We start from the raw sequence: 70,694 nt of genomic DNA, 5'->3' as shown, positions 1-70,694 counted from the left end.
ATTCTTGCATACTTATCAACTGCTAGGTGGTGAAGAATGCAGCCTTAAAAATACAGATAAAAGATCCCAGTTTCATTCAGTTTCAAGTTTTAGATAAATGTCATTAAAAAGGATTTATGTTCACAATGCATGTCATAAACACCAGAATCTTGAATTACATTTGTCATTGGTAAGTATTGATGAGTTTAATACTCCAAATGTTTGAAATTCCAACACTAAGCCTTTAGAGACCCACCTGGAATTGTTGTGTAGATGAGGATTTCTGTGCTATCCTGCTCAGTCAGGGGTTTACACAATTGGCTAATGCATTCTTTAGACTTTGTCAGGTATAAAAGAAACAGAACTTCAGAGATGAGGCTCTGGAATCCTGAGAGAAATATTACCACAGTTGTGAACATGGGTACAGCAGGTGGAATGTAGAGGTAGAGACTGTGAGTAAGAAAGATTTGTTAGGCTGTATTAGTACATTTATATTAGGGCTTTAGATTAATTAAAGCCCTAATTTAATACAACATGCACTAGTATTGTAATACTAGAGTAGGCCCAGGAGAGATGGATTAGCTGCTTCGACAGAAGGTCATCTCTCTAGAAGCAGAAGATTGTTGGTGTCTTCCCCAGAGTCTAGGTAGGTAAATGGAAAGATCATCACATCCATCATATTTTCATACAGGTAGTACCTAAAGGATAATACAAATACAAAAGCACTCAAGAGAAAAAGACATTCTGTCCAAATTACTGCTAATAATAAGATGTGGTCGGGGGGGAGTGTGAAAGTCCCTATTGGCAGGCTGCAGAGACTAACCGTGTTGAACACAGAGACGATTATTTGGCCCACGTAACACAATGAAGAACTGCGAAGCACACAGGCTTATGTAGGGTCAAACACCGACTAAACAGGACCTTATATACATGCACAGTAACGACATAAAACAAGGAACAGGTGTGATACAGGTGTGTCAGGGCTGCTGGACCAGAGGGCTGCATGACAGCAATGAGCATTTTGACTAATAAAAATACCTACTCTTAAAGAACTTTCCAAAACTACCAGAAAGACAGATAGCAAGGGTGGCTCTACCTCCATTCTTATTGGGAAAATAGGTTTGGACATTGGGCATTAGACATAGTATTGGCGTTTGAGTGTACAGCTAGAAGAAAAACTGCTGAATACAAAAAAGGAAAAGGCATGTCATCTTAAGACTTTTGGACAATTTCATCTTTGCAAGACAATGATTAGTAACTGTTATTATTTGTATTAACAATGATTATTAACTTTTCCTATTACTGCCACCTCATAAACGTCTTATTAAATTTTGTATTGTGTCACATGTGAAAATGTGTGTTCTGTTAAACAAACATGTACCATTAATTTAGTCATTTGTGAAAATTGCCAGACTGATAAGGAGAACAAATAGCTTTTGTTCTTTTGCATCAGGCCATTAAGCTGAAAAAAATGTTGACATCAAAATTGAATTCATGTCACTGACTATTTTTCTAAAGATATAAAAGGGTTCCAATTATACTCTGCCAATGTAGTAGTGAAGAGACATTGATGCTTCACAATGGGGACAATAAGACTGATGTCCCTTTAGAATTGCATTCATGTGTAAAATACATTACAATCACACTTGGTGGAGAAGACCTAATAATCTTTACAATGCTTTTAGAACTGAATGAATGAAGAGCAAAGAAGGACAGGGACCTTGAGGGCCACTCCTGTGACTGCACAGCTGACCTCCATTCTCACTCCAGTCCCTGCAGCTCCATTCAGGTGGAGGGCAGATACTGGACTGGGTATGAACAGCCAAACCTTATGGGATACCAGTATTTCCTCTACAGTGGGCCGTACCCTGACTACCAGTGGTGGATGGGTTTTAATGCCTGTGTCAGATCCTGCCATATGATTCCCTCAGTGAATCTCATTGAATGAGCTCTTATTATAATGTGTTTATTAAGCTAGACCAGCTTTTATAATGTCAAGCTGGATATGTTTACAACCCCTAATATCAAGGATATCTCACAGAATGAGGATCTACCGGTGTGCTGGTGGGTACATGAAGGAGTTTGCTGATGATCGTCCATACCTGTATGATCACTTCCACTACAGTGACGTCCACTCCTGCAGCGTACTTGATGGATGCTATGAATCTATGAGCACCCAATTACAGAGGCAGGAAGTACTGCTTAAGACATGGTGAGTATAGGAGCTACAGAGACCGGGGGTGGGGTGTGGGGGTGTAAGGCCTATGGATTGGCTCCATGAGACACATTGTCCACACAAACTAAGTGTGTACAATTGATCAGACAAAATTTGGCAAATATCTGTTTGTTCCTGCTTAATGACTGGTATTTTGCAATATAAAAATTGGTGCATGAGTATCTACTTATAGGGCAATGGATGTGTTGCACTATAAGCAGTGGAGGTATTTCACCTGTTTAGATTTTAGAAGACACTGAACAATCTTGAAGCAGTCAGGAGGGCAACAGCTGAAACATGAGTCATAAAATGATGAAAACCTGCAAAGTCCTTAATATATTGGTTAACATTAGCCATCAATAGACCAGCACTATTTAGCTATCTGAGCTATCTGAGATGGGCAAGAATGATACAAAATACAACACACCGCCAGCAGATCACCATACTGCCCACTGTCCGTAAACTGGAAATTGGTGTTAGTATCTATGCTTGGGACTGTGTTGTTGGTACTATGCTTGTTCTGAATCAAACTGGCTGTGTAGTGGTCATATATCACTCAGTTAAGAGGTACTGAAAGCATACTGATAATTGCCATAATAATTGCAACCCTGCAAATTTTCATCCTTGTATAAGATGAGAATTTCTTTTCTTCTTTGCCTTTTTATGTTGCTATTTCACCAACAATATTGACGTGTTTCAACCAGATTTTATTAAACAATAGAATTCTTCCCTAGACACTGCTGTGCAGGACAGTCTACTACTGAAGCAAATGTGAAGCAGTTTTAGTGGAGATTAAATGGAAGTGCTTCTACCTCATCTGTGTTTGCAGTGTTAGTTGTGCTATTGCTTTAGCACTCTGTACTTCCTTCTTTTAAATACAGAATCAAAGAGCAAAATTTGGTTGTTATTTGAATACCAAAGTTTGTTAAACTAGTTTCTGCTACTAAAATCCAACAGTAATTTTGCTCTGTATATCGGTATATGCAGTGTATTTTACTATAATAGAGCATATTTTATTTTGTATAATTTAAATGTGGATGTAGAGTTAAATCATTAGACATGAATAATAATTATAAATTTGTCAAAATGTGCAGAATGCCAACAATTTCTTTGTACTAAATTCAGTTCTTCTGCACTGCTGGCAACAATGAGAGTAAAGTGTCACATTGTTCAAATAATGGTACAAAACAGGGGTTCTCAACCTTTTCGACTGCACAGTCCACCTGTTTATAACTACAAAAGCATAAAAGTAAATAAAAAAACTAAACTCAATTTTTTATATAAAATTTGCATCAGGTGCCCATGACTACATTGTCTCAAACTGATGATGTTTAATTTGCCTGGAGGTAATTCTGTGATATATTTTTTAATTTTTTAATATTTATATAATGTTTACAGTTTGAATATAATTTATTTAATGATTTTTACTTATACCAATACATTTTTTTTCACTTATACTTTTATGACTTAAAGTGCCATTACCGCCTGCCTAGTGCAGACTACTGCTTTCCCCTGAGGATGAGCCTGCGGACCACTAGAGAGCGCGTCACAGCCCACAGGTTGAGAAACCCTGGTATGAAAGATCAAGATTGGAACTGTGAAGGAAAGTGAATGAAACTCCCAACAAATTTTCCAAGATTGTCTCATCAAGAAACACAACAAGCATTTTCTTGGAATAGTGTCTATTGGACCAGGTAATTTTCCATTAAAAGGGGACTGTCATGAAATATATAATTTGATTAATTCTGCTTTTGTGTAGGAAATAGCTAATCATGCTGCAGGAAGTGTTGCAAAAGAACTAATTTAAATGTAGACATACATGGTGTTTTCACCTTCTAAAGGTCTACCAAGAAAGGACTTACACAAAAGCAAAATTATTAAAATTATTACTTTGACACGTCAGAAGCACGTTTGCTGGCTTCAGTCAAAATTCCTGGTATGGTGACCTCTGGCGGTTAGAGCTAGAATTGCACCAGGGTGCATGAGTAGCCGTGCAGAAGAACTGAATTTAGTGCGAAATAAATGCTGACATTCTGCACTTCGAATTGGCATTCCTCTTTGGTGATTTAACTATATCCATCCCCATACACATTGTGCAGAACAATGTTGTGGAAACAGCAAACAGAATGCATCTGACCACCATTTGGAGTGCCACAGGAAAAGGTCTCAATACTGAAGAGATTTCTTTTCTTTTTTTTAAATAGCTTTTTGAAACTGTAGATTGGTAGATTAATAGATAATAATGACAAATATGCTGTCAGCAGTCAGACACACGGGTGCAATCAGCGGTGAACCGGTGTGACTAGTGAAGTCAGCCTTCTCATAAATCCTAAATCTGTGGGAGCCAGTGTACTATAGAAGTCAGAGACTGAGGGTTGGAGGTATAGGTATGTCACATTGAAACATAAATGTGTCTTTTAAAAGTATCCACTGTGGCACAGGAGCAAACAGCACTGCTGTAACCCGTCCATTCCTGGTAGCCAAGATACTCGCCCTTCCTCAGGAAAGCCGGATGGCCCATATCATTTTGCCTTTCCTCGATCACGTAGACACTCTCCATCCTGATGGGGCTGCAATGGTTGAAGCAGGAGTGCAGGTTCGTGCAGTGTTTGCTGCATTCATAACTACGACCTTGAAAATTCCTCTCCTTATAAAAATAATCTGAAAATATAATGACATACTCCAGTACTTAAGTAAATCAAAATATAGAAAGTTATTGTCCTTTCTCAAAACAAAGCTTTGTTATTCAAATGAGCACATTGTAATAAATACAATGACCAGAACACTTTGACGCTTGTACTAGAGAACAAAATTGTTTGTATGTGAAAAAGGAAAAATAATATCTAGATTGTGTTTTTCACATGCATAGACAAGAGAAAGGACTGGAATGGTCTTTTACCCATCCACAGTACCATAGCTGAAGGACAATATAGAACATCACTTTTGTATTAAAAGTGTTCTTTAGTAGTGAGGTCAATTACTGAGCTTGGTCAACACCAAGCACGCTATATGTCCTGCGAAGGTCAAGATGGAAGAATCCACACTCTGATTCCTCTCTCCTCCAGCAGTGTGGGCTCTGAAAACAACATGGTTATTTCATCATGTTTACTTTCTAAATCTGGCTAACATCATTGTTAATTCAGCACAGTTGAAGTTTTCTACTAAAAATTGTAACATGGGGTAAAAATGGAAGGGGCAAAAATATGGGAGCTACAGCTGTTCGTGCTTGCCTAAAGTGTACCAGACAACTTATAGGATATGCTGGAGCTTTGGAGAAACATACCAAGATGAATAAGAGCTGGATAAGAATAAGAACTGGAACATTTTTGGTGATATGAGCCTTGTTATGTCTGTTGAGAATAAAACTGCAATGGAAACAATCAATATTTTAGTCATTGTTAGTCTGCTCATCTTCAATTGTTTTATACAGAAAACAAGCCCACATGCTCATGAGTTATACATTTTGGTCAAGAAACAGGACAATGACCAAAACACACAAGAATAAGTTTAATTTAATTCTTAATATTTTATTTATTCCTTTTACAATTTTTCAGTTTCAGTCGTAGTGAACGCTTTTTAACTTTTAACTTCTGTAGTGGCATTCATTTCTAGGCAAAGTACATTTTTGTGAAGGCTGATGCGTTGTAACATGTTCATGCACAACTGAGCACCCAAGAAAACATAGCAACAAACAACAGTAAAAAACAATGAAGGCTAAATGTAATGTCACATAACTTCTGAAGGTGGTCATAATTCTGGGTTATTTGCACTGACATGATTTCTGATGTATAGGCTCATTTCATATGGCAGAGCTTTCAGTTATTTTTGTCTATAGAGAGCAGGTAGAAAAAAAGATTTAGGTTATATACTCTGCCTGCCAAAAAAAAGGTCAAACACTCTAATATTTCGTTGGACCGTCTTTAGCTTTGGTTACAGCACACATTCGCTGTGGCATCATTTCCACAAGCTTCTGCAATGTCACAACATTTATTTCTGTCCAGAGTTGCATTAATTTTTCCCCAAGATCTTGTATTGATGATAAGAGATTTGGACCACTGCGCAAAGTCTTCTCCAGCACATCCCATAGATTCTCAATGGGGTTCAAGTCTGGACTCTGTGTGAAATCCATGTGTGAAAATGATGTCTCATGCTCCCTGAACCCGTCTTTCACAATTTGAGCCTGCTGAATCCTGGCATTATCATCTTGGAATATGCCTGTGCCATCACCTGGTCGTTCAGTATATTCAGGTAGTCAGCTGACCTCATTCTTTGGGCACATAATGTTGCTGAACCTAGACCTGACCAACTGCAGCAACCCCAGATCATAGCACTGCCCCCACAGGCTTGTACGGTATGCACTAGGCATAATGGGTGCATAACTTCAGCCACCTCCCTTCTTACCGTGATGCACCCATCACTCTGGAACAGGGTAAATCTGGACTCATCAGACCACACGACCTTCTTCCATTGCTTCAGAGTCCAATCTCTATGCTCCCTAGCAATTTGAAGCTGTTTTTGCCGGTTAGCCTCACTGACAAGTGGTTTTCTTAAGGCTACACAGCTATTTAGTCCCAATCCTTTGAGTTCTCCTCGCATTGTGCGTGTGGAAATGCTCTTACTTTCATTATTAAACATATCCCTGAATTCTACTCTTGTTTCTCTACGATTTGATTTCACAACATGTTTAAGTTATTGCCGATCACGGTTATTCAAGATTTTTTTCCGACTAAATTCCTTCCTCGAAGATGATGTTTCCCCACTGTCCTTCCACTTTTTAATAATGCATTGGACAGTTCTTAACCCGATTTTTAGTAGTTTCAGCAATCTCCTTAGATGTTTTTCTGCTTGATGCATGCCAATAATTTGACCCTTCTGAAACAGATTAACATTGTTTCCATGACCACAGGATGTCTTTTGACAATGAGAAGCTACTCACTGCATAAGTTAGGGTTAAATAACTTGTTGCCAGCTGAATCAATCACCCATGCAGTAATTATCCAATGGAAGGGTCTTACCTATTTGCTTAGTTAAATCCAGGCAGTGTATATTTAACAAAATACAGTTCACAGGTTTTTGTTCAGATCTAGGTAGTAAATTCCTCAATCCTGTTTGGCAGGAAATCTAGCATAAAGTAATGCAATATAATGTAAGTGGATGCTACAGGTCTAATTGTTTGCTATAATTACTACAGAAAAGGAAATTATGTGCTTAAAATAATATATTCTGCCAAAGGATTCAAAATTGAATTTCCTAGAGTCAGGTGTACGCTACTGCATGACACAACAAAAGTTTATTTGATCAAGAACTTTTAAAAGTAGATCTCGTCTTAGAGATCAGAGTATGATCTCACAGAATCACTCTGGACCATCATTCAGTGACTGCATCAACCCTTTGTGTTGATGATACTTTTATATCTTCATATGTTTTGTTTTTTTTGTGTTTTTTTTCTAATAAAAGCCCAGGCCAGTATTCTTGGCCACCACCACCCCACCACCTCTTTATGGGGACATTGACTTCATATTTTATTTTCATGAATTCATATGTGATTGTGCAAATGTATAATCTTTGAGTTCATAATTAATCAGTGTTAAGTATTATCAAGTGTTCATGCTCAGACTATGTGTCACATCCACAGACCAGAGTGTTCCCCGCTTCCCTGGCAACCTACTCACTTCTGGGTTTACGTCCGTCTCTGTGGTTACCTGTCTCCTCCCCTTAGATTCCAGCTGTTTTGAGTTTGCCCCTAATTGTAGTGTTATATAAACCCCGTCCCTATGTATCTTGTTTCTTGGTCATTGTCTTTGTCTTAGAATGTTTCTATCATTGTGTTTCTGGTTCGATCTCATTTTTTCGTCTGTGTTTAGCCTGTTCTCGTTTGTTCTCCATGTTTGGTTACCCTTGCTGCATGTTGCTTTCCTTGTTTGGTTCTGTATCTTTGTCCTCAATATTGTTTGTTCATCTTATGTAGCCTGGTTCTGTGTTGTTCCCGTTTGTCTGTCTTTATGCTCACCGTTATGTTTTATTATTGTTGTTCTCTGTTAGTCTTTCTTTAATGTTTTATTCCCTCATTGTCCATTTCTCGGCCTCACCCTGTTATCATATTATTTTTCTATTAGTCTGTTTGTTCTTCATTTTATTCTGTATTGTTAGTCTGTGTCGATTATTAAACTTATTATTTGTTTATTCTTGTCAATCTGTTTGGTTCGTTATGGCATCATCACTTCGCACGTGTGTTCGCTCTCCACCCCCTCCCACATTACACTATGTGTGTAAGGCCTTTGTTCCAGCCCCAACAAAGGAGTTTCCCAGGTATGGTATGCCTGACCTTGTTCGCACTGTGTAACCCCTCCCTAAAGGCGCCCTAATAAAATAATAATTTAGGCAGAGCACATCTCAGAACCTTCATGTTAGTTCAATGGTAGCATCAACATGCAAGACATAGGGCTTCTGGGTATAAGCAAAAACCAACAGGCCTGGGTCAGCCTGCCTTTTAGCTCTTGAAAAGCAACATTGCACTCCTCAGTCCATCAGGAGCCAAAAAATTCAGAAGCCTTGAAGGTCTTACTCTGGATGGACCTGCCAACCTTTGATTTCCTGTTGTAATGCAGTGGATAGCACTGAAGTAACTCATTTAGAGGATGACATATGCTGGAAAAATCCTTTATGAAATGCTGGTAGTATCCACAAAACCCCAGGAAGGATCTGAGCTCTGACAGCATTTGAGGCTTGGGCCAGGCCAACACACCTCCATTTTTGACAGATCTGTGGTCACTCCATCTTGTGAGACAATGTGACCCACATTGGAAACTGAGGTCTTACCAAAGTGACCTTTGTCCAGCGACAGACCCTCTTCTTTCAACCAATCAAGAACTTTGAGAAGTCTCTTCATGTTCCTCCAGAGTTTTGCAAAAAACAATTAAGTTATCCAAATATACCAACACATCAAGAAAGTTCATATCCCCAAATGTTTGTTTCATGACCCTCTGGAAGGTTGCATGGGCTCCACAAACTCCCTGAGGCATGCGCTCAAATTGGTAAAAGCCTAGAGGACAAATAAAAGCTGTCTTTTCTTTATCAGCTTCACTCAGGAGTTTGATAATACCCACTTCTCAGATCTAAGACTGTGAACCATTTACTTCCTGACAGGCTGTGGAGGGAATCCCTAAGTCTTGGAATGGTGTACTGCTTGGGGATGGTTCGTTGGTTGAGAGTCCAGTAATCCACACACATCCTGAGTTTCCCAGACTTCTTACGCACCACCACTATCAGGGATGCATAGAGACTTCTTGATCCAGAGATGATCCCATTCTCGAAATTCATGAAGATGTTTGCATACATTCGCTATATCTGCTGGAGCTAGGAGATGAGATCTTTCTCTGAAGGGTCCATCAACCTGATCTCATGCATAGTACTTTTAGAACATCCCACATCCCACTCATGGTGAGAAACTTCCCCTCTCTCCATCATCTTCTTGCAGAGATGTTGCTTGGCACATCAGGAGACAATGTATTTTTCATATTAGAATTTGGACATGCCTCCAGCTGTGGAACCATGGTGACAGGAAAGATATTAGCAAGCGGCATTCCCCTTTGCAGAACAACAGGCTTGCCGGAGACATTGCTCACAGTGACAACTACACTCTTCCTGGACAGGACAGATGCTGAATGAACTTCAGGTCTCACTTGTACGTCCTCTGAGGAATATACCTCTTGATGCTGATCTACAAGCAACAATGAGTTAGTAAGTTTAACAGGGAATTTGGGCACGCCAGCAACACAAAGAACTTGACTTGGCTGCAAAGCGATGGGCTTACGCTGAACAAACCAGGCAATTCCTTTTTGTTCTGGTTCTTCTAAGGGATCTTCTGTCACTTTCAAAGACTCATAAGCTTTCCGGATCATGGGGTGTATAGTCAAAGTATTTAAAAATTGTTCCCCACCTTGAGTTCGACAGGAATTAAACAGCTTCCACACTATGAGTGTTTGTTCCCACTAACAGGGATATACATGACTCAGAAACAGGATCCGGACACACTAATGCCAATGTGTCTATTGTTTCCTGGACCCCTGCAATTCCCCCAGTAAACCCAAGCTTAATCTACAGAAATTAACAAACGTAACAATCAACAATAAATGGTTAATACAATTAATACGAACATGAACCAGAGTTTAGCTATGTCCAGTTTCGCACATGGATGTTCACAAGTGTCTGTGTTACAACTAGCTGGGGCCCAAACATTGGTGCACATTTGTAGAATACCTGATGAAGTGTTTGAGACACACGGAGTTGGTTGGTCCGATACTCACGAGTCCCTGACACGTATAAAGCTGTAGTGTCCGCAACGAGCAGCCACTCGCGTCTCCTCTCAGCTTCTCACATGACACAAATGCAATGATTTTTGTTAAGACTCTGGTCCTCCTTGTCTATCCACATGAGCAGCAGTGTGGAGAATTAAGTCCTCTTCGCTGAGAAGCAGCCATAACATAACAGAAGGACAGACAGGCCTTGAAGGAAGCAGCTGTTTTTAACTGGGCAGAAATAACTGGTTAAGTCTTCTTTGTCTCTGATGAACAATGAAGGGTGACAACATCCATGTTAAGACCTTTAAAAGTTTCTATCTGAGGTGCTTTCTTTTCTGCTGCAGTGAATGAGATAACAGCATTTGTGGCGCAGTCACTACAGGCAATAGAGAGGCGGAAGAAAACGCTGAGAGGAGCGAGATTTATAAAGGACAAATCCATCATCACAGTCCATAGAACAGTCTAGAGGCAAACATCCAATGTGAACAGATCCGGAAAACAACTTAACAGAAAGCAAAAATATGAAAACCGAAAACAAGCAAACTGACAGAAACACAATGAAATCAGGCTACGAGAGCGACAGGCAGAGAACAATAACCAGCGACATAAGTAGAAGACAGAGTAGCTATATGCACAGGGTAAGGAAAAACTAACAAGACACAGGTGAGACAAATGAAGGGTGGAATAAACAGAACGAAAATGAAGTACAGTAAAACCAAGACACGAGAAATGGTAATCATAGAAAAAGGGAACCAACCGTGACACGCTCATAATGCTGACAATCACAATTTTGGTGTGCATTGGTAACAATCAAAGTTCTAGACAGCAATAACATAAAAATCATGACTGATTTAGCATATAAAATTGTTTGTTATTATTTGACATAAAACACAGTTACTGTGATCCATGTTGTAATGTTGTAGTACCAATCATGATGAATTTTTGTTTTTATTTACCTTTCCCATTTCCCATTGTGTAGTATGACTGTGCTGCATTGCCCCTGTAACATTTGTCTGATTAAAGTAAATTCCTTGGTTGTTTTATTCACCTTTTCATGCAAGGTAAGGACCTTGTGTTGGCATCGCTATCACTAGCTATCCATCCTTTCTCTACTATTTACTCACTCAGAATGATCAAACAGTCTCATGCTGTGGCAAGGATGGACTAATAATACATGGTGAATGCAGTGTATCTGCTAAAGAAAGTAAATGATTTTGAATTCTGATTACCACAGCCATGTATGGTCAGAGCAGACACCCCACCTACAAATCACCCCACCATCAAGTTTCCCATCCAGAAGCCCTGGGTGGACAAAACCATCTGTGACGCTCTGAACTCTCGCACTGCTGCCTACACCATGGGGATAATCAGCGGGAACATGGTCAAGATGGCGCCGGTGAGGTCGGCTGCCGTCACGACTGCTCCGTCCACACCTGGCACTTTTTTCGCTCTTTTCGCCATCTACCCCTGATTTCTCTGCAGCCCTTCTTACACCACGACACATATCTCATACAGCAAAGATGCTCTTTTTTCTCTTAATCTACATAGCACTCACCTCAAGCCGTCTCTAACCCCAGACCCAAGATGGCTGACGGAGATCCTGAGGGAGAACAAAGGACGTGATGCGAGGAAAAGGCCTCGAGGGAAACGAGCCAACGTCAGGAACAGGCTGAGGGCTCGGGCACACCGAGCTCCCTTACCTAGCATCCTGCTAGCCAATGTCCAGTCTCTGGACAACAAGCTCGATGACCTCTGGGCCAGGATAAAGTTCCAGAGGGCCATCAGGACTGCAACCTCCTCTGCTTCACCGAGTCATGGCTGAATCCAACAGTACCAAACCACGCCATCCAGCCGAGTTCTTCTCAGTTCACTGTATGGACAGGATGGCAGATTCGGGGAAGTTGAGAGGCGGTGGAGTGTGTGTGATGGTAAACAACAGCTGGTGCAACCATGCCAATGTTGTTACTCTCACCTGCTTCTGCTTACCCAACCTGGAGCTGCTCGCCCTCAAGTTTCCTCCTTTCTACCTTCCTCGGGAGTTCACTTCGGTCATCATCAACATCGTGTACATCCCACTTCAGGCCAACATGGACACTGCACTGTGGGAACTTCATGAGCCTCTCACACAGTTTCAGGCACAACACCGGGACGCTGCACTTATCGTGGTTGGGGATTTCAACAGGGCTAACCTCAAGCGTGCAGTGCCCAACCTTTACCAGCACGTAACCTTCCCCACCAGGGGAAATAGGACACTCGACCACTGCTACACCCCATACAAGGACAGCTACAAGGCACTAGCTCATCCACCATTTGGTAAGTCAGACCACGCCACCATCTTCCTCCTACCAAAATATAAACAAAGGCTGAAATGGGAAGCTCCGGTTCAGAGGGAGGTCACACGCTGGACAGACCAATCGGTGGCCACTCTGCAGGACGCTCTGGATGACGCAGACTGGGACATGTTCTGGTGCAGCACTGATGATGTCAGCAAGTTTACGGAGACAGTAGTGGGGTTTGTTGGGAAACTGGTGGACGACACGATTCCAAGAACCACCATCAAGAAGTTTCCTAACCAGAAGCGCTGGGTGGACAAATCCATCCGTGAGGCTCTGAACTCTCGCACTGCTGCCTACAACGTGGGGATCATCAGCGGGAACATGGACGAGTACAAGTCTGCAGCATATGGAGTGCGCAGGGCGGTGAGGGAGGCGAAGTGGCGCTACAGGAGGAAACTGGAGACACAGTTCCAGCAGAGTGGCTCTAGATCCCTATGGCAGGTACAGTGGACGATCACAGACTACAGGAGCCACCCCCTGGACTGATGAGTGCAGATAAGTCTCTGGTGAATGAGCTGAACACATTCTTCGCTCGCTTCGAGGCTACATCTAGCAGCGCTAATGCTAACAGTTAATGCTAGCAGGGCTAATGCTAGCAGCGCTAATGGTGCTATCGGTGCAGCCAACGGCGCATGCGCAGAGCCCACCATAGAACAGCGTCTTCTCATCATCACGGAGAGTGACATGAGGAGAGTGTTCAAAACAGTGAATACCAGGAAGGTGGTGGGATCAGATGGTATCTGCGGGAGAGTCAGCTAGCCCCAGTATTCAGCAACATCTTCAATCTCTCCCTGACGCTCGGTATCGTCCCATCAAGCGTTCCACCATCGTCCCCGTCCCAAAGAAACCTCGACCCTCCGGCCTCAATGACTACTGCCCTGTTGCCCTCACATCAGTCATGATGAAGTGCTTTGAGAAGCTAGTCAGAGATTTCATCACATCTTCACTGGCAGCCTCCATGGACCCACTGCATTGGCATACTGCCACAACCGCTCCACTGATGATGCAATTGCACATCTGCTCCACACCACACTGATCCACCTGGACAAAGAGAGGGCTAATTATGTTAAAATGCTGTTTGTAGACTACAGTTCAGCATTTAACACTATCATCCCCTCCCTACTCATTATTAAGTTGGAAGATCTAGGACTGCATACATCCCTGTGCGACTGGATCTCCAACTTCCTAACAGACAGACCACAATCAGTACGGGTGGGCAACTGTGTCTCATCCACCCTCACCCTCAGCACTGGAGCTCCTCAGGGTTGTGTCCTAAGCCCCCTGCTCTACTCACTGTACACCTACGAATGCACAGCCACTTCCAGCTCCATCATCATTGTCAAGTTTGCTGATGACACCGTTGTCATGGGCCTGATCTCGGGCAACGATGAGAGGGCCTACCTGGAGGAGATTAAACACCTGGAAAACTGGTGCCAGGAAAATAATCTCCTCCTTAACATCAGCAAGACAAAGGAGCTAATCATGGATTACAGCAAGAAGCAGGAGCGGCACTACCAACCTGTGAGGATCAGTGGAACCAAGGTGGAGAGAGTCGATAGTTTCAGGTACCTTGGTGTTCACATCTCGCAGGACCTGTCCTGGTCCCGCCACACTAACTCCCTGGCAAAGAAGGCTCGTCAGCGTCTTTACCACCTCAGACGCCTAAGAGACTTCAGACTGCCCTCCAAGGTACTGCGGAACTTCTACACCTGCACTATCGAGAGCATCTTCACAGGGAACATCACAGTCTGGTTTGGGAACAGCACCAAGCAGGACAGACAAACACTCCAAAGGGTGGTGCGTTCAGCAGAGCACATCACTCATACGGAACTTCCTGACCTGCAGAGTATCTATTACAAGCGGTGCCAGACCAAGGCCAGGAGGATTGTGAAGGACCCCACCCATCCCAACAATAGGCTCTTCTCTCTGTTGAGGTCAGGGAAGCGTGTTCGCTCCCTGAAGACCAAGACAGAGAGACTGAAAAGGAGCTTCTTCCCACAGGCCATTCTGGCCCTGAATCAGGGCAACTGATAAATGTGACTGTAAATCTGTAAATTTGTAAACTGGAATTGTACATTGTGTACATACACACATCCATATATACATTGTACATTGTGTTTATATACATATTTTACATATATTGTGTGTGTGTGTATATATTTCCTTATGCACCACTGTTTCTTTCCTCAGTTTGGACAGAGCACTCACAAAACCATTTCACTGCGAGTTATACCGTGTATGACTATGTATGTGACAAATAAACCGAACTTGAACTTGAATCATGCTATAATCTTAGATCAAGAAAGCACTCTCAACCCAGACGGGAGTGGCAGGGGTTGATGGCAACTACAGTCATATACTCATGGAGATGGCCACCAAGCATTCCTGCCTTGAAAAATAACTCTGGTGAAAAATCTGTATGTTCAGGTTGTACATGTAAGTAATGAAACCCATCAAAAACCTTTCCTATGTTTGCATGCATGCATTTCATATATTTGCATGCATGTCAGCAATGGTGTTTACATTTATATAGAGCACATTTTCCAACTGTTTTGTTATTCAGAGTAAAGTAGACTCACTCAGCTGAAACTATACATTATTACAGCCATAATTATGTTTGCCACAATTAGTGTTTCCAGCAAAAGCTTATCCATTGAAATTTGCTGGAACATTAGGTCAGGTGGCCTTTACGCTCTTTTATGTTGTAAGATCATAAGGACCTGTACATTTTTGCCTTTATATAACAGAGATTAAAAAACTTAAAAGTGGTTATGCTGCAACCTTTAATAAAATGGACTCAAAGCAATATAAGTTCTTCTAATATGAATCCTTTTTCTTCATGGTGGACTAATGCTCCACACATTCAAAGCAATCTTGGCATGTACATATTCTAATAGAAAAATGTTCTAAAAGAAGACTATATACACAATATTCTTGATAAGAATAACTGTGATTCAAATAACAAAGCCTTTTAATTTGGTTAACAAGCTTATTAAAAATCGGATGCAAAAAAACACTAAGTGGGGCACAGATTCTATAAACCAGTGACACTGTAGAAGGAGCCATTTATGACACAGTGACTCTCTGGTCTGTGAAGGAGCGATTCTCACTGGGTCTTATGAAGTAATGGCGGCTGCAATAATTTGAATGCTTGTAAACTGTCCAGTAGTCCTCCAAAATGTTACAAGAGTACATACCAGGACTGTGGAGTTTGTCCTGAACTGACTTGCCATCATCAGAGAACTCCATCATCTGACCCTGGAAGTATGGACACTCATAGATACATACACACATGGTATGTCATGTCCTTGGCCTACAAAATAAGTGTTTTAAACTGAGCATTTACATAAAGAACATCATCACCTAACATTAGGTGGTAAGTGAAAGAGAACTGAAATGAAGATAATACAGAGAGTGTAAGCTGTAAAAAATCATTTTTGGACTAGAACACTAACACAATCGGAGAGCAACACAGCAAGTTTTATAATGTATAGTTACCTTTAAAGCAACTTTTACGACCACTAGATCAACCATGAGCATATATATGAGAGAGTTTGTGGTAAGGACATTTTTATTATTTTTTTTAAGTACTATTAAATAAGGGTGAAAGCAAAGTGGCCTATCATTCTATAAGTATATTAACAGTTTATTCAATATAAATTACTCGCATAGGAAAATGTATGGCAAGAGCAAATGGTGTCATTATAGCCCATCCAGCGTGGGTAGTCAGAGTCCTCTCCTTTGGTTAGCACATACTGGTACCCAGAGTAAATGGGTCTCTCATAGAGAACCCAGCAGCTACTCTCCACTTTAATGGAATTACATCGACTTAAGTGGATGTGTAAGTCGGGGCAGTCAGTGTCACACTCATAGTAGCGACCCTGGAAGTTCTTATCTTCTTAGAAGATGATCTCCAAAAAAGAAAAAAAAAAAAAGATTTTTAACCAGACTCCAAAGACAATCTGTCAGAAAATCTCACTTAATTTTTTATGATCATGTTCTATAATATTGATACACCAGAAGAGCATTTCATAAAAGAATATACAGTATTTAAGTGATTTTTTTATGTGATAAAGTTAATTGTACTTTCTGAACTATTATGTAAACCTGTATTAGAGGCTATTCAGCTTAAGAACTATGGAGGCATCTATGGTCTTACATTTGTCATTCTGCAGCAAGTGTTAGACAAAGCAGCATGGCAGTCACACAAACAAGAGCACAGACTTAAGATAAAAACCCGAATTCCTCAGTGCAAATGCCTAAGGTCACATTACTGACCTTAGTTATACCACCCCATTTTGACTGCAACCACAGTAACATTTTTACAACATGGAAAGTTTAAACTGATCACAGAAGTCTCTTAGTAGCCTCATTACACCCTCTACTGATTTTGGTGTGCATATTCCTAATGTGTGGAGTGGAGAACTGTGGGAAGGTTGATACCGGAAGGTGAAACCCAACCTGCATTATTGTCTCCTGTACCTGCTTGGTCCTCTGTTTTCCTAATACCACCAAGACTTGTTTGATGGTACGTTTCTTAAGCAGTTTCCCTATTTCTTGCACAGGCGAAAGTCAGCAACACACAGGAAATGTAATAGTGCAGTAAAATAAATCTTTTAATGGATACTTATAATACAACCTTTCATTTATATTTCTATACTGTATAATAACTGAGAGCAAGTGTATTATAGCCACTTTATCTCCGCACAGGTGGAGTTAGCGTTGCGTCTGTTCATGTATGAGTTTGGAATGGAGAAAAACTGACTTATGTCTAAACTCATGTTTAAAAAAAAAAAAGGATATTCTAAGATTAAATGAGTGAAAAAGTGGAAGAGTAGCAAAACTATAATGAGAATGAGTCACTGGGGCATTCAGGCATAAAAACCTACTAAACAGAAGATGTACATGGTAGATGTACATGGTAGACTTCTGAAGAGTTTAGGCGCAAGTGAAATATTCAAAGCACTTAAAAAAATCCAGTAATCTTTGAAACATAATATCTCATTTAAAACTGGAAGTCTTAACGGTATAATAAAATGGATTGAGGTTGTACAGCCTTCAGTCTTGCAGAGTGTCCCAAGATCCTTCATAGTGTTTTGCTTGTTCTTTAAGGTAATCAGCACTATCCTGCACACACAAAACAGAAAAGTCTCATGTTCCCAAATACACTGTAAACAGCTCTAGATTACAAGATGGCAACTGCATCTGAGTAATCATTTCCTGTGTCTGCATTAGATGGGTTTAGAGGCAAACATGCACTGAAGACTAGGAGAAGGTGTTTATTTTTGAGTCAGAGCGACTCACACTGAAAGAGGTGTGAGAGAAGGGGCTAGAGGATGGCGCCTTCACTTTCTCCTGAAGTGCAGAGGCTCCTTGACTACGTTCGGTGTTCCAGCGCTTCAGCATCTGAGCTGGGAAAGTAAAAGGCACGTGATTGGACCATTTATGGTGATATTGATATGTGTACATATTATTAACTACTGAGTAATTAGTGAACCACTTCAAAGGAAACACCACATACTGTGTTTTCGTGAATGGTCAATGGCCTTAAAGGAGCTGAGCATGGCAAATGGGTGGTAGGATAAGGAGAAGGGGTGGATTATGCTGCTCTGGGCAAACGAAAGGCGAGAACGAGAAATAGAGGGGGAAAAGCATGCAGAACTTGTACAACATAAAAGGCTGTCTATTAACAGCTGTTTTGAATATACATCTGTCTTTATTCTATAGTTTTACACTATAATTTCATTTTTATTACATTGCCAAAAAGAAAATTGCAATCATAAATAAAACCACACATAACTTGCTTTACTTTAGTGTTTTGATCAGGGCAAGAGGAAGATGGCTTGCAGCTATACAGAGACAGGATGTCCTCTACTGGTAAACTATTCTGAAATGAAAGAAAGGATACAAGTGGATTTATATATTAATACCAGAGTTCATCTGTTGAACACTAAATACAGATTTATTGAAAAGCTTACCAAAAGCATCCCTGCAAAGGAAGAAAGTATCATAGCTTCTCTTTCAAGATGATTGGGATACTGAGCAGGGCCGATTCCTCTATGAAGAGAGTTCATAGTTAAATATAGCCAAGAAGGGCAGAGTAACACTTTGTAAAGTCACTCAAAACAACAATAAAATTAAATATCTTACAAAAGTTCACTCTGAAATGGACTGTTTCCATTGTATTTCTCCAGCCACCATAAAGCCACACTTGCAGCTAAATCATAATGAGCCTGTTTAAAACATGAAAAGACTCATAAATATATAAAATACTTATATATATATTTGAATCTTCTACATCATTTCTATTTTTTTTCCTCAAATTATGTCCCTCAGTGATATTTAACTGGCTTGGTGTCATGGAATGCTCCCCCCTCCCCATGAGTGATGTGGTACGGCCCGCCGCGTGCAGGGAGATTCACGTGTTTTGTAACCAAGCTCCCCGGGACTGCGCACACCTGCACAGGGTTTACTATTGAATGTTTGTCTGTCTAATTAAACCCCTGTCAGTCTGTGCACCCTCGTTGGTCATTGTCGCTACGTGTGTGTTAATTCTGAGCTCTGTAGCTGTAACATTAGTTTGTGTAGTCACGTGTCAATGTGTATGTATTCATCGTTTAATGTTAAGTATAGAGTCATGTATACTGTAAGTGTTATGTGTGAGCTCCACCTGTGTTGTACGTGTTTAATGTTAATAAATGTCCTGCCCCGCGGCACTCGGGCCAGCAACGTTACACTTGGACAAAGCCCCATTTTGAATAAGGTGAATTTTAGTCCCAGTTCACACTCACTATGGAATTCTTCAAAATAATATGAACATGTGGAATTACAGTCACTAAGTTGGTAAAAACGTAGAAGTAAAAAAAAACCCCACCTTTTTAGTTTCTTTTTATGGAATGCAGTATTGCAATAGCTTATTTGTAAGAACTGCAGTGTCTTGCAGAAAAGTTTTAGTTTTTTCAATATTATCATCGATTTCATTTTTCAGAAATTGTTTAATTTTTTCATTATTAGTTTGCCCCAGACTACACAGATCAACTGGCTTATGATACTGTCCACTGGGGAAAAAATACAATACAGGTGCTATGGCAGTGATCCAGTGCATCAGTGACACAACTTCCTTATGTATGTCATATGCCATGTTATTCCATCAATTAATGAGAAAAGCAATACAAAGTTAAATACATTAAAATTTTAAACATCTTTTTCACCATGTCTTGTGGTTAGAAAATGACCACTAATGAAGGACTAATTAATTCAAATAGTGCATTACAACAGATGGAACATCGCTCCCAACTATAAACCTACAACTACACACCAAGGGGTTCCTGAAAATATGGCAGGTGAATGCATATGCCGAGTATGTAGTGCCTTACCAGATCATCCAGCAGTGAGAATGTGCCTTTCCCCTTGGGATCAAAGCCATTCTCCCTAAGTTTTTGTCCAATATATTCACCACTCAGAAAATAAGAAAAGACTTTTAAATGTTACATTAATCACAACATAGATGTTAGTAATACTGATTGAAGTGACTGGTATGTGGTAGATACTATATTTGAGTCTGAAAGTCAGATTACACGAGGCCAATTTAAGATTTAAAGTTTAATTCATTTAGATCTCTAAATCTGTAATTATATTTACTATTGAAATGCTTGTGACTCACAGAAGGGCTTTAATGTCTCGCTTAAGTTGTCTGGATCCCATGTTTTAGGTAGCTACCACCAGTCTGCGTTCTGGACTTTTACATCCAAATTTACAGGCAGAAATAAAATCTGAAATCATGTAAACAAGTACACGAAAAATCTAAATTCGGCATTTCAGATTTTTGTTCTCCATCTTGCCTGCCTCTGTATGCAAAATCTGTTACCAACACAACACTACACACAGTACAACCCTGAAACTCCATTTTGTTGTGACAATTAAGGAAATGTAATAATTTAACTTGGAATCCAGCAAGACAACTGTGTGGTCATCAGACATCAGCCAAATTCTAACTTACCACTCATGGAGTTAACAGTACTTGTTTGGTTTTTTTTGTTTTTTTTTAAATCAGTACACTAAAAGTTACAGTTCAAATTAACACCCTCGGCAAATTGGCATTACATTAAAGATGGCAATAAAGTACAAGTTTTTACATCTGAGTAAATGAATAAAACATTTAAACTCACCAATAGTTCCAAAGACAACTAAGACACTGAAGAAAATCAAATATCCATCGGTTGTTTCTGTGTATTGTGAGGTACAAAGCAGCTAGTCATGCTCTGCAGGAACAGTAAATGTCTCAGGTGAACAGCCGTTGTGAATTATTCAGGACCCGAGTGCCACTTTAATAACATGGCAACGAATACAGAGATTAAGTTTCTTCATAGCCCACAGGGCAGGGGAAAAGATAGAAGGGTTACTGAGGTATATCCAAACCCTTTCTTATAACAGCAGAATGTGTTCTGCTTTATGATTTTAACACAAATGCAATAATCACAATACAAAAACTATATTGCAGTCTTGACGATGGGGACTGTGCAATCAAGGAAACTATAATAAAGAAAAAACTTTATTATGAAATGACTAAATAAAAGAATGTGTGGTTAAAAAGAAACCCACAGTGACCGTGGGAAGGGTTTTAGTCCTTATTTTTCTTAATCCGTTTCTTCTTGCCATCTTTGAACACTGGAGAACGTAAAAATGTGTTATCGGAGAACTTGTCCCCACGTCTCATTTTACTGTGAAATGAAGAATTGAGAAAACTCAGTTAAAAACAGACAGGAACTCACAAAGGTGGTTGGCACAATGCTTTTAATAAGCAAAATGACATGAGATAAATAGCACTCACCAATTGAGAGGGGGTTCCTTGTAGGACACAACGGCTGCCTTTCTGCGGGTACGACCTAATGCATTAGTTGACAAGTCTGTGTTTGTTAATCTCTTCACTGCCCTCCCATCTATAAGAAATAATCATAGTAACAGAAGGTAAAAAAACTATCAAATAAACCAGCCCCTATGACAATCCAAGTGTTTTTAGATTACACAAATATCATGAATTAAGGTGTTTTGAGAAATCTTGGATTACCTGGGGACAGATTTGTCACATTAGAGCCAGGGTCCTCATAAATGTTTATAGTTCGAGTGGAGATCTCTGGTGGACTACAGGTAATGACTTGTGTGTCATAAGTAAGAATGTCAGAGGAGCCAAGATCTAAGGACTGCCATGGGCGCCTCTCATCAGTGAGGAACCCACTCGGTTTCTCCTTCAACTGCTCAATGGATTTTGGAGTTGACTGGATGTTAATGTTATGATGTGGAATAATTGTTCTTCCATTTGTGACAAGAGAAATCCCACTTTCTTTCTTTGTTAATCGACTAGCTTCAGAGCCACCTTTTAACAGCAAACTGGAGGAAACAACATATGTTTCTCTGCACTTCCTCTTGTAGCACTGAATATTTTGTTTTAGGGTGACATCTTTCAGATTTGTGTCAAGGTCTTTTGTAGGACATATATTCTCACTTTTGTCAAAGTTTCCTAAGTGAAAACTGTCTGTGTTAGCAGTCTTGCTTAGAGAATCACCTCTAAAGCCTTCCTGAAGACTAGAACAATGCGGCCCTTCTGTTGGTTGCGGTAATTCATTATTGGAAGTGCAGTTTTCCTTTACACTGCAGGTATCAACCAGACCTTGTAATTCAGATGCCAAATGTCTTTTCTTTCCTAAAGCATTATGCTTTTCTCTTGAATCAACATTCTTCTTTCTTGCTTTCATCAACATATTTGTGCTGTCTTTCTTGGATGCAGTATGCCCTTTTAGAGAAACTTCAGAGGCAATGTCCAAAAGATTGTCATCATTGATAAGCTTTGAATGTTTTAAAAAAGATTTGCTTGTCATCAGAGGTAAAATATCTTGATGTGGTTCTCTGATCCCTGAAGAGGTGCAGTGTGCTTCAGGATTTGATGTTTCTACAGATCTGGCATCACATTGAATCTCCATTGCATCATTCAGAATGTCAGTGTGGATTGACTGATTGGCATGGATCACATATGTTCCCCTATTTCTCAGTGCGCTGGGGTCTGCTGTCAGAAAGGCTGACAGCATTGAACCTTTGCTTTGAGGTTTTTCTACCTGGACAGAGATTTCCTTGAAGTGAGTTTGAGTATTAGTACTATCTGAAATGGGAGTGGAAATGTCCTTACTTCTCTCCTTCATCAGTGATGTCTTTCTGCTCTTTTGTGTTCTAGATTTGGATGGAATTACATATGTTTTCCTGAGGTTTGTGCTTTCATTCTGGGAATCTTTTCCACATGTCTCAATATCTTCAGTCTCAGTGTGTCTGTCATTAAATAATCTGACATCACAGGAAATCTCTTTGTTTGTTTGAGCAATATTTTGACTTTCTACATCACTAAAATAGTCATCTAAATCACTGTTGCTGGAGACACAGTTTGTGGGGTGTGGAAGGACCACGTGTTTTTTTCTTGCTTCTTGGTTTCCTTCAGCCTGTTTTTGTGCACTACATGTTCGCCTGTTGCTTTTAGGGTTACGCGAGGTGATATGAGTCTTTGTGTGTGCAGTGACCAACTCTCCCTCTCCATACATGGTTTCATCTGGCTGTTGAAAACCCTCCTCTTCACTGTTGCAGGTGGACGTGTAGATGGCCTTATTTGTTTGAAGTTGGGCTCTAGAGGATGCCTCCATGGGCGAAATACCCATCATATCTTTTGCATGTGCTGACTCCATTTGTGCATCCCCATTAATGCACGTACTGCTCTGTCTACTCATCAGTAAACAAGAATCACTGTTCTCCATGCATCTTCTCTGTTCAGCCTCAGTGCTTTTTTTTGGCTTAGTCTGAACAGTGATTATTTCAGCCACATTGTCTACTATAGTAATCTCCATTTCAGAGACTTGCAGAAGATTCGGGGGCACACTATTGACTTTCTCTGGACTGGACAGCTTATTCTTACTTTTGGCTGAGAAGTGAGGAACATGATCATTCACCAGTGTGGCACTGATGTCTGGTAACAACACATTCTGCACATGTTTAGACTGAATGGTTGGATTCTTAATCCCAGGTAGCAATTTGCTTACAAATCCTTGTGGCTGGCATGCATCTAGAGATTAAAAAACAAACAAACAAAACAAAACAAACAAACAAAAAACCCAAACAAAAACAAAACAGAAATAAAAGAAAAACAATCACATTTGTGCAACATAGCATCACAGAACATAACTGGAAAATTTACTTGAATATTGATGTTAAAACATATTATTCATGCTGTTTAAACCTGTCAATGATATTCCTAACTGACAAGACCCATTATTGGCAGTATTAACAATGGTATACTTCATTTTATTATGGAACTTAAAAGCACAATAACTATAAACCTGGGCTGAAATGCCCATTTGGAATCCTGCTTCTGTTCAATCACACAAGCAACCTTCAGTGGGATGTCTGAAAAATTGACAGTCAGTACTGCAATCAGGTATTTTGGTATAACATAAGTAGCTAGTGATTTTCATACCTTCAGTGATCACTGATTCCAAGCTCCCTGGTACCTATTATGAAATAATTTAATAAAATTATGTTTCATTGCCAGTGATTCTGAGTAATTATTACAAGCAGTGGTGCAAAGGCATTCAGTTGCATATGGGGTAAACGTGGAATAGTGAGTGATGAATTACCTCTTCTTCGGAAATAAGATCCACAGCCTGAGCCATGCAGTCGAGAGAGGTGCTATAAAATTCTTTCAGAATAGCAAACTACAAAGTTAAAAGAGGTATTTACCAGTTACATAACATATTCCCTTTATGTATATTGCTTTAAAAAAGAAACAATCATTTTTGCTTTTGTGAGCTCCAGAGACCAACCATCTGTTTGTTTTTATAACGCTGGGTGGCAAGGTCAAAGCTCAGGGATTGCACAACTTTCTGCAAATGCACGGTCTCCATCTCTAGCTGCCGGGTTCTCTGCTTTTGTGCTGCCAGAGCCAAAGCAAGGGCCTTGTTGTTAGTTTTTAGTGAGATTTTGAAGAATGATGATGTGTCTAAGAGACAAGAGAAACACAGGCCAGTAGCTAGCAAACATTTGTGGGAATTATTAATTAAAGTTCAAGATACAGGAAAATACTATGTGAAGTGGCACATAAATTATGCAGCACTTAAAATTTACCAATGATTTAGTAGTTACAACTTTTAATTTACCGTAGATGAAAATTACTTACTATGAATTTTTGTTTTTATTTTAGCAGCAGTTTGTTTTATCGAGCTTTGCTTCTTCTCCATCATGAATGCCAGAGTCATTTTGCAACAGGCTTAACAGGAGCAAAAAAAGTCAAACCACAAATTAATCCCTCTGTTAGGTTAACTATTGTAATTTTACACAGGACAAGATGTCAAATATTCCGTGCCATTAGAACTTCACATAGGACCCAACCCATTCACTTCATACTCCGTAATTAACATTATGGAGAAAGATAGCTAGCTGAACTATTTCTAACATGGCTATCTAGCTAATATTAGGTCTGATGTCACATTGGCACGATCTAGCTACTGGGTTAGCTGACTACAATTAACTAGCCCTAGGTAACTGACACTAGGTAACTAGGCATCTAACTAGCTAATCTATTTTAGCTAGCTAGCTAACTATACTAGTTAGTTAAGTTACTCACCGGTAAGACGAGTTGCTTTATAATGTAATTTATCTAGCACAAATATTTGGCGCACGTTATACAACTTGCAAATTACTTGGAAGTAGGCATATAGTTCACTGTAGTTGTATAAACACGACGACTCTATTAACTTGGTATCCAAGTTTATGTATAGACGTGATTAACTGTGAATGTCATTTCAAACCCAAACAGTACCGCGCGATCTCAAAACACTTCTTCGAGGAATTTCTTAGATGAGTTGTATCGGTTTTCGAATGGACTACTACCACCTGCTGGACAATCATAAAACATACTCAATTTGGAATAATTAAATATTATATTTCTACCTAACCAGTTATAATTCTAATCATCAAAATACGTGATTGAAAAATATTCCTGAAAAAAAATTATTTAGAGGTAACGTTGCAATTTATACTGGCGATTTGTGTATAGGTTTAGACTTTTATTTTGAAAGGTCCATGAAACAGAAATCGGAAGACTACACTTAGTGGAGTAGTTGTATTTTGCTAGCTACCATCTATATGATTTCTTTCATCTGAAAAAGAAAGCTAACGACCACCAAATAGACCCTTGTTATCGAGAGCGAACTATTTTATCGTTTCACTATAACAAATAGATAGAGCGACTGTCGTTTGTGAAATGGAGGGCCAACGCTGGTTGCCGCTGGAGGCGAATCCAGAAGTATGCATGCTGTTAACCTACAGTAATTCCAGCTAGCTAACCACCCCTGTACTGAATTAATCAATCGATCATCGTAGATCAGTAGAATACTCTGCATGCTAGTTCACGTCTTTGTCCCGACACTTTAGTAAGATAACCTAGCTATCTGAGTTAGCTAACTGGTTTGTTTTCTTTTTCTGTCCTTCAGGTTATGAACCAAGTGAGTAGATGTTTCACGTTCTGGTACCCGGGAGTCGAATCTAGTCAAATTATTTAAACGAAAATTATTTATAATGTTTAAATCCAAGCCTTACACCGTAGCAGGCTTTCTCAAGCTATATAATTCGTATCCTACTCTATCTGAGCCAGAAGACATGAGACTACAAATTTACTCGGTCAACTCCCTTAAATTCACTTAAAATACTACATTAGGCTGTCGTTGCAAGACACGCCCTATGATTCAGTACCTTTAATATGTTAAACGCAGTTTTATTTTTATAACTGTTGTTTTATAGTTTTTACGACAGCTGGGCTTGGTACCTACTTGGCAGTTTGGAGATGTGTATGGTTTAGACCCTGAGCTGCTCTCTTTGGTACCAAGGCCCGTATGTGCTGTGCTGCTCCTCTTCCCGGTGACGGAGAAGGTAGGACTTTTTATGATGTCCCCTTGTAGTGCAGTTCCAAGTCATTGAAATTTTAGAAAATGGTCAGAAAACCCTTGAATGCTCAAGCTCTATTCAGTCTCAACTGTACATGGCTTTGGATAAAAGTGTCAGCTAAATGCCATAAATGGTTCCAATAATGTTGAAATGTGTCTCAGCTATTTACTCTGTAATTTTGGAACCCTGGAACCCAAAATCTCCTTTGAGATTCTGGGAACAAGCATTTTGAAAACCTTTCCCAGAAATGTGGTTTTGTGAAAGTGTGCTGGCACAGTCAGATCTGCATCGCTTTACACTGATTGAATACTGTTGTTGTGGCTTAATGTTAGTGTGTTGTCCCTTCATTTAAATTTTTTCCATAATTTGAGCCATTCCAATGAGAAACCATATATCAGCCATTTCCTCTTTTTGTGTAATCAGTTATATATTAGGTTTTGTACAATTTGTACATCAAAATAACATTCAAATGCTAAATATGCTTTATTTAGACTTGCCTTACTTTATTCTTGTAGGCATTTAAAAATAAAACTTGCGATATTACTTTATATTATTGTTTGTATTTTGTAGAATGTGGAATTATGTAAAGTAATCAAAAAGGAAAAACTGAAAGCAAGCATTAAATAAATGGGGTAAATGAACTCTGTCTGCAAACTTGTACATGCTAATCATATGCCACAGTTATAAGGTTCATGTTAAAACATAAACCTCTGCCAAGAAACTGGAATGCTTGTACTTGGTGTGTGTGTGTGTGTGTGTGTGTGTGTGTGTGTGTGTGTGTGTGTGTGTGTGTGTGTGTGTGTGTGTGTGTCTGTCTGTCTGTCTGTGTCTGTTGGGGGTGAGTGGGTGGATGCTGGCCAACTAGGGTATCAGCTGTCTAATAACCCCTGCAGTAAATGGGTAGAGTACTAGTCACCCTACAGCACCAACCAGTCTGAATGACAGATGCAAGAGACAGAGGCTGCTTTCAGGAAATAATTTTTTAAAATCTTAAACTTTTGCAGAGATGCGTTATATCAGGAAAACATGGTGTCGTGTCAGTGTGATGCACATGGTGTCATAGTTTTTCTGTGCCTCCAAATAGGAGGTGTGAGATAAAAATTCTGAAGAAATTCCTTACAGAAACATGAGACTGCAGAAAAATAGACAAGACAAATGCATGTGTATGGATATTTGTACAATAAAGTTGAAACAGCAAAAGACCCATAAATTGTGATTGTGTTGGCTTTTCTGTGGTAGCTAAGAATATTTAACTATAGTGAAAAGGGTTGTATCATCTTGTTTCTTTCTACCTGTTTTATAGTATGAATCATTTAGACTGGAAGAGGAATCAAAGATTAAGGCACAGGGACGAGATGTGTCCTCTGAAGTGTACTTTATGAGACAAACCATTGGAAACGCATGTGGCACAATAGGGTTGATCCATGCTGTTGCCAATAACCAAGGACATCTTGAGTTTGGTGAGTGTTCAGAAAGAAGCTTTCAAGGAGCCAGGTGACCTAGTCTGATTTTTAAAGTGTAATATAAATAGAAACATATTGTTTGTATTTTATGTATGGATATTTTTCCCTCTGACACATTTTGAAAAACTATGGAGAATTATTACTTTGCAGAGCCTGACTCTCCGTTGAAGGCATTTATAATGGAATCTTCCAAAATGAGTCCTGAAGAAAAGGCCATCTTTCTTGAAAAAGATGAGGTTGTTTAAACATATAATGCTGTTTTCTATGAACAGGTTGTGGGCTTAATTGAGTAATTTTCATATTGATTTATTAGGTGATAATGTCCTGTGTACTATGTGGAAGTTTTTTTGATGCTCACTCTAAGTTTTCCTCTTTCTTATTTAATCCAGAGTATCCGTGTAACACACGAGTCAAGTGCTCAGGAGGGACAGACAGAGGTTGGTGTTTTATAAACTCTCCGATATATTTACATAGCCACAATGGTTCTCTAAATGTAGGAAGCAACTTTGTTTGTGTGAATTTTTTTTTTTTTTTTTTTTAATGTGATGTCACAGATTTCACTACTTTCAATGATGCGTTTGTTTTAGTCCTAACGTTTTAAGGCATGTATAACTATGTAGGCATGTAGAGATCATGCATGTGCAAAACACATAATGGAGTAGCTAAGCGTAATAAAATACCTTTGAGTACAAAACTCAATATATTTTATACTCACTTGTGTAACAGGCCCCAAGTTTAGATGAAAAAGTGGACTTACATTTTATTGCCTTTGTGAATGTTGGAGGACAATTATATGAGTTAGGTAAGTAAAAAGATAATATTTAATTGCACTCAAGATAGGAGGGATTCCATGTATTAATCTATATATTTTATAGGCCAAAAATAATCTTAATGTCATAGTGCTCAGTTGAGATTTTAAGCATTTTATATGGCTGCCTTGCAGATGGACGGAAACCTTTTCCAATTGTTCATGGAAAAACAACAGAAAACAGTTTTCTTGAGGTGAATTAGCAGTAATTGCCTGACATGTTAAGATTTGCAAAAGAAATATCCACAACTTTGTGTACTGGAAAATCTTAATCTACTGTAAAATTGAGAGCATTTGACAAGTTGCATGTCCATGCATATATTTAAATGAAAACAAAATATTCCTATTTCTCTTTATGAATACTGAATATTTGTGGGACAATTTCTGAATTTTGCAAGTCAGAATAATGTGTTTAGAATTTATTTATTTATTCATTTGTTTGTATTCTCGTTTTGTCAACAGGACGCTGCAGAGGTTTGCAAGAAATTCATGGCACGTGATCCTCAAGAGCTACGCTTCACTGTAGTAGCCCTTTCCAAAGCATAAATGACCCATGTCCTTTGGGATTAGCCAAGGAGAAAACTGCCAATCATTCTCAAGTGCTAAATATCTTGAGATATGTTTGAATAGATTGTCTTTGATAAAAGGGTTGTTTGCTAAAACAATTTGACTATACTGCGGGTTTTCCTGTTTCACTATAAGAATGAAAATCACTTGTGTGGCTTAGATTGTAAATGTTCAGGAAAATGTTTAGACACTTTTTTAATGATAGCAGACTGCTCTGTCCCACGTACGACTGTTTTAAATGGTCGTGGATTCTCCACGTCACAACAAACTGGGTCCACTGGTGAAGGCATATATGCGTCATACTAATGTTTGTCTCTGATGGATAGGATTATATTAAAGAATAAGATTCGTAAAATGTTTGTGTCACGTTTTGTTGTCACGATGAATTAAATCACTTCATGACCACGAGACTGTTTTTTTTTTAAAATACAAGTAAGACGACGACCATAAAACTCACCAAATGCTAAATTCCTGTGATTGTACATGTCTCTTTAATCCTCGTTTTTGCGTGTAACCGTGATTGCTGTCTGCATGCCTTGGCATACCACTACCGCTGGAGGCTCAATGAACATGTTACAAAGGACACGTGACGAGTATACGCGTAAGGGCTAAACTTTGCTGAAAAACTTGAATTTATGAAAAAGCCCACAAGTAAAGTTGCGACAATCATTGGTATGTAAGAAACGATGTAAGAAAACTCGTTTATCGGTGTGCGCGTGGAACGTCAAAATAAACACTTAAAGGTAAACGTGACCTTGGAATGCGGGAATTCCCTGCGGACTGAGTGGGAAAACGAGTGTAACGCGATTATTTCTGAACTGAGCGTTCATATGATAATATAGGCTAACTATAGATTTAACGGAAATAATTTACAACAAGGAAGCCCTTAACACAAAGAACTCTGCCGTGTTCATGTAGGTGAGATGGAGTGGCGCGAGAAGTGTGTGTCTGAATGCACAGCAGCGTGTTTAGAAACACAGAGATGGATGGAGGTAAGAACCTCGGCAACAGCGTAGGTTACACACTTTTAATGCACTTTTTTCCTGTCTTTAAAAGTGGTGTTTTTTTTCTGAGCTTAAAGAAAAAGGAAAACTTTAACTGCCTAGAATCTTGTTAACCGGTCTTTTTGTTTGGCTATTTAATTTATTTGTATCACGTGCAGACTTGCAGAATTCCTCAGTTGTACAAGTGCACGCGCAGACGAACCCAAGCCTGTGACTTGCTAAAGCTTTTTGGTCTTGTGCTCGTAAAGACATCAGTCGCATCGGTGCTTACATGCCAGTACGGAAAGCAGACTACCGTTCTGCTCTGGGTTTAAGAAGTGTAGCCTACTCTAATTGTGACTTTTATTACTACTCTACAAAAAGTCAGACGTCTAATAGCAAATTTCATTGCATAATGATTTAGATCATAGTTCATGAAAACAAACGACAAAAACGAGGGTTTAGAGTTATTTAGTGTCTGTACCCAGGCTTACAATAGAACTTGGAATGGTTAACTTTGCCAGGATTAGTCCATCAAACCATGGGACATCCTTATTCACTAAAATAACAGAAAATAAGTGGGTGTTCCTAGCCTTCTGAATTATTTTCTCTGCGGGAGATGGCGGGGTCAGAGCAAGGGCTGTAACTAAACAAATATTGCTTCAGTTTCATGAGGGGTGAATCTGAATGCTTTCACTGTGACAGCAGATGCTAACACACACTAGTTCATTGTCATGGGTCGTGGGCCATTCAGAGCAGCCTGGAGCTGATTACTGCCTTGCAGAGGAAGGTAATGTGCCATTGGGTCTCTCATTTGAATGATTAACAGGCTGCCAGGTGCAAGGTCACACTTAACAAGGGTGTGTGTGTGTGTGTGCGCGCGCGTGCGTGCGTGCGCGCCTGCCTGCCTGTGCACGAGCAAGAGTAAAGGGCAGGTTGTTAAAGTGCTCTGAATGGTCTGGAGTCTGTCACATGCACATTCTTTGGCCAGGCTCCATGGTTGTGGGTGCACACATTCCTGTTCTGATGGTTTCAGAATGCAGGTTCAGATTCAGTCATGATCAAATTAACTGGTGTACTGGTGGTCAGAACACATGACTGTTGATAAACCCACGAGCTGATTTTAAGACAATATATTGCCAATCTAGTAAAAAAAAATGTTGCTCTTAAATTTGTGTAATTTTTATGATATTTGTGATTGGGCAATGTTAATTAACGGCTTGAAAGTCTTGCTTGTCATTTAGACAATAAGACTAGAGGCCATAGATGTTTATTTAATTTGTTGACAAACTATTACCTACTATTAGGGTAAACTATTACTATTAGGGTTAATTTCTTATGCATGTCAGCCACTGTTTGATTCTGCGCTGCATCAAGGTGTGAAAAAGAAAGTCTGAACAATTTATCCACCCATAAGGTTGAATGTGTGTTCAAAGAATGGATATTAGCTTGTTCAGTTCTGTGTAAACTGATTTCATTATTCAAAGAATAAGTTAACATAGAAATGTACAGTTGAAATGGCTGTGTAGACTGATGTTTCTTAACTAGCACTCACTGACCAGGAAAGTGTTTCACACATGGAGTCAGCATGCATTAACATTCAGTTTAGTATGCCATTTTGTAAGGATTAAAATGTCTTGATGGCGTTAACGATAGGTTGCACAACATGTGTTCACACAGGTCATAAATCCTTATTCTTCCTGATGGAATGAACAAACAGCTTTGTGCTATGGTTGTTTTGCGAGATGTGCAACTCCTTGATATGTAGGTTTTGTATCACATAACTCTTTACAGCAGTCATAAAAGCTTTACACCACAGAATGAGAAATAAATATCATCAAAAACCCTCTAACTGTAAGTCAGTTTGTCTTTAATGGATGATTGGAATTTTGTTGAATAACTTTAGGTTGATGATTTTTTATTTTTTTGAATGGTTGAAACTTACTATTGCATAGTGTGCATAAGCAGAATAGAGATGAATATTTATGCACACAGATATGTGCAAGTCCAGCACAGTCTGGTGATTTCCCTGATATAACATTTTTAAGATGGTAAGTAACTAAATAAGTTGTTTGAGCATGTAAATCATTGAAATACACAGGACTCCAGCCCTCTAGGAATGACTCTGGGAATCCCTGTCTTAAACCATGGAACTAAAATAATAAGTTGTTGAGGCAGCTCACAAAATAATGTTTTTTTATATGCAGTAATTGGTTCTGGAATGATTAATACCAAAAAGAAACACAAGGGGTCAGGATTTCTTATAATTAGAAATGCAGAATGACTTTGTAAACCCCTAGGTGTATGAGTTGGTTTACAGAGGCATATTTAAGAAATGTATTAGCATCGCAGCAGTGTGTTCATGAAACAGTGAACTGATTTAAATTGGATCTATGATAAAAACACGACAGTTTTCTCAAAAAGTTGGCATGTATTGTATTAGATGAATCTGCACTTTATGGGAATGCCAGGATGAACTAAAACTCCCTTTCTTGTTTTTCGTTGGCAGTGTAACTGGATCTGGAGAGAAAGTGGCAGCGTGGGCCTGCAAATCAGTATTGTGAAAGAATGTTGCCATTATTTTGTTCCACTGTTGCTCTAAAGATATGTTATATGCTCTTTGAAGCGGTGCATATAAAGAAAGAAAACAATGAGTGAGCCATGCTCAGAGGATTACTTTTCGGGCAGCGCCTACCGATCCCAGCTTAGCCAGTTCTACCTGTTTCACTCACGGAGTCCTCCTGATACAGCCATTGCCCCATAGTCTGCACGGCGAGCCAACTAGAGGTGGAGCTGTGGTGTGTGGTTTTTTTTTGTTTGTTTGTTTATTTGTTTTTTTAAATTATTTAAATAATTAGAATAGTTATTTTAGCTATGTTGGTTTGTGTTTATTGTGACTGTGTATATTTCCATCATTTGTGAGAATATGTGGAAAGTTTAATCTTTTAAGTAGATTTTTGCACTAATGAGTTGATGGACTCAAAATACATATGACACAAAGCCGACTAAAACCCATCCCGTACCATCTGGGAACTGGGCCACACTGACCTGTTTTACTTTCAGGAGGGCATATGCTAGTGCTACATGCTACACTGTCCTGGTCTTCGACTTGCAGATCCTCTTGTTCTCTGTGGTTTGGCCACTGGCCTCAGTGAAGAAGTGAAGTTGGCTGAAGGACTGGGAGCAAATGGAGGCAAAACCAAGCTCTTCGGGAGAAAACGCATGCTGTTGGTGTGCCGGTCATTTCAGGATAGCTGGTTAAAGTCTGCATCGTTCCTATAATTGCACACCTTTCCTTCTTACCCACTGGCTGTTGCTTCCTGTGTTTGTTCTCCCCTCACAGGCAGTTACTAAGAAGAGGTTTGGGAGCAGTAACTTCCGGATTTCTCTGCAGAATGGAATGCTCTTGTGTGAGTAAGTAATGCTATTTATACTACTGTAGTTCTACAGCAGTGAAACTTAATTGAGTTGGTTCAGTGTTGGTGCTTCCCTCTTCAGTTGTTTTAATAAGTGGTAAATAATTCAAGCATAACTCAGTATGGTGTATGCTGTGTAGCACTGATGTTCCAGAGAAATTATTGTTTTTGTGTAATGTATAGAAGGGATGCTTTGTCCTTGTACTGAAATAAGAGATTACATAGTTTATTACATAAGTACTTTCAGGGGAAATAACTTTAATATATAGTACGATGTTGTCTTGAATAACACTTAAATCATGAGTTACTGGAATTGCACCAGTGCTGCTCTAGGAGCTTGTGGTCAGCATGCGTGTTTTGGAACTTGCGGACAACATGCGTGTTTTCATGGGTGCGGTGCTGTTGTATCTGTGGTGTTTTTGTTGCTGTTTTGAAAAGCCCTCTTGCTGGCATGCAAAACTGCCCTGCCCATTCCAGTAATTCTTGATTGGGGCTTTAGAAGCTATGCATTTTATCTCCAGGCATTCAGTCACCCTCACACAAGCACAGAATAAGGAGGTGTGTGTGTGTGTGTGTGTGTGAGAGAGAGAGAGAGAGAGAAAGCAGGATGAAAGCACGGCTAGGAGGAAGGGGTGTCTAAAGGATGGCTTTTGATGAAGTGTTGCATAATGGCACTGCATTGTGTTATTTGCTAATTGTTATTTTTATATTGACCTTTATATTGCTGATGTTGCAGAATTTTCCAATATGCAAATGAACAAGTTACATATATCTATATTTTCAGTGCTGCAAGCATCCAGTCTGAGTATTCTCTGGGTTTTGCTAATGCAGCAACATGAGCCATAAAATAAATAAATAAAAATGCTGTTACACCAAATGTATGTTTAATATATTGCAAAGCGTATTGCAGTTACAATATGTAGCAGTAAGACTGTAGCTGAATACCAGTGTCAGTACTGTGCAGCACTGTATAGCGGCAGGCCTTGCAGGGTCAGAAAGGCGAGCAGCTCTGAGCTTTGAGCCATGCTGCTGAGACACGTGGCTCTGGTGCAAGCTCAGGACTTTGGCCTCCATCTGTGAACTTGACGGGATGCTTCTAGGATGAGGCGTGGGCGGCAGCACCTCTGGATCGACATGCTGCTGTCAGAGCAGTGACTCAGCAGACTGACACAGCCAGTCCACTGCCCTCTCCTCAAGATGTTTGCTACTTCATTAACACATGCACTGAGCCAAAAACAGTGAGGTTTTCACACTACTTAATATCAGAATGGCCAAGCTGCCTAAAAGCTGTCTGCATCCAGCGTTTACAGAGTTTTTATCCATATAAAAATACTGCTGAGATCTATAAAATGACTAAATGTTACTTGCAAACATGTATATATTCAGTAAAATCACACAACACAAATGTATGTACTTTGGCTACCATTCATAATTTTGCATCTTTGACGTTTGCTGAGTGTTACTAAGAGCTTTATGCAGCTTTTGGATTAAATCCCTTCTTTTAAATCACCACTTTTGAATTAACTAGTCTAAATTGGTTTAAATAAATCTGTTCAGACAAAGAAACAATGTCAGATGTAGCTCAATTCTGGCGATTTTGCTTAAGGGTCTAGAAATCTAGTGTCCGTTTTCCCTCGTTTTCACTGAAGAGGTTAAAGAGCTAGAGACATCCTTCTTTCAGTTTGGTTTTTAAGAGTAAATGCATGGAATTTAAACCACAACTACACACATAAATCATCTGAGTATTCCTCATTACCCTGCATACAGTCTACAAAAATGTGGCATTCACGTCTTCACCAAATTGCAGCAACTCTACGATTTACCAGTTTTCCCCACAAAGTATCCATGTTGGGTAGAAAGCTAGTCTTGGCTCCAACTTCTTTCAACAGACGCTTGCCCTTTCTTTTCAGGTCATGAAATGACTTTGGAATCTAAAGGCATGTGTTAAACATTAAACATCATTAACAGGTAGCAGATGCACCTTGCTGCTTTGTTTGCTGTGACCCTGCCTATTTTCTCTTTCTCTCTCTCTCTCTCTCCTCCAGTCTAGTTAACAAGATCAAACCTGGTATTATCAAGAGGCTTAACAGACTTTCCACACCCATTGCTGGCCTGGTAAGTTCCTGTTATTTATTACATTTTTTTAAAAGTGGAAGCATAAATGTGTACATCTCTGACCCTGAGGAAAAAAGTGTGGAAATATTGTATAATATGTACCATTCTTATTGTTATATGAATGTAACTGCCAGAGTAGCTGATGTAGAGTGGGCAGAATCTAAACATGAGTACGATGGGAACAGCTTAAAGTGTCCTGGCCTCCTGTAACATGACTCAGCACCCTTATGTAAAAAAATCTTTAATATTTCTAACCTGGCTGTATCTTAATGAGACGCTTCTGATGTGCAGAATTTCTTTTTGCACTATTACTGAGAGACAGTGAAGGATGACATGGTTGCCTTCTGCTGCTGCTGCTGTCATTCCAGTTGCAGACAGTCCTGAAAGATTTTCCCAAAGAACACAAAAATGACTCAAGTTAAGACTTGTATGTACTGAGGGTAGTGAGGTTAAACTGCAGTAATGTCGCAAGCTTGTTTGGTAGCCATTACCCTTTAAAACAGTGGGATATTTACCAAGGTAAATCTGGATAAGCATCTCTGTGTCCAACAGGCATTACAGCGGTATTTCCTGAGGTGGTTCCAAAGCTAGAGTTTGCAGAGTATAAACTTTCAGTTGAGAATTGAAATGGCAATGTCCTCGGCAAGGCTTGCTAAAGAAAACATTTAAAAGCATACCCAATTTGGAGTGCATTTTTGTTTCCTTTTGAGTGACTTTATCATGAGAGTGCTAAACCAGGGCAAAAAAAGTGCAGAGCTGTGTTTGACTGATCAAATCTATTTTTTCCACTGAATGAAAGACTCTTCCAAGACTCTGAAACCATAGCAGCATTATTACTATGCTGTTTGTCAGTTTGCCATTGTTTTATGCTACTTGTTTTATGTGCATAGGCTTTCAGTCAGGGACAATGAAGGCTCATTAGGGTGAGAATGGAAAACTGTGGTTTAGTGCACCATTTACTGACTTTTGCCTGGGTGTGCTTTGCAGTATCTGCTGTTTGGTTTCAGCTTGTTCAGTTTTCCACAGCAGAACATTCCACGTTCCTTCAAACCCCAAAACTGTGGTTTTCCTCGCGGTCCCACTGGGTAGCTGATCTTCCTTTTAACAATCTGGAGAGGAAACCTACACTTCTGTGCTGTGCTGCTCAGCCACATTAGAAAAGTTGGTCTGTATCATCTGTGTTTTGGGCTTGAGCTGAGGAATGACTCCAACAGGCTTCAGAGCTCTGTAATTGAGCTGGGTGGATATATCTGAACTAAATCTCACCGCTGGGAATAGGGACCTGACAAAATAGATTATCTGGGTTTTTTTCCAGTAGACCACCAAGTTTGTTTACTTCATAGGTTAAAATTGTGTTTATTGTTTGATCATTTTATTGGCCCCAGTAGTATATTAAGGGTTATGTGTCAGATTTTATGTTGGTACCTTCTTCCTCATTTAACTTCAGTAATTTGATGTACAGAGGGCTTATATAAGAACATGTTTGTGTGTTTTTACTGTCTGTACTGACAGTGTCAGTCTGAGCTCTCTTAAACATGCATGTTGCTCTTATTAATACTACATGATTTACTTTTGTCTTTGGAGCAAGTGGCTGACATTCTTAAGAAGAGTCTTACTAGTTACCTGTGGGGATTGCAACTGTTGGTCATGGCCAGCATTTTTGACAGGATTGTGTGCACTGACTACAAAGTCATTGTGAGATGCTTTCAGTGTCATTATCTCTGTGATTTGAGGCCGAGTATTTAATTTGAACTTGCCTTGGTTTTGGATGGTAGACATGCTAAAGTTTATTACAAAGGACTGCTCTCTGTGAATTATTGGGCTTAAATAAGGACTTCAGCTATGGAAATGTTGGATAGATGCTGTTTCCTTACTAATTAAATCCTTTCATTTATACTTGCTTGACCTTGGTAGGAGTGGCATGGTTGAATTGAAATGAGTGAATATTCAGCAATAACAATTTCTATGTGGCATTTGTGGATTAAGCAAATCTATTGCAGACTTTGTTTCTACTCCATGAAACAAAAAGTCTGCAATAAAATTTATTTGGCCACAATGGCTATGTCATGGCACCTCCATCGGATCCAGAGAACAGGTGACTGCACAGAGCTCCTCCTATGATCTACCTATTTGGGACCAGCTAGCATGTCTGTTACCATTTCTGTATTCCTGCCTGTTCCTTTCTAGGAAGTTCTAGCTCAGTGATGAATGTACTCGACTGCCAGGTCGTCATCTGGCAGCTGGGATAAAAGCTTCATCTAAATGCTGTTCTTGCTCTGTGAGCTGATGAGGAAAAGGAATAGTGATATTAAATATAAATTCTTAGAGAGATTTTGCATTCTTCAAAAGTGAATATCTAGATGTCTGACGGATGAGCTGTTATTATTTAAAGTAATTTTTATGGAATGTTTACCAGACTTCAGAGTTTTTGTCCCATCACATAAAACAATTCTTTCCTGTAAACCAGGGTCTTTGGTGATAAATGGTGACCTCTGTCCACAGCTAGACGATAAATTTAACTGTCATTTAGGAGAGAACTGTTGTTGATCAGCGAGTGGCGTCAGATTCAGGAGGTTGCACTGCCATCTGCTAATAAGCATGTTGCTGTGTAAATATAGACCACAGCACCCCGTGATTATTTATGGCTACATTAAAACTATACACACCAGCAAAGAAGGGTTGGCTCGCACATGTCCAATGTGATATACTGATGGTGGAACACAACAAAGTAAAAGAGATTTAACATAATTTCTAAAATTGCACGTCAGCTAATCTAGATGTATGCAAATACACACTATTGTGGATGTAAGCACACATTCGGTGTGTAAACAGCTGAAACAGGAATTTCTTTAATAGGTGGAACCTTCAACCTTGTGGAACAATTGCTTAGGGGAAAAATAGTTTGAAGTTTAAGTCACCCTTCGTGTGTGTCATGGCAACCACATGTCTGCAAAATAATCCACCCCCCTGCTGCTGCCACAGGTATGCTGCCGAGAGCCACAGAGATGTTTTCTGGGTGTGAAGAGGAGAGTATGGCTGAGTTTGTGTGTGTGTGTTTGTACTTAAGAGGGGGCAGGGTGGGTGAGTGTATATGAGGGCCTTGCTTGACAGGGGGAGGGGACTTGGAGCGCTCACATACAGCTACAGTTCTTGGCTCCACCCCAAGGACCAGCTCCTGCTGTCACAGGCCGAGTGACAAATCAGTCACCACAGCCCTGCCTTCTTGCTGTATTGTCACTTTATTTGCCACCTGAAGTACGTCCTCTCCACCTCCCTGAGCTCACAGGAGGTCTGAACTTTGGCAGCAATGATTTCTGGACTGTGTGCCCAACAGAATTCTTGTATGATTACAGTCTGATTTGACAAGGCAGGCACATATTCTCTGTCAACAGGACAACGTCAATGTCTTCCTAAGGGCTTGTGCCAGGCTAGGACTGAAAGAAGCTCAATTATTCCACCCGGGAGATCTACAGGATTTATCCACACGCGTTACCAGCAAGTAAGTTGTTTTTTGTTTGTTTGTTTGTTTTGCTTCAGCCGTGAGCCTTTTCAGTTTATTTAATTAATTTGATCCTCTTCCAGGGTCAAACCTTCCTGCTGTGACGCTAAAGAAAAGTGAATTCTGTCTGGGGGTTCAAAGCTTGTTTATTTTGAAAGACACCCCATGATGTCCACATGCCTGTGTAAAGTGATCTTGTGTTACTGACCCTCAGTTTAAATTTAACTGAGCCCATTATCAGATCTACAAACCAACAAATCTGTGACTCCAGACAATAGCATTAAAGGCTTAAAACTGTAATGGGGAAATGTTGGGGTGTTTTGAGATTTTTGAATACTAAGCTTATGTCCATTATTTACTTTTTTTTCCCTTTCTTTTTCTAAAAGGAAAATTATTTTTTAAAAAGCAAAATGAATATAGGTGCAAGAGGGTGGAAGGGAATGCTATCTCACTGACCATGAAACTCTGATAAGGCCGTGGTAGCGATAAGAGGAGATGTGCAAGTCTAATTCAGACCTACATGTCAGGCCTACTAGAACCTGGAGACCTGATCTGGAAATGCTGCAGATAATAACAGCAGCAAAATGTTTGGAACTAATTTTTAAAAGTGCTGATGTTGTGGTGGTGGTGGCGGTTGTAGTAAGTTTAATGAAGATAATGATGATGACTATACCCTTAAAACATCTTTTTTTTGTGTGTGTGTGTGTGTGTGTGTGTGGCGGGGGTGGGGGTGGGGGGGAGTTGGGGCAGGTGTGGGTTTGTGTCTGTGTGAGTGCTCGTTATATTGTGCTGTGCTAGCTTTAGTGTTTTCTCCTCACCTTTAGTCTAAGGTGCAATGAACCTGGCATGTTGAACAACCTGTCCAGGTGTGTCTGAGAGGCAGTGGTTTGAACCATGACGGTGCTGCTCACAGCCAAGCAGCTTTATTTCACAAATCACTTACTAAGCATGACGGATTCATATTTTGTTCCCTTATTTTATAATAACTCAGCCTGCCAAACTACTTATTCACTACTATTGTACTGAGCTCTGGCATAAAACAGCCCATTCTAGTACTACTAGCTTTCACTGGGGTATTGTGCATTTAGAACTGCATGGTGATTCAAATGCAGGGAAGAAATGTAGTTCAGTTATGAGAGTTTTACTAGGAAGTAGTGAGAGGGTGTTCAGAATCAATGTTACGGGGGAAGATATAACAAAGCCAGCTCTGCTGCGTGACAGTAACCATGCCACACCTTCCAGGCCCTAGTAACCACACTGATCTGCTCCCTGTGGAGTGTGTGTGTGTGTGTGTGTGTGTGTGTGTGTGTGTGTGTGTGTGTGTGTGTGTGTGTGTGTGTGTGTGTGTGTGTGTGTGTGTGTGTGTGTGTGTGTGTGTGTGTGTGTGTGTGTGTGTGTGGTGCAGGGGGTGGAGGATGTCTGCCTACTGTCAGGTATTTGTCAGAGCAGGCAGTATACTACTTCTAATTTTAGAATGGGAAGGTCAGTTTGTGATGGTGCATGGGGTAGGACCTGATGACTAGCAGGTTCTATACTTTAGCTTTTCCCACCTTTTCTGTCTCCAGGGGTGGAACTTTACGTCTCCCACTAGACAGTCCTTGTGTTTACAGATATGTATGCTGTGTTTTGGTCTGAATGTTGTGCTGGGAGTAAGCTTTGCTGGGTGTAGGCCAAATGCGTGATCACCTGGAAAGGTTGCGCTGTTCCTCTCATCTTAAATGTTCACATTTATCTTAAATGTTCAATTACTGGATTTTTGTGGACTAAAATGCATAATGGATGAACACTGACTGTTGTCCCACGTAGCAGAAAAAAGTAATTACTGTAATAAGGCATCGCTGTGGTTTTCTGCCAGTGAAATGCAAGGTTATCTGGCCTTTTGGAACTTCTGACCTCATGCCTGGTGTCACCCAGAAGGCAAAGTGGAGCTGTTAACTGGACTCAGATAAGCTGTGCTTCTGTTTATTATGACTCATCTGACTGTAAAAAGCAAGTGTGTCAGTGAATCTAGCAGCTCCAAGCTCTGCTCCTCCTCATTATATCATTAGTGCCGTAAGAGGGGACCCTATGTGCAGAATGAACTTAGTCTTAGATGTTTACTGGACATGAAAATGACATGAAAGAAAAAAGACATGAAAATGGAAGACAGGTATATTTTAATTGGTTGGGATGGGTGAGATGGAGGTGTAGGAGGGTGCTGGAGAAGAGGGCATTGGGCAGTTGTGGTACTTCACCACCTTTTTATATATGTATACAAACAATGAACTGTGTGACATTACTAATGAAAAGGAAAAAATAAAATATGAAGTCAATGTCCCCATAAAGGGGTGGGGGAGTGTGCAGCCAAGAATACTGGTCTGGCATTAAAAAAAACAGCACTTTACAAATGTCCACCAAGAGCTTTTGTAACTCCAGAGCGCACACTGCTATTACTGAACAGTGATGACTACTGATGTCTGCTGCTTCACCTGTGGCTTACCTGGTAGAGTAGGTTGAAGAAGGTACCAACAACACCAAGGTCATGGGAGCACATGCTGTCTACTGATGAGTTGTTCTGGAGAAGAGCATCTGCCAGATGATGAAAATGTGAATCTTCAGGGTGTATTGTTTGATTTTCTCCCATGTGGAACTCATATTTCAGTTCAACACGTAGATGTTTGACATGAAGGCTCACCACCTGTGAACTGCACATTCTCTTGACAGAAAGTCAGGTTATACACAATCATAAATTGCAGTTCAGAGTCCTTAATTGTTGGTTGTCAGATGTGAACTTTGTACTTGGATCAAATATGCAGTATGCTAGCCACTGCGGACTGTACAGATTTCCTTGTTACCTACTATTATGTAATATTCCCGTTGATTAAAGTATGGTATCTTTTTGCATTTCAATAAAATACTATCTATGTGAGGCTCAAAAACAGCCCTATTGGACATAATAATGAGGATAAGCTCTAATTCTTGAATATTGGCTATATTTTTAGATATTCTCTTCCAAACTTTTTTTCAGGCTTATGCTTTGCTGTTTTTAAATGCCTTCCTCCAAATCCGAGATAAAATAACCTCAAACTCAGATGTTACTCATGCATGTTTCCTGCAGAAACTTTGTTCATGGCTGTTAAGGTGAGAGTTCAAGCAACCTCATAATCCATAAACAGAGCCCTGTTAGCCACAGCTATGGGATATCAGAGAATTCCAGTGCTGCATGAGACAGCCTTGTAACACATCTGTGGTTCTGATCTACATTTTTAGGCTCTCATGACGATTCACAGAGAAACCTATGGTCTTAGACAGCAAGTACTCAGGATTTCTTATTTCTCATAGTCTTTCTGTGGCTTTCAAATTTGTCACAGGTCCAGTTGTTTTCAATATTCATTTATTATGGCATCAATTATTGATTTAATTTAGTGGATACTTGATATTTAAATTAGATTATTTAGGGAAACGGTAGCTTTCTTTATTTGAACTTAAAAGCCATAGACCTTTGGGCTAAATTCTGTATAAATCCAGCTACAGTTTTCCAGCTACTTTTTGTCCTATAAAAATATTACTTGCATAAAAAGATTTCTCCAAATTCTCTCAGGGTAATAGAATTTTGAAATATGTGTACTTTCTGGAAAATACTTCAGTAAGCTTGAGTCACTGATGCTGCAGTATTTGCCTAAGGTTTTTCATCATTTGTGTGATGGCTTTGAAGTTCAGCTTCATTTGGGATTTTAAATTTATTTGAAATCTGTGTGCTCCCTTCAAAGGCATTCAAAATATTGAAATGGCATACTTGAGCTAAAAGGAAGGACAGACACTGCAGTGAATGTTGTTTGCGCTTTGGGCATGTGGGGCTGTGAGGTTGTCCCTATCACAAGAGCACTGATCAGCTTGTCCATTACAAAACAGGGAAAAGGCATTATGGTGAACTGCACGTCAATAAAAATCCCTTTGGGAACTGACTGTACCATAACCTGGTGAGCAAGGGCAGAGTTTGTGACTGTTGACTGATTATAGGTACTCGAAATTGCCAGTTTCACTATGTTTGCTTATGAATAGTAGGGGCTGGTGAGTAAAAGAATGAACCAGCCTCTCACGGACATATTTGTGACGTAACTACAGACCTTCTCTGACAGTCTTTCATGTCTGGCAAGATGGTGAGCTGGGAGGTGAAGTTTTGGCTTATTCTTAGTAGCAAACCTCATGTGGTGGCATTTGTTGGGAGTTAACATGTGAGCATTCTTTAGGAGCTGAGTGTTTGAGCAGGGCTTGGAGGGCACAGTTGCCCAGGTATGCATGTGCACACACCTCTTACTTCTTCTACTCAGCAAATTATTCTAAACGGCGGCGTTGATGTTTCATGCCTGATCCTTCCCATCTTTTGTCCGGAGGTTGCATTTGGATAACTCAACAGGGTTTGGTGAGGTTTGACTGGTCTCAAGGTTTACGTTGTACAGATACTGAGAATGGGTGTTACTCCTAATATCTAGACAATACGCAGGATGCTGTGTAATTTGAAAGTAGTAGTGTGGGATGGAATGCGTTATTGTGAGTTTGATTCTGTGTGTTGGCTGCTCCCTTTCACCCACACAGTGCTTTGTCATGTGTGCACAATTTACATGTGCTTCACTGGTTTTGGCTTTCTCATAAATGACTCATGCAGCATGAGTCACAGAACATTCAGAGAGCATCATCATTCTACACGCTTGACTAAAATTAATAAGGCATTCCATCATACATCACTTTGAAAAAGATCTCAGTGAGTCGATTGCTGCATTCCCAGATGCACTTTGTGTTGGTGCCCTGAGGGCTCTTGAGCTGCTCTGGCGTTGGGCCACTCAGGAATGCTAACTAGGTTGTTTTCCCATTCAATATACATGTGCCCCCAGAAGCATGTAGGAGCCTGGCTGTGGTTTGGATGTTTTTTGGCCCATCTCCCACTTTGTGGGAAGCTATCGATGTAAACACTCAGTGCTACATAGTGCACACAGAATTCTTTGCCATGAGCACATAGCTCAGCCGAGGGCACTGTGACTTACTCTATGATACCTTTGAGCAGTCTAACATGGGATTCCACAGTAAACACACACATTGACAAATTCATATTGACAGCATTAGATATGAGAATCTTTGACCTGCAGTACTAAATAGTTATTCACATTTTTGTTTGAAATCCCAAATTTTACCCTGCAACGTAAATAAATCAAACAGTATTAAGATGCGTTATGTAAAATTGCCGACATATCTTCTTAAGCAGCTTTTAGTAGCAGACACACCACATTTTATTACAATTTGGTTTTGTTCTGTCAAATATCTAAAGTAGATATTTAATTATCCTCTTCAACCCCCCTCCTTTAGCCAGTTGGATGTAAAACAGAAAAGCACCAATTAAATATGTAAATAATAATAAAAAAAAAAAAACGTTTTAATGCAAAATTGATAGGTTTGTAAAATGCGCCCATTTTGTTGTTTTAATTTTTTTCCTTCAAACCAGACCTCAGAACTCAATGGGTCATGATGGTATAGAAGATATCACCAATATGAAAAATCTACAAAAAATAATTAGTTGTTTTGACATGATGGTAGCAGTTCTCTACTTGTGTATGCTTTTTAATAGAAGTGGCTTTTTGCCATGAACAATAGTAAATGGAAAAAATTGGATGCATTTTGTGGATTGTAACATTTTTCTCCTATCCTGACATTTTCAGCAGCAGTAAGACTCAATGACTCCAACTTGTAATTTTGTAAAATATTGTCATTGACCATGAACTCAGACAAATTCTTGCACCAAGTACCGGCTATGACTTTTTTTTGGGGGGGGGGGGGCGGACTTTAAAAGAGTGGAGCACTGGTTCCTGATGTATTTTTACATCTCTGTTTCACATGAGTAAACAGCTACTCCGTGGGAATCCATGGGCCAAGTTTTAGCTGTGAGCAGAAGGCTTTCTCTCATGCTCTGCTCTTTGAAGGGTTCTTTGGCTTTTGCAGGGCTCTTCACTGCTGACATGGATTGTTCCTGAAGTCCCCATTCCAGAAGCACCATGAATGTGGACTTTGACAAAGTGCAGTATTTTTACTCCCCCACCATCTCCCCACTTTTATTGTGGTAATAAATATATATGATTGGGCTGGATGAATGCCTCGTTTACTTCACTTCACCTGAATTTGTTCAGTTACTTGTGAAAAGTGAATACGTCACTATCTGCTCTGAGTGAGGTCATCACTGAGTTTCTGTGGTTGGCTGTTGTGGTCACAGTTTGACTTAGTTTCTTTTTGTTCATAAAATGTGCTACTGTAGGAATGTTGCCTCTGTACAGGAGCTGCTGCCACTGTGACTCAGGTGTCAGGAACTAGGGTCACACCTTGCCTGCCTAATTCTGTGCAACCATTGGGGAAACAAACCAGGATGGCCCTTTACCGAAGCTGAACTTCTCGATCACTGTGAGATCAAATAGAAAACAAAGATCAGTGCAGTACTGGCCATGGACTGTCTTGAAAGTTATGATTCAAACAGTTATGATTAAAAACAAATCTTAGTTGGATTTTTTTTGGCTTGTATTGACACACCTGTAGATTTATTGAGGTGACAGATACTGCTGGATGTGTAAAGGACAGTAGTTCAATCTGTATGCTTGTGTGATGTAGGCTGGCTGCATATCACTAGGATGTTGAAATAGTGGAGTGAGAGACTCCACATTTATCACAAACCTATGGTTGTTTGTGATGTCTCATTCAAGCTTTTGAGACAAAGTGCTTTAGCAATAGTCTTAGCCACACTTTAATGCTTGTTCATAAGAACTGGGTACAAGGGCACATGCAGATCCAACACATTCCCACTATATTCCTACTGTACTACATACCTTCTACACTTTTTTCATGCTCATACCTACACAAAGAGACTCATGCATTTCATAGCTCCCTGTTTGGGGATAGGAGAGCAGAGGGTGATGACAACTTTCCTGACTTACTAGAGTTGGATGTTGTGGTTGCTAGTTTTTCCTGTCATAGTTGTAGCCTGTGTGACTCTGTGCTGTTTGCACTCCTGCACCCAGTGCATGCAAGGATATTTTTGTGCAGTGCTGTGGGGCAGCCTGGCACTACTGACCAGGCTCTCACAAGGGATCACTGGCACCCAAACAGGCTGGCTATTCTTTTATCATCCCCATCCCTGACTGTTAGCAGTTAACCACATGCTCCTCTCCTCTCCTACAGGCAACGGGAGACCAGCAGAAGGCTCAGAAATGTAAGTGCAAATGCCACTTGCTTGTTTGTTTGTTTTTTTGGGTGTTTTTGTGTCAAATTTTAATGTTCATGACCTAGTCAGATTATTATGCGATGCCTTCAGAGGTCATGCACTGGTGTCACATGGATTGTAGCATTTGACCAATGTGAAATATAATGGTTATATATATATAGTACTGGTTGGTGAGGTTTTTTTTGTATGTGGTGTTTGTTTTAAAATCTATGCTGTCAAATGCAACCCTCACCACAATATGTTCAGGTAGTGGTATGTGGTTTCTTAGTTGCCTAGTATTGTGTAATTGAGTACTATACCACACTTACTGGAATGTGGAGATCAAACTAGAAACAATAGCCCAAGAACACCCAGCTCGTAGAATAAAGCTAAGGCAGATGGTGTATAGAAGTTTGTTTGTTTGTTTGTTTTTGTTCCCCCCCACACTTATTCTTGTTTCTGACAGACATATTTGCATTCAGCATTCCTGTGAATATACTTCTGTATTGATTTACAGGTTCTGATCACTATATACTGGCTGGGAAAAAAAGCACAAGTTGATCCTTTATATAATGGACCACACCTAAACCTGACGGCGTTTCAGGGGTTAATAGGCACAGCACCACATAAGGTAAGACCCTCGTAATCCTGAGACCATTATGGTAGTTTTCTCCCTGTAAGCGCCAAAGTAGCCATCACCTGAAGTCCCCTTTTGTTCTCCAAACCCTCTGGTATTTAAAACAAATGTTGCTGAATGGAGCCAAGTGGCTGCATGGCAGGACCAAAAACCGAATCTAAAAACGCACAGAAAATCATAGCATATCTGCTTCGCTCAGTCAGTTATTTTGGTCCTGTTTACTTACTCTTGTTATGTAGTAAAAAGACCACACAGTCAGTCGCAATCGGAAATCACTCTTAAATCACATACACAATGTACTACACCTCATTTTTCCCCATTGCTGTCAAGTTTACTAGAGATTTGTGAAATGTATTATATCGAATGCATATGCTAAGTCAGTAGTCAGCCAGTGCAACAGCAGCTGGCCTGGGGCCATAATCCTGCCACTGAATGGTTGCAGCAAGTCAGAGCATAGTTCAAACAAGGTGGTCAGAATGAATGGCAGTCTCCTTGATGTGTCTATGCAATGTCTGTCACAATGAGCTCAAGATGGTCAGAACAAAACACAGCAGCAAAGTTTTGTATGCATTCAGTCTCATTGATGTGACTGGAATGGACAATTTTCTAAAAGTGATCAGTGTCTGTGGGCTTACTGAGACAGCAAACTGGGAGGCAGTAGATTGAGAACTGAGAAACGCAGCCTTTCAACTGCTTGTGCTAAAGAGCTGAATCATGTTTGTGTGTGTGTGTGTGTGTGTGTGTGTGACTGACACCTTCCAACGTGCTTGACAGGCATCAGAAGATTGTCCGCCTGCACCGAGCAGTGACGGAGACAGTGGCTTTGGACACAGCTGGTACTCGGACAGGCAAGAGCTCTTCCCAATACCAGGCAGACACAAGAGAGAAGACTCACTAGACAGCTGGGATTCGCTGAGCTCCAAGGCTCGCGGCACATCCTCAGACACCACACTTAAAGACAGCAGCGAGGGTGAGACAGCCAGCCTTCTGTGGACATCAGTCAGCTTTCATTTCTTAAGCTTCATTTCTGTTATCCTTACCTTCTTTCTGGTAAGTTTTTGTTCATACAATATGTGAAAGTGCTCTGTGTTCTTGCAAGAGAAAGTTGCACACTGGTTTTCCTAATACTTGCAATGTTCAGCAGCATTTGAAATAGATAGATATTTGACACTGATCGTACAAATATCTGCATTGGTTGAATGAAAATCTCAAAATCCCGAAGCTAATGTTCAGCAGGTGAGGGGCATTACATACCGTTTGAGTTTGAGGAGGTTCTTTTTGTAAAATGCGCTTAGCAATTTCTTTTAGAACTAGTGTTTAGTGCCCTCTAGTGGTAAGCTTGGTCTCTGGAACACACTGAAGGCCACACAATACTGTTCAGAGTGGGTTTTTTAAACGCATGCCTCCGCTCTGTGTGTGATATTCAACTGATTCTTGTTATTTTGAGACATTGCAATTACCCTTCCTTCAGACTGTCTGTCTGAGTTCTGTGTCTCTTCCTGAGGCATCTCTGAGAGTTGTGGTTAGTCGAGAAAGAGCTGTGGTGACGCTCTGGATTCAGTCTGAGTTCACCTCAGTGAGACATTCCGCCATGATCCACACCAGCCTGTAAATGAGCCACGCTCTGTTCCCACGGTTACACCATCCTTGTTTTTACCATAGACAACTGTGTGTGTGTGTGTGTGTGTGTGTGTGTGTGTGTGTGTGTGTGTGTGTGTGTGTGTACCGGGCAGGGCGGGGGGGGGGGGGGCAGGTATAGAAACAGCTCTTACCCGTCTCTCTCTGTCATTCCAGGTTGTGGTAGTGACTCTGAGGCAGAGCAACGATTCAGGATGTCTGAGAACTATCGCCGCTCACAGGTGATCGCACCGAAGGCGGTCAGTCAGTTCAACCAGTTCCTGCCAAGCAAAGACAAGACGACATCAGGATATGTGCCAGCCCCACTGCGCAGAAAACGGGCCGAGCGCAATGACGACAACAGGCGCAGCTGGGCCAGTCCCATTTACACTGAGGAGGGTGGAGCGTTCACCAGGTACAGCCAGCCTCTATACAGCTCGTGTTATAGTGGTGTTTCTGGCAAGGGCGATCCTGGATGACAGCTTCATCCACTGCAATATGCAGTCCACATTTACTGCATGCAATTTTGGAGTTTGGCTGAAAAGTAGGTGTTATTTCTGACGACGAGACCGCTTCCAGCATGTTTACTCTTTTTCTCTGAGGAAAGATTAAAGCTCAGCTTTGTGCGTGAACAGATTTCTGGAAGCTGGCATATGTGGTTTTTATCCAGTTGGTGTGATTGGTTGTGGCCAGAAGGAACCGTTCAAATGCCGGTGCCTTCTCACCTTACTCTGTGTCCTTGTGATATGCACGTGTGACTGCTCCTGAACACCAAACGCAGGGGTGACCAGACAGACAAAGGCCCCTCCCCTGTCAGCACCCCTGCTGCCCACCATGCCTGGGTGTCCGAGTATGAGAGCAGTGATTCCGACGCTGACCGTCCGGACCCCGACCTGGTCCTGGATGACCTGGCCAGCCGTAGGTTCCATAATCGTTCTCCTGCTGCCCCACCAAATTTTGCCATACCCATGAGGTCGGTGGCATCCACCCGAGGGGCCAAAACCCTAGGGCCCCTGGTCACTGTCACTAACGTGCCCCAGCAGACGCTGACCTCCCTCAGGTCAGACTCCGCTCCCACGTTCGACACTCTTCCTATTTACCGTTGTCGCCTAGTCAGCGCTAACATGTGCTCTCTCCCCATTTTGAGTTTTTCAGTTGCTGTGACTTTACGTTTGACACCTTTTTGTTTTGGTTTGACTCTGCGATTGCTTTCATTCGGAATATTTTCTAAAGCACTTTCCTGTGGACTTTCCTTCGGCTTGGTTTGATTCTGCTTGGCATTCGATGTGCTCGCTCGTACCAATGGTTTGGTGTGTGGTGACCCGATACAGTATTCAGTGACTCATCTAGTCGACTGTCTCTTGATCAGCGGCGAGTTTCGGCCTGTTCGGACGTCCATTGGAAGGCCTGAAGGTACTGACGTCTGCTTGTATGACTCTGGGGAGGAGGAGGACGACATGGGTTGCGCTGACCCTGTTCATGATGACCTTTATACTCGTAAGGTGGGTCTGGTGGCACAGCCCCCTGCAATGATGTCCTACGACAAATTTCTTCCCAAGTTCTGGACACCTGAGGAGGACGTGCACGTGCAGAAGATCAAGACGGGTTCTCAGCGCCGGCCCTGGTACCGAAAGATCCAAGGGTTCAGGTGTGTTTTGGATGTGAGGGCAAGCTTCCCGCTTCTTCACATAGATGTATATGAAAGCTTTGCGTCTTTATTTCCTTATGCTCAAAGAGCTTTTCTTTAGCTGTCCTGATGGTGTCTTATACCACTGTAAATCTTTTATGGGTTTCTGGCTTGCTTTCTTGGTCACTTCCAGTCTTTGCATGTGTGGTGTTTGTAACATGTCTACTCTGCTTTCCACTGGCTGATGGGCTCTGATTTTTGTCTTTGTGTCCTTTCCCCTCTCTCCTCTCTTCCTTTTCCCTCGCCGGCCTCTCTGCGTCCAGCCGGAAGTCACCCGGCTCCTCCTCAGAGGACTCGGACAGCGACGTCAGCCCCTGGCTCTGTGCGTCCTCTTGTGCTTGTTCTCAGTCTGAGCCCCCTCCCTCTCAGCCCCACGCACCTGACGGCTCCGCAGGGGCCAGCCTCCCCACCACACCCAGGTCCTTATCCAACCCCCACTGGCACTAACTTCTGCTCCGAGCTAATGTGTACTAACAATCATCCTACATTGTTTACTCCAGTTCTCATTCACCTTTTACAGAAGGTAGTCATCTTGCTAAATTACCACTTTGTGTGGATTATCTGTATTTGTGTATAATGCAAATTTAAAATTTCAGATTAACACCGGTTGCTAATTTAAAAGTTTAGAAATTTTTGTTTTGCACGAGTTCTTTCTGCAGCTCTAGTATCCGATTCACGCCGTCTTCTACTCGTCTCCTCTCACTTTGTCCCCTTCTGCACTTGCGTACTGCCCCGGTGCCCCTGCTTGCTCTAAATCTCCTTCTGTGCTCTTCTTCTCTCTCGCACAACCACAGTCCTCCTGCTCAGCAAACCACTGCGCCCCTCAGGTTTGATCTGCCAGATTTCTGGCCGCACCCCAATCCTGCCTCGGGGCCGAAGCTCATTAAGTGTGAGCGATTTCCTCTCCGGGGCCGCGAGCACCCAATGGACCCCTACAACGTGTCTGCAGACATCCTCCCTGATTTGGAAAATGACGACATGTTCACTCGCCGCATGGCTGCCTTCCACACCAGCGCCGAGCTGGCCTGGCTTAAATATGGAGGCCTGCTCCAGTCTCGTCATGCCTCTGAGCCCTGCATCAGAGTGGTGATCCCAAAACGGTTCGGCCAGCCCATCTACCCGGACATTGAGAGGGATGACGTGCTCTACCGCAGGGTCCAGCAGCAGTCTGTGCAACGCCCCCCATTGGGGGCGCCCGATAGCTACCACCCTGTGCCTATCCCTGACCCCGGGGCCCTGCCGCCACACCTTCAGGCCAAGATGCATTGCACCCCATACTGCCCGATGTGGGAGGAGCCAGAGGAGGGACAAAGGCAGAGGGAGGAGCATCCAAAAGAGGACGACATGCTGGTTAGGAAGCTGAGAGTAGGGCCCATCCAGGGGGTGCGTAAACCCACTGGGGCATGTCTGACTTCAGGCAGCACTCAAATGGGTCCCGCCATCCCTCCAGCCCGCTGCGAGGAGGATCTGCGGAAATGGCAGGCCATCAGAGAAGCCAGTCGCCTGCGATATAAGAAGAGGCTGATGGTAGAGAGGTTAGCAGAGTGCTGCTGAGCACAGGAACATTCTCGTGTACCCCTCACATACCTGTCCCTTCCACTAGCAATGTTTGTTGCCTGTAGATATGCATTAGAGTGCATTAATGCTGGCTTAAAATTTCCAATACAATGCATCAATGTAATGCAAAAGACGCTTTGCAGACAGTATCAATGTGCAAATTATACACTTGTTTGAATTCTTCAAAGATTTACTTATATTAAACAATTTTGCTAATATGTTTTAAAATATTTTCACATGTATCAAATATTTATGGTGGACGCTTTATCCATGAACCACCAGACGATATGGGTGTTATTATTCCGGAATGACCAGCTACTGTGTCTCTCTTCATTTTCTGAAGGAATGCGATTGTCAGTTATGTGTTTTTTTTGTTGTTGTTTGTTTGTTTGTTTGTTTGTTTTTAACTGTTTGTCTGGCAAATAAAAACTAATTGAAAGCTTTTGTGATTAATACATTTAAGCAAAATTGCACGTAAAGTCCACTTGTGCATATTCTAGTGGCTCGGCATTGTCTCATGTCCGGGGCCTCACACAGACTCGCGGAGGTGGGAGTGTAAAGACCAAAGCCGTGGAGGAATGTGAAAACCTGACTCACACCTATAAATAAGTGCCAGACACAGGCGCCCTTCACAAGGCTGCCTTTGAGTGTAGTGGCTAGAAATTCCCCATCGCCACAAGATCCAGTGAAAGCTGGCAGGGTCTCAAACTCGACCAGCCAGTGAGAGCCAAGAGAAACACTCCAGTTGGTTGGGTACATGCACACCTGTAATACATTTAGTTATAGCACCTTGACATGTGGGGAACTCCAGTTTCTAGTGACATCACTTAACCTCTCACTTTCCCTAAAAGTGAGCTATTGCTGAAAACCTGTGTATGTTCACATACTTTGGCAGCCACTCAATAATGTGATCATCAGCCCTATAACCTTTGCTCTGCTCTGAGAAATGTCGCGACTAACCAATATGGATCGGTCAGCTTTCTGAAGCGGAATGGTTTTGCGTTTGAGGGAGTGTGTGTTGCTGCGTTGGCATGACCCATTTGGCCGATGCGCCAACCTGTCATCTGACTTGTTTCTGACTCTCTGGTTTCCCAGATTGTTACAAAAGGACTCCACCGGTGACGGGTGAGTTGAGTTCTGGAGTGTGGCGCATTTTGCTTGTGTCTCGCCCCCATAGCCTCTGCTCTATCCTGCTTGGACAAACGCCTAGTCCTTTATAACACTACAAAGTGACCTCAGAAGAGGCAAAAGAATGCATTGCACTCTATTGGGGAATTGTCCCTCCGTGATTGACACAAACCTCCACCGGTAGTGTGTGACATTCCATCTGTACTGAGCAGGTTCAGTGTCATTGCTCACTCAGTTTTAGTGAGTTTGTTATTCCTAGTGCACTCTTGAGTACTAATACACTAGTGTGAGATGTGTCCAGCATGCAGCAGGCTGATTTACTAATTCTGCAGTATGTATTTATTTTAAAAAAGTTTACATAAAGAGACTTTAAAATGGATGTCTGTTTTACTGTTTTGTTTCATTATTTTTGCCACCTCCACTAAAATGAGCAAAGATTTAATGGTTTGTGGATCTTGTGACAGGACCAAGTCCATGAGTGACATCCTGGCTGAGCAGAACGAGTTGAGGAAGGTCCATTATGAAGAGCTGCAGCAGATCCGCACCCAGGTGAAGGAGACCGACAACAAGTGGCAGGATGTGAGTATTGGGCCGACCGCAATGCCAGCACAGCCACACTGCCACTGGGCTCGTGTGTCCTGCCTGTGTGTACCATGATGATTTGTCAACAAACTGCTATCCTTTTCTTCCTTTTTATAGTTGAGCCTAATGTTAGTCATAGTCATGCAGACATATTTGACACAGACATGCTCGTAAGGTCAGAAGCGAAGGGCTACACAGAGAGTGAATGTTGGACTGTAAACACTCCCTATAGTTACATGAACACCAGCGGTCTCATGAAGGATGATTTCTCTGGTCTTGCACGACGGTGGTGTTACATTATGAGGGTGACTGTTATGGAAAAGGACTTTTTCTCGGCACGGCATTTAGGTCACATACGGGGCCCTAATGCACAGGGGACAGACAGTTCCAAGCAAACAAATAGGACACCGTGAAAAAAGATCTAGTCCACTCCCTCCTTTTCTCCCTCCTCTGCTCGCTCTCCTCTGTCTTTCTTTGCCTGTGCCTGCCCCTCTCCCACTCCGGCTGCGAGTGCAAGTGGAGGATGAACGCTACTCTTCCGTCTCCTCCAGGATCTCACCAAGTGGAAGAACAGGCGCAGGAGTGTAAACTCCGACATCATGAAGAAGAAGGAAGAGCGGGAGCAAATTGAGAACCTCACTGCAAGCAGTAGCACCAGGAGAACCAAAACCTTCAAAGAGATGGAAGAGGAGAGGTAAAGTGCACCTGGTGCACACGCGCATTCTCGCAGGCAAAGGCACAAAGCTATGGTATCACTTATCACCCACTCAACATTTTTATAGCAGTTTTATAGCAGTTTTAAAATCATTTTTTTTTTCTTAATTAGCATTAATTAAAAAAAAAAAATCAGTTTGGTGCATTCTCAAGATTTTCCATGTAACACCACTCAACTAGTGACCAGAGGAAAGTGTAGTTGGTTATGCTCATGTGCCGAGTGTGAGAGTGTAATCTAACCCTGACTCCTGTCCTGCCTCTCTACTCCTCTCTCTACTCCTCTATCTTTTACTCTGTAGGGAGGGACGGGGGCCGGGCAGCTTTAAGAGTAGCTTCTCCACTTCTGAAGACCAGGACGTCTTCGAGGAGCTGACACCCAGGACCAGGAAGTTACCATCCCGCAGCTACACCATCGATAACCCCTATGCTCTGTCGGGCGATCTCGCAGCACGCTCAGAGGTGCCCCAGAGGCAGGAGGAGCCCAGCAGCTCGGAGTCGGATGACGCAGGTTCTCCACCCAGTCCTGTCCCCTCCAGCCAAGATAGGAGCAGCTCCCGTCAGCAAAGCCAAGACAGCATCACTAGTAGCCGCAGCCTTCTGGACAACTCTCTTCCCACCCTCAGCATCAGCAGGAGCAGACAAGCAGAGCCCACCAGCAGCGTGGTGAGCCACACTGCGCCGGAGCCCACCAAGAGAGTGTTCAGCCACACCACACCGGAGAACACCAACAGTGAGTTCAGCCACACCGCGCCAGAGCCCACCAAGGGAGTGGTGAGCCGCACCGCACCAGAGCCCACCGGTGACGAGTTCAGCTGCACCACGCCAGAGCCCACCAAGAGAGTGGTTAGCCGCACTGCGCCAGAGCCCACCGGTGATGAGTTCAGCTGCACCGCACCAGAGCCCACCAAGAGAGTGGTCAGCCGCACTGCGCCAGATCCCACCGGAGACGAGTTCAGCCGTACTGCGCCAGAGCCCACCAGCAGACTCAGACCTGCTGTCCCCCCCATGCCTGAACTCATGCAGCCTGATGGCAGGCCGCAGGACCAAAGTCCAGCTCTGTTTAAACCCAATTTGGTGGACAGAAAGCAGGAAGCAGCGGGTCAGATTTCTGCCTCCTTCCCCAGGACATACCAGAAATCGCATTCCGCACGGCTCACCACTGTAGTTGCGCCAAGGCCTTTTGGCACCCAGACCACCAGGATCTCCTCCCTGCCCCGAGCCCCCACGGTAAAGTTCTCTCACACTTGTCCTCACATTCTCAAAGCTTTTTGAAGGCTTTTCAGGAGTGGGAGTTTAAGATATGTTATTGCATGTAACCAAAGACCACCCACCTGTTACAATGTGTGATTTGTTTACAGTGACTGTAATTCAGATTACTCCAGTAGACCAACTGAATTACCATGCTGCACAATTAGAGATACTCTGTGAGGTGCTGGACAATTTGATAAATTAACATTTTGTAAACTATGTCTGCGGACATATTTACTCCATTACAGCCTCGTAGTCTTAAATATGTTAGCATGTAAATGGACTCATCATCTGCATTGTTCTTCTCAATTTGTATGCTGTGCTGGACTAGAGATTATCAATATGAAAATATAAATATATCAATATAAAATGTATAACATATGAGTGAATGCAGTATAATTTGAATCTTTTTTTTTTTTGTGCAGCAATCTACATTAATCAGCACTAATATAATCTGCTAATCTAACCACTCCCAGGTAAACGACTCTCACAAGCGCTTCAATGGCGAGACAGAGAGCTCCAACAGGACTGCAGCCCCTCGACGGTATCCACAGCTAACAAAAGAGGATAAGGCTCTGTCCCAGGGCAGCTCTGCTCATAGCAGTGATGAAGACGAGAAGGAGGAAGATGAGCTGGTGGCTCCAGCTGTGCAGGCCTCCTCCTCTGCCCCTCACGTAAGCCGTGTGTCTGCACAGCCCAAGGTGGCTGTGGCCCCTGTCAGCAACACCAAGCAGGTGAGTTCACCACTGGTCTCGTCATCTCTGTGCACTAGCACCTGAGCTTGGACTAATATGAAATTCTTGTTGCCTGTAACCTCTAATGTAACTTTTTTTTCTGTGTCTTTCAGGAAAGCTACAGTGACATGAGGATCAGTTTGGCTCAGAAGCCCAAGAGTAGCCATGACTTTGGCTTCCAGACCAGCTGGGATTCCTCAGGGGCTCATGTCAAATCTATACAGCCAGGTATAAAAGAACAAAGTAGTGCAGGTTTTTTTATACATAAAAGTAATAATGGCTTTTCTGAAGTTACCATCAACACAACATATTATTTTGTATTATTTCACTAAATCCACCAGGATGAGCTGAGCATATGTTGCCAATAAGCTCGGTGCTCTGCTACAGTGCTGTTACTAAAAGAAAACGACTCTGCAGGTCTTGCTACAGCTATATAGGGCAGAATCTTTCTAGGTCATTTCTAATGAGCCACTCAGAATAACAGGCGTGTACTGGGCACTTGAGTAGCAGGAGGGAAGCTGAAGGGTAGTTGTGTAATGCAAGCTCAGATGACTTTCAGCTGTAAACTATGAAATAAAAATACCAGCCATTGTCATCTCTCAAGAAAAGGATATCTTGTTACTGTTCCTGTCTTACTGTAATGTAACCATCAGGATTGTTTGTGTTGGCACTGAGCCTTTGTGATACACATTTAGATGTGCTGGTGTTTGTCTTATTCTGCGTTCTTTGCGACACTGTTGCTAGTGACAAAGCCAGTCTTGTTTCAGTTCCACAAGGATGTCTAGAGCTGAGGAGGTTCTTGTAATTAAAGGGAGGGGATATAATTAGTGGTATTAGAAATGACTTTATTCACAGCAGTAAATCTCAGCTCTAGTCCTCTCTATGACTTTTGGATATTGGTAGAGGAGAATGACTGATGTATGTCTCACACTTGTACCCTCTGCTCCAAAGTGTCAAGACTAGGCAAAACTTGGTCTAAATGATGCACAGAACCTTCCTGACAGCAACTAAGAGGATGTGTTTGTACTGATGACCCTTTCTGTTCATTTACTTTAATGGCACGTGCCCATGTGCGTGTGTGTAGGCAGTCCAGCAGAGCTCTGCCACCTGCAGGTGGGGGATGAGATACTGGCGGTGAATGGACACAAGGTGGCAGACATGAGCTATGAGCAGTGGAATGGGAAGATGAATGAGGCCCTGCAGCAAGGCAGCCTGTTCATGGACATCCGCCGTTATGGCAAGAACAGTAAGTCCTTCTCCCTGCATCCCGAAGCCTCTTAGCTGAAGGAACGCCTCTATAAAAAGACTTGTCTAGCTCTGGTAATGGTTCCAAAGCATGGGGGTGAGCCTTGCTTAAAGGGTGTAGGTGGCCATATGCTCATTGAACACGAAAAAGGGCAGAACCCTTTTTTTACCCGGTGACACAAGCAATATAGCAGCCAATCAGAGTGACTGCAGGGTGACGCGCATCTAGTCAGGTTTAACGTGCATTCCAACCAGGTATGTGGGAGGCTTTGGGTGGTAAAACAAAAATGAAAGAAAATGTGTAGAAATTGGCAAAAATGAAAAAGATTGTTAAAAAGTAATGCAACTGGACTATTATGGATTTGTTGGTTATAGATTCAGAAAAAAAGTACATCCTCTTTCAGTTCCAGGGTTTTAGTGATCAGGTTTCAATATGTAGTCCTTTTTTCTAAAAAGGTAAAGCAACATTCAGAAAGTAGGTGGGAAATGTAAGTACATCTTATAATATAGAAACATGTAAAACCACCTGTGGGAGTTTTTTTGAGGAGTTCATTGGTCTTGCATCGTTTTGGAGAGATTTTGGCCAACACTTAAGTCAAATTTATTTCTATTGTGCGTTTTACAACAGCTGTTGTCACAAAGCAGTCTTACACATGTCTGAATCTAAGCCCCCAGTGAGCAAGCCAAGGGTGACATTGGCAAGAAAAAACTCCCAAGAGCATGAGGAAGAAACCTTGAGACCAACCAAGACTCAAAGGGGGTGGCCCATCCTCCTCTGGCCAAAGGGGGGCTCATCCTCCTCTTCTTTACAACATTGCTTCAGTTCATTGATGTGTGAGGGCCTTTTTTATGCTCAGCTTTTAAGATCCTGCCACATTATCTCCAAGGGGATGATTTGACTTTGCCATGCCAGACACCTTTTTTTTTTTTTTCTTTAGACATTCATTATGATGATTGGCTGGTGTGCTTGGGGTCACTGTCCTGTTGCATGACCCAGTGTCGGCCCAGTTTAAGATTCTGGACACACACACTCACATTTGTCTCAAGAATATGCTGGTATAAAGTTTCCCAGGTCCTGCTGCTGCAAAACAGGCCAAGATAAGCATCATCTACCATCACACTTGACAAGTCAGTCTGAGGGGTTTATGGTGAGTTTTCACCAAACTTGATGCAATCAAACCTCTTAACCAGACATCAGTCCAAAGAATATAGTTCCAGAAACTTTGGCCTTTTTCAGATGTAATTTTGCAGTAAGGTTTGCTGCCTTATTCTGTTTTTTAAAGAAGTGGCTTTTTCCTAGCTAGCCTTCCATGAAAGCCATACTCGTTCAGTGTTTTTCTAATTGTGCTGTCATGAGCATAAACATTTAATGTGCCTGTAGTTCACGCTATATTACTCTTGGTTTTTTCTTTATATCTCTGTACTTTAAAACGGTCTGACTTTGGTACTTATTTTTTCCCATCTGGTTTCTGAATATTGGGGGGGGGGTTGTATTTGTTTTTTTATAAATGTTTGTGAATACCCCACAATTGTTATTTAGGCACTGATTAATAAAACATGGAATTGAAGGAGGGTATTCTCTCTTGCTTTGCTCATGACTATATTTTGTATATAAGTGCTAGGATAAAAATTGTAATAAGCATTTGGGGATAAATCTAATATAAAGTGTATGTATGTATAAAGTGTCTGCATGTTTTTGGGTTTCCCGTTGAACTAAATTGGTTTCACACCAGTTTTCAGCTCATTTACCCTTGGTTGAGTGTCTGTTGGCTGACATTTGAGAAAATCTGTTCGCTTTCTGTGTTTGTGTGTGTGTGAGATATAAATGCATGACTGTGCTTGTTGTCCCTCTTCTGTTTGTCTTGAGAGGGCGTTTAACATCCCACTCCTGCTCACTTGCATGGAATGAGTGTTTGATGGTGACATCTCCAGGACACGCGCGCACGCAGATGTTACTGTCTCTATCTGCTGAGCTGCCTCTCTGTAGCTTTTCCTTTTTCTTGTCTTTCTGGTGTGGTTTTGTCTGCCTAATAAGTGTGAACTATGCGGTTTTAACCCATCTTAAGGTACATGTGAGACTGTAGAAATAGTGGGGTTTTGTTTTACTGCCCTTACCAACAATCTTACAGCATTGATGACATTATTATTATTATTATTATTATATTTGTGTACATGTCCTTGTATGAGCTGAACTAAGTGTGAGATGCGCTGGGAGCTCTAAGCTTGTTGGTAAGCTGGTTGTGTAGATCTGTTTGGTCTGCATGGCAGGGGAAGGTGGTCTGTATGTCAAGCCCGGTGTTCAGCAGAAGCGAAAGGCTTCTCCATTCCACGTCTGTGTGTAACCGTGTGTCCGTTATTAGAGTCGCTAATTCTGTGTTTTTAAAATGGATGGCTCCGTCAATGTGCCTCTATCAGATTGGGCCAGAGACCTACCTTCCCTTCCATATAAAAGCCATAAGACCATCAATCTGACCAGTGCGGATCCTCTAGGTTCCCCTGTGACATACTACAACACCAACCTGGACTTTACCTCCCACCCAGCCACGGATGCAGCTGTGAAATCTCTGGACATAAGCTCCCAGCCTGCCAAGGCAAGTGTTTAATATACTGTACATGAGCAGTGTTTCTGTATTGCCTTTGTTATCAGTACATGCAGAGTTTTTGAAATCCTCACTGCTGGGCTTCCTGCTGTAGGATTTGACTTCTAATGGTGTTCATGGTGCATTCCAGGAGCCGGTGACCCTGAGAAACAAAGGTAACGCACATTTCTCAAAGATTGTAACTGGCGTACGATATGCTAAGTGGAAAACACACAGGACATCTCTTTTGTTTATGCCAGGATCTTATGCTTGTTGTCTATAATGCCTTCTGAAATATTGACCCCGTTTACACAATCACATACATCACAAGTGCAAATGCACCCAAACACATTTAAAACTGATTCAGTCAAGCCACCTCAGGAGGTGGTCTGAGGTGCATTTTAGCGTTTGTTATTTATGATTTGGTAGTATAAATGCATCCACCTCTTCATGCCACATTCAGCAGAAGACCTATCACCACGGGGAGGTCCACAGCACGATACGTTCCAACCAGTCTTCACTCTGTTCTCACCCCCAAATTGATTTGTGGACCGTATCAGCATTTGCTACTACTGCAACCAGGGTCACTGCTGTGTTAATTATCCTATCCAGTCGTTTTCTCATTAACATCAACTGCCACAGCTGGTGCCTTCCTCTAAGTTTAAAGAAATGCATGACCCTATGCAAAATTTCAATTTTTGAGGCAGCGATAATCTTTTGCATAGATGGAGAAACGGAGGCAGTTGATCATTGCATAGGAGCTGATTTCCATATTACATTCTACGCAGCAACATGATTTCAAAGTGACAGACTAGAGGGGCTTTTGACTACCAAGTGTAAAATAGGGTTAAAATCTTATCAGGAATACAGATACAGGTCTCATGAAAACACCAGGTGTAAATGTGGTCATTGTTTGATTTGCATATTTGAGCTTTATTTCTTAGTATCAGAGGTCCACATTTGTTTGTTTGCATTTGCTAACCTCACAAAAAGGAAATGTATTGTTTACCAAAGATAAACACGTGTCATTGTCTTACTGCAACATTTTTTCAAATGTAACCCACAAGTCCTGTTTCCTAGGTGAGCTAAACTTTATTCCATTCTCAATGTCCTGCTCTAATCTCTTTATCTCTCATGTAGAATCAGAACCAATTTCTTTGAAAAACCTAAAAAGGAGATCAGAGTTTTTTGAACAAGGTAAATGCGCAGCGCCAACTGGCCTTGGGCTTCTGGGGCCTGGCCCTTCTAGGCCTTCATCCTGACCTCCTCCTCTTCCTCACAGCCAAAGCCCTCATAAACCATGTGCTCTTCTCTCAGGCTTGGCAGGGAATGGAGTCCGTGCTCTGGTCTGTCTCTGTGGTAAACACAGCTAAGTGTGTGTGTCTACCTCCATATCAACACAAAGATAGGGGGAAGAGTGAAACCAGCGTGCACAGAGTTAAACCCAGATCAATGACTCCCTTTATTCCAAGGCTTCATAGTATCTTGTATGATCAGTGATTGTGCATCCAGAAACTGATGCCCAGGCTTGGCAAGACTGCCTGTCATGAACCATACCAACATATCAGCCCTCCGAGACCGTCTGAGCCATCACATACAGCCTTGGCGTCTCTGCAGTGCGGTGCTATCTCCTCTCCTGTATAAATGATGCAATTGAAATATCAAGAACTTGATTAGCATTCAACATATCACCGCTTGGCCAACATCTGTTATTGCTGGGAGTGTCATCTTCTTCCCAGGCTTTTGGCACAGCACTTCCACAAGTACGCCAGCCTGTGGGGAAGTTTCAGAACTAGTCTCTGGGTCTGGGGCTGCAGGCTGTACAGTAAGATTCAGTGTGGGCCATGTTGGTATGGTGTTCAGGCTGCACACAGTGTTTATCTGTCCCTCTGCATGCTGTACTGAGCATGGATTTGGCATGCTTTTTAATGGCCAGTGGTTGCATGTGGCATAGGACTGTGGTGCGTCCATGGGAGTGCGGGCTTTAAGTGTTACTTTGTTCTCCAGCTCTTTGCATGTGGGTCTGAGTACTTTCTTCCAGTTTGGCAATAACATACTGATAATATGAGAACGAATAATTTTCAGTCCAAGTATTCTGAGAAATACCATGTTGTTTCAGTTCAGTGGATTTCAATGTAAATGATGCAATCCAGTTTAAACTGTTGCAATTTGCAGTGTGCTCTTTTTGAAACAATACAAAATTTTGCTTTCTTTTGTAGGTGGAACTGAAAATGCAACATTAGATGTAAGTGAAGTGGTTGCTCTATATAAATGTTCTTCCACCAGTATGTTTTTAAGCTTGCTGTTTCATGTTCACTAAGCATAAGAGGAGTTCATTTCCTCTGCCCTGGAGCTGAGAATGTTTTTACACCTGGCAGCGTTTTTGGATGAAAAAACGAATCTGGTTTGCCTATGTGTAAAACGCTACAGCCAGTCATATTTGTAGCCTGGAGTTGATCTAGTTGATCTGTATGCTATGCACATTTGCAGATAGCAGGCATCTCGCCCTGTGCTCTCTAGGTCCCTGTTCCCCCTCTCTCCACCTCCTCCAACCGCTGGTCCTGGGACCCTGAGGAAGAGCGCCGTCGTCAGGAAAAATGGCAAAAGGAGCAGGAGCGCCTCCTACAGGTCAGCTCCCCACTAGACAGTCATTGTGAAGGACTCTATTTACTGTGTTTGTGGCAGGACCAGAGTAAATGGGTGTGGTTATGTCCTTAAGGCTATACAACCTGTTGTCATTATTAGTCAAACACACACAAATGCCAGCATTACCAAAGTTTACTAAGGGTGCTTGACTTTCATATGTGAAATATATCAACCTATGATTTTAATACCAATTAAATAATTTATTTTCTTTTAGTTAGGTTTAGTTATTTAATATCCCATGTTGAAGTACATTTGACAATTTTTGTACAGTTTACTGTACAGAAATAACGAAGTTCCAGACATATGGGGCGGAAAAGTTTTTTTTTTTTTTCCCCTTTCCACAGGAGAAATACAGGCAGGATCAGGAGAAGATGGAAGAGGAGTTTAGGAAAGCCCAGCAGGCGGCTGTGCAGGAGGGCACAAAACAACATGAGGAGGTGAGTATGCCACCTGTCATTTTTTTTTGACAATAACAAAAATCATATGACTAGTAGCAGTACTACAGAACTCATTTGACAAATGACATTTGTTCATATTTAAAATCTCAACATTGTAAGCTCTGTATGGGGGTCACTGTGGGAACTTGAGTGTCATGAGCTCCTTTGTGATTCCACTCAACAGGAGATGAGGAGGCTGGAGCTTCATCGACACAACATGGGCCTCCACTCCCCTCTGACCCCCCTCAGGCAGGACGAGATGGAGGCCTCCAGAGTGGCCCTCCAAGACCAGAAGGAGAAGAGGAGAAGGGAGCAGGAGATCCGCCACCTAGAGGAGGAGAGGAGAAGGATGGAGCAGCAAGGGCGTCTAGAGGAGGAGAAGAGAAAGAGCGAGCAGCAAGAGCGTATTGAGGTGGAGAAGAGAAAGAGGGAGCAGCAAGAGCGTCTAGAGGAGGAGAAGAGAAAGAGGGAGCAGCAAGAGCGTCTAGAGGAGGAGAAGAGAAAGAGGGAGCAGCAAGAGCGTATTGAGGAAGAGAGGAGAAGGAGGGAGCAACAGGAGCGCCTAGAGGAAGAGAAGAGAAAGAGGGAGCATCAAAAACAACTGGAAGAGGAGAAGAAGAAGAGGGAAGATGAGGAGCATCAGCAAAGGGAGGATGATGGGAGGAAAAGAGAGCAGGAGGCCCAGAGACTGCAGAAGAAGAGAAAGGAGGAGGCCCAGAAGAGACTTGAGTAAGTAGCAGCCGCTTCATTCAGACTGCTGAAGGTTTGGTCACGTTTCAGGTACAGAAGCATATGTGTAGGTACGTGTGCTTTTTGAGGCATTGCCATCGGCTTCACGCGCATGGCCTAGGCTCTCTGCTTCATATCCACGTGTCTAACGAAGAACCGTTCTGCACGCCGCACTACAGTAGCGTCAGCAGTATGGTGATGAAGAACTTTTACCATCGCTGCATGATTGTCATTCTGAGCAAAAACATGCTTAACCAAAACTCTGTTGCATGTTAATTCATGTGATAGTAAACCAGACCACTTTTGTGTTCTTCTGTATCCATCTGTGTGTGAACGCTATAAACCCCTGCTTGTCTGTGCTGCTTCTGCTGTTTGATGACAGTGATGTGGACATTGGCTATACCAATACTTTTCCTGAGCTATCCTACTCACACAGGTAAATATAATGATACACTTTTAATATGTACATGCTACATTTGACCTTTTCTTCACACATAAAACAAATAGAATTGAATGCTTAATTAGAACAAAAATACTTCTAAATGGCTAACATGCTTTTTGTTAAATGTTCATTATTTTACTACTTTTGTTTCATTTTGTACAGGATAAAGTCCAAGTCCACCCCAGAGCTTGATGAAACGGGAAAAACAGATATTAAAGGTCAGTATGTTTGCAGTTCTTTTCCCACTTTCCTTTGACCTTTATGGATCCCTTGATCCAACTTGGGTCATGTTAGATCCCTTCCCATGCAAGAGTGAACCAACCTGCTGAACCTTGGCATACATTGCCTGGTTCCCAGCTAGTCCATGTGGTACAGTGCTGGGTTCGAGTTTTTTTGCGGCTGTATGCAGGTGTGTATAGCAGGCACAGGGGCCTAGCCAGCTGGCTCCTGGAGGAGGAGATGAGAAGAAAAAATGATCCTCAAATTCAAAGACAACATGCAGCATCTGAGCTGGAACTAGAAAGGAAAAGGATCCTTAGTGCTATGAGATACAGAGACCCGGAGAGAGGTGGGCCCTGGTTCAAGACTGTCTCCATCAAGAAGCCCAGCCAATCAAATCATCTGAGATCTGTGATCAATTCAATCAAGTCCAATCGAACATGTGTCCTGTCTTCATCACTAAATTGATGTTCAGTAGACTTTGATTAATAATCACCATAATCTTATAGTCTGATCACAGCTACTTTCAGTTGGAAATGGAGTGACCTTCTGTGTGCAATTATTTCCGTTCATCACATATATGTGGTCGTGATCAAACAATTCCCCATTGCTTTCAGTAGTGAGTGGTGTTCTGGGTGAGAGCTCTTCGATTAAAGACATCCAGAAGAAGAAGGAGCCGTTATCTCAGGCTGAGCTGGAGAGGCAGCAGATCATACAGGAGATGAAGAAAAAGACTCCACTACTGACAGACCGCAGCTGGATCCGCCAGAACAGTGCGGTCACGAGCACTAGCAGTGAGGCCATCAGCATGCCCATGAGGAGGTACCCGATTTCTTTATTATTTTGAAGTTTATGAATGATGATCCTTGAATAATTGTGGATATGCTAACAATAACCTGCTATAATTCCTGAAAAAAAATGATATTTTTTTGGTGGGGGGTGGGGTTGGACACTAATGCTACCCTACCGACTTGGCAGAGGCGAGTCTCTGGATAACCTTGACACGAGTCGCCCATCCATGAGAATGTCATGGGCACCAGGTAGCACTTCCTCCATCCCAGACTACAGCAAGCCTCATTTGGCTGTCTCCGGCTCCACCTACCGTGGCGGGCTTCCAGGCTCTGCCACCCTGCCTGCATCCCAGTCTCTGAGCTCCCTCAGGCAGGCATGGTCCCAGCCTCAGCATGCCCCTAACACCAGCACAGAGCCTGGGCGTCAGACTCCTCCCCAGAACAGGTACTGCCTCACTGTGCCGGTCTGTGTCAAATCACCAGTAATGTCATACATTTCGGTGCCATGTGCTTTCCATATTCAGCCAGTCTGCAAGCAGGTCACTGTGTGTATACTGCGTATCCTGCCTGCCGGGCCTCGACACAGACGCAGTTGTTAAGCGGATGTGGCAGCCCAAACAAGCTATTGAGTGGTGTGGCGTTTTGTCTCGCTGGTGTCTCAGGACATGTTTACATTCTGTAATCTAGGTCAGTCAGTGGCAAGAAAATCTGTACTTACTGTCAGATGCCACTGGGCAAAGGAGCAGCCATGATCATCGAGTCTCTGGGGCTCTGTTATCACTTACCTTGCTTTAAGGTGAGAGTCCCAAACTACTCATTCTTGGTGATTCAGGTCATCCTGCCTGCACTGATGACTAACCTGCCTTACTCTGCCCTTCTTCTTTGAAGCTTAACTAGATCAACTGTTCCGCATACCAGCATCATTTAACCACTGAGGCAAATCACTAATTCCAAATAGTTAATCTTTAATAAATAACTCATGTCTTTTGAATTCTCTGAGTCTCTGTTTAACTGTTATGAAAACCCAGCATGATTTAGCTGCCCTCATCCACTTTGTCATCCATGAAATAGGACTAATCAACCATTTCAGGTTGTGTGTCCATGGTTACAACTGGACTGTGAGGATCTGTGCCAGAGAAGCCAGTCTCTGCAGAATTCAGAATTTATGTTAGTGCTCCAACACCTTCATAGCAACGTGATTAAATCTGAGCTAATCGGATCAATTCCTGGGCTTCTACTGCTACACCATGTATCATCTCTTAGTGCTTTACATATGTTTGTGCCTAAGTTCAGTGTCTTGTGGTGGTTGGTCCTGTTGGTGAATAGTTTCCACTCTGATTAAAGTTTCCCTCATTACTGAGAGAAGACTGACTGCATCTGCGAGTCAGAGATCATCTCTCCATTCAAAGAAATGTGTGTATGTACCTAAAGTTTTCATGATCCAACCTATTTATTTTGCATCCTTGTCTGTTGGGTTTCAGTGCATCGAATGCAAATCTGATCTTGGAGGCTCGCATGCTGGAGCTGAAGTCAGAATCCGAAACAAACAGCTATACTGCAACTCCTGCTATATTCGGTTCAAAAGTAAGACAGAGTTCAGCACATAAAGTGCTTCACTGATTCATCTACTGATTTATATTTTGAATAAAAAAATCATAGCATTACTTTCAAGTAATTACATAATGGCTTTCTCTTCTCAGATGCGCAGCCCTCTGCCCTGTGAGCTCACTGTGCTACAGCAGATTGAGGAGGAGCCCACTATAGCTAAGCAGCCATGAACACTAGCACCAGAGCCCATGCTTGTGATGAACACTTGGGGATTTGGGGAGTGGATATTAAACAATGAGCTTCAATATTTCCTTTTACTTCTGAGAGGGTGAGATTAAATAAAGTTATTTGTTTCCATAAAGTATTACAGAATGCTTGTACAAAGTATGCGGGACATGTATTTAGTTAGTGTCTAGTAATGTATTTGAAAGAATTATTGCATGCCATGTTTTTTACACGAGAGATCTGGGTGATTTCTGGCTGGCTGAACACGGTTTTGGGTTTTTTAATAGTACAGTAGTATACTGCTTACTGAGAATCTTTATAAGTCTGTTATGTTGTGGCTTATTGTCATAAATATTGTCATTCATTGTTGTGCCTTGCTTTTGGGGAAAGATAACTTGGAATAAATATATTACAGATCTATTTTAAAGTGACATGGTTTAAAGGAAGAGGTTTATTTGCTGATGGAATCCACTTAATATGTCTAAGGATTTTAAACAGTCTTGACATGAGACAATGTGAATTGTATTCAGTAATATTTGTAAATAAAGTGAAATTCTGGCTGAATTTAAATGACAACTGAAATCTCTGTATTAATTAGGTTTACTTGACTTGTTTCTATCTACGATGTGTACTGGCGAATGACTGAATTTTAATAAGCTTATAATTAGGCTGCAGAGGATTTCCACCTTGTATATCCAAACATAATGGATCATGTGTGCAGATCAGTGTAGGGTATGCAAGGTATTTGATTAACCTACACTGCAATGATTTCTAGGTTTCATATTACATTTAAACATGTCTTAATAAATTTTACATTTGCGTTTTGAAAATATGGGTAGAGCTCTGTGGCCCCAGAGCTTACGAACAGTACATTTACCTGGTGCTGTTATCCAAAGCAACTTACAGTTATGACTGAGTACAACTTGAGCAATTGAGGGTTAAGGGTCTTGCTCAGGGGCCCAACAGTGGCAACTTGGCAGCAGTGGGGTTGAACCAGCAACCTTCCAATTACAAGTCGAATACCGTAACCACTGAGCCAGTGCTGCCTGTAGATTTTGAAATGAACAGGGATTTCTGTAAAATGGGATTTTTCCTCAAGCGTAGCACACCTAATTTTTGGCATCTTCTTTTAAAAGAGAAGCTTGTCATCCAGGCCTTCAAAACCAGCTTGAGTTGTGAAGAAGGCGCCTGGCGTCTGAGTGGGAGCATCCTGCCCAGCAGTGGCCATGTTTACATCACTGTCCATAAACTGTCTGTTACAGTAAATTGTAGATGATTTATTTGTGTGTGCAGTCCAGGTTGAATATACATAGAGGACATCTGCTAATAAACCTAGATTTTGATCCATTTTGAATGCTAATGTAATGACTAATGTGCAGTTTTAACATCATCAGGTCCAGTGAAGATGATCCATAGCCATTCTTGTTGACTGCTAATTTCAGAATGGATTGTACATGCAATCCAGAGAGAGGAAGTGTTGGTTTTAATGTTCAAAAATAGCTTTTCCAGCTGTCTAGAAAAATACTTTGATATATTTAGGACTATACACTGTGAATTGACTCATTTCACCTGAATATGCTCAATAGTTCCAGGTATGTGGAACAGAATCTGGACATGTCTTTTGATGACTTGGGGTGCGCCGGGCGAGTGTCGTTGGATTAGGATATACGTAGCCATTAGATCTCTCAAATAATCCTGTAATCCTGTTAAAATTCATCTGGGAAATGTGGCCTTTGAAACATCATTTTCAGCTGTCTATGCACAGCAAAGAGACACTGCATTACTGTCTCAGATATTGCAGGTAACTTTGTGAAGATACATTGACTGAATATGTCTTTGTGAAATCAGGAATTCCTTGATGTCACATTTCTGCCAACCACCTCCATTCACAGACTCAATCCAGGCTGATCTTAACACCAATGATGACCCTGGAGTCATGTTTTTATCATGTCATGTTTACTTTTGGTGCTGGAGTGCTACATTTCTCAAGATAGCCATTTTTAAGAGATACATTTTTAAGCAATTTCTCAGTACATCATATGTGTAACAATAAAAAACTGTCAATGTTGATTTAAAAAAAAAAAAGAACTTACCCTTTAGCATGTGAGACAGGTCATAACCCTTCACCTGGTCCCCGAGTTGATATACTGCCTGCAAGCTGTTAAGAACACACTGAAGCAAATAGAGATAATTTCAAAAGAAATGTGTGCTATGACACCCTACTGTATATCAAAACACGTACTGTATTCACAAGACCACAATGCACTAATGTTAAATGAAGAAGGATCAAAAAAGTGGGACCAGCCATGATTGGTTTTGTTTGTTTCTTTTTTTACACAATGGAACTGCCTTAATTATGACTTAATTTAAAAGCTGTACACAGTGTCACTGGGGTGCCATATTTGTATGTGCCTTGTTCTCATATTCCTGAAATTCACGCTGTTTTATCTACAAGAGTTGCATTTATCATTTCCCACAGCAGTGGATCTTCACTGATAGGGATGTTTAGATACATTTGAAAAAAGGGATTTGCCATGCAGTGGCCTATGACCTTTGATTAATTATTGAAAGTCAAGCAAACACTCATTGCCTTCTCTGCTACCTTCAGTATATACTGCTGGTTAAAAAGTCAGTCTCTGCAGAGAAATATTTTTTTACTTAACTCACAAGGTAAAGTGCTTTTAAAAAAAGAAAAGAGAAAAAAGCCTCTAAGTTGAATAGTTTGGACAATCAGATAAGCAAACTTGTCAATATAGTGCACTATTTGCAATAATCTCACATAATCTGTTTTGGAAATTTGCATAATATATTCAGTTTTATTCAGGTCATCTAGCATGCCATCCTCTGCATCATTGCTGTCATGGCTTGTTAACTTCAAAGATCGGGTCTGTAGCCTCTGTAACTTGGTTGAGGATAATGTGCTTATAAAGTGCTCATTATACCAACACTTAGTAACCTGCCTTTGTTTTTCTCCTGATCTTAAACTGTAATTTGCTCTGCTCTGAAGCACAAAGTGGCAACACCTAAGTGTGGCTCAGAGAGGTGTTGCTGTAAAGGA

The 70,694-nt window shown here is 41.5% G+C and overlaps 4 protein-coding genes and 1 pseudogene across 8 annotated transcripts; 2 read left to right on the top strand and 3 right to left on the bottom strand.

Annotated features, from left to right (window-relative positions):
* Positions 1-15,896: 15,896 nt before the first annotated feature.
* Positions 15,897-16,998, bottom strand: LOC113577102 (annotated as a pseudogene).
* A 524-nt stretch (positions 16,999-17,522) lies between these two features.
* Positions 17,523-20,314, bottom strand: LOC113577103 (uncharacterized protein C2orf80; the record flags this gene model as incomplete). Its single annotated transcript, XM_027009581.2, has 7 exons — positions 17,523-17,957; positions 18,135-18,241; positions 18,352-18,439; positions 18,640-18,717; positions 18,809-18,887; positions 18,981-19,063; positions 20,207-20,314. Coding segments are annotated over 7 exons (612 nt in total), but the record flags the coding sequence as incomplete, so codon positions are not given.
* A 333-nt stretch (positions 20,315-20,647) lies between these two features.
* Positions 20,648-25,502, bottom strand: si:dkey-57a22.11 (uncharacterized protein LOC569865 homolog). Its single transcript, XM_035534518.1, has 9 exons — positions 25,486-25,502; positions 25,039-25,128; positions 24,686-24,861; positions 24,500-24,577; positions 24,340-24,373; positions 21,898-23,928; positions 21,661-21,769; positions 21,432-21,550; positions 20,648-21,091 (listed from the first exon to the last, which is right to left on the bottom strand). The coding sequence occupies exons 2-8, from the start codon at positions 25,115-25,117 to the stop codon at positions 21,451-21,453; spliced, it is 2,607 nt and encodes an 868-aa protein (XP_035390411.1). The 5' UTR covers positions 25,118-25,128; positions 25,486-25,502; the 3' UTR covers positions 20,648-21,091; positions 21,432-21,450.
* Positions 25,503-25,956: 454 nt separating this feature from the next.
* On the top strand, positions 25,957-30,050 carry uchl3 (ubiquitin carboxyl-terminal esterase L3 (ubiquitin thiolesterase)). The gene is made up of 9 exons (XM_027009578.2): positions 25,957-26,166; positions 26,354-26,365; positions 26,661-26,789; positions 28,108-28,264; positions 28,418-28,503; positions 28,657-28,704; positions 28,994-29,069; positions 29,211-29,269; positions 29,538-30,050. The coding sequence occupies exons 1-9, from the start codon at positions 26,125-26,127 to the stop codon at positions 29,619-29,621; spliced, it is 693 nt and encodes a 230-aa protein (XP_026865379.1). The 5' UTR covers positions 25,957-26,124; the 3' UTR covers positions 29,622-30,050.
* A 205-nt stretch (positions 30,051-30,255) lies between these two features.
* On the top strand, positions 30,256-68,209 carry lmo7a (LIM domain 7a). Of its 5 annotated transcripts, none has more exons than XM_035534539.1 (34): positions 30,256-30,385; positions 30,561-30,634; positions 33,969-34,039; positions 36,087-36,156; positions 39,549-39,655; positions 46,850-46,880; positions 47,389-47,502; positions 48,283-48,478; positions 49,303-49,540; positions 49,907-50,185; positions 50,495-50,773; positions 51,076-51,231; positions 51,607-52,347; positions 53,465-53,494; positions 53,962-54,076; positions 54,631-54,773; positions 55,093-56,020; positions 56,518-56,775; positions 56,889-57,003; positions 57,860-58,021; positions 60,436-60,611; positions 60,715-60,775; positions 61,740-61,796; positions 62,819-62,844; positions 63,120-63,227; positions 63,590-63,682; positions 63,867-64,411; positions 64,794-64,847; positions 65,016-65,071; positions 65,690-65,894; positions 66,051-66,308; positions 66,551-66,659; positions 67,345-67,447; positions 67,564-68,209. In XM_035534539.1, exons 2-34 carry the CDS (start codon positions 30,566-30,568, stop codon positions 67,584-67,586), a joined length of 5,976 nt encoding a protein of 1,991 aa, XP_035390432.1. In that variant the 5' UTR covers positions 30,256-30,385; positions 30,561-30,565; the 3' UTR covers positions 67,587-68,209. The 5 variants fall into 5 exon arrangements, with proteins under 5 accessions (XP_035390432.1, XP_035390438.1, XP_035390446.1 ...); XM_035534545.1 differs by having other exon boundaries at positions 30,257-30,385; positions 60,511-60,611; XM_035534553.1 differs by lacking the exon at positions 49,907-50,185 and having other exon boundaries at positions 30,257-30,385.
* Positions 68,210-70,694: the final 2,485 nt, after the last annotated feature.

This window comes from Electrophorus electricus, chromosome 2, assembly GCF_013358815.1.
Source record: "Electrophorus electricus isolate fEleEle1 chromosome 2, fEleEle1.pri, whole genome shotgun sequence".
In the NCBI taxonomy this organism is placed as follows: domain Eukaryota; kingdom Metazoa; phylum Chordata; class Actinopteri; order Gymnotiformes; family Gymnotidae; genus Electrophorus; species Electrophorus electricus.
This window is presented reverse-complemented; position numbering and strand designations above follow the sequence as displayed.

Excerpts from the sequence above, each read along its gene's own strand:
- si:dkey-57a22.11 (XM_035534518.1), bottom strand. The coding sequence starts at position 25,117 with ATGACTCTGGCATTCATGATGGAGAAGAAGCAAAGCTCGATAAAACAA. Across the intron at positions 21,770-21,897 it reads TGTGACAAATCTGTCCCCAG|ATGGGAGGGCAGTGAAGAGA; the intron begins GTAATCCAAGAT and ends TATTTCTTATAG. Across the intron at positions 21,551-21,660 it reads AAGGAACCCCCTCTCAATTG|TAAAATGAGACGTGGGGACA; the intron begins GTGAGTGCTATT and ends TTCATTTCACAG.
- uchl3 (XM_027009578.2), top strand. The coding sequence starts at position 26,125 with ATGGAGGGCCAACGCTGGTTGCCGCTGGAGGCGAATCCAGAA. Across the intron at positions 26,790-28,107 it reads TCTTCCCGGTGACGGAGAAG|TATGAATCATTTAGACTGGA; the intron begins GTAGGACTTTTT and ends CCTGTTTTATAG. Across the intron at positions 28,265-28,417 it reads CCAAGGACATCTTGAGTTTG|AGCCTGACTCTCCGTTGAAG; the intron begins GTGAGTGTTCAG and ends ATTACTTTGCAG.
- lmo7a (XM_035534539.1), top strand. The coding sequence starts at position 30,566 with ATGGAGTGGCGCGAGAAGTGTGTGTCTGAATGCACAGCAGCGTGTTTA. Across the intron at positions 60,776-61,739 it reads GGTGACCCTGAGAAACAAAG|AATCAGAACCAATTTCTTTG; the intron begins GTAACGCACATT and ends TCTCTCATGTAG. Across the intron at positions 63,228-63,589 it reads AGCAGGAGCGCCTCCTACAG|GAGAAATACAGGCAGGATCA; the intron begins GTCAGCTCCCCA and ends CCCTTTCCACAG.